Raw genomic sequence first — 70845 nt, 5'->3', positions numbered from 1 at the left:
AGCAGTTGGTTACTGCCAAGGTATGTGTGCTACTACTGTATCCTTTGGGCTTTTGTGACATGCTGGTCATTGCTGTAGTTTATAGGCAGTGTGATGGCTATTCCCAGCCATCAACTTGACTCTATCTGGAATGAACCACAATCCAGAAATGGAGGGCACACCTGTGATCCAGGCCTTGAGGCTGAAAGACAATAAAAAGGGGGAGATGTGGGAAGCCGCAAACGCCATTACAAGATGGCCCTGGTTTCAGTAAGCCAATGCCCATGAATATGGGTAAACAACCAATGTGCGCATGTGCCAGAGTTTTTTGCCGAGTCACTGCCTGGCTCGAGGCATATTAATGAGGTACTGGTAGCATAACCAATCAGTTATGGACACGTCACTCCCTAGACCTATATAAGTAGCACCATTTCTGGGGCTCGGGGTCTTTCGCCTGCGCAGTCCATGCTCTCCCAATAAACATGTTGCAGAAGGATCCTGTTGTGGCATCTTACTTGTTGGCGAGTGGGCGTCCACAATTACCTGGATTCCTATGTGGAATATCATGGCATTTCAGGACAAACACAATAAGACTGAAGTTTTTGTATGTTCGTGTGTTCCAGAGCCATAGGCTTCTTTGAGTGGGAATTTATTGATAGATAATAATACTGTTAACTGTACTAATTGTCAAATAACTAACTGTGTTAATTATACCTTAAGTAATTTTTTGATTGTTAAGCAACCTGATTATGTTTATTTACCAGTTAATTTAACTAAGGATTGGTATGATGATAAAGGCCTAGGAATTCTTGAGCATGCAACCACAGAATTGTTGTTGCGATCTAAAAGGGCCATAGGCATGATTTTAGCAGGAATGGCTGTCCTGATAGTTTTTATTATGGTTACAGCAATTGCTTCTGTGTCCTTAGTGCAAAGTATACACACTGCAGCATATGTTAATGACTTCGCTATTAGTTACAAAAGCTGTTGTTTTTCTTCAGAATGTATATTCTGAGATGTGCAAAATATTAAGATTCTGTAGGGCTTTTGATCCAGATTTTGAGGCATAGTGGCCACAAAAAGCTTAGGCCCAGGTAAGGTGGCACATGCCTTTAATCCCAGGAGAGGCAATCAGATCTCTGAGTTCAAGGCCAGCCTGGGACAGAGCAAATTCCAAGTAAGGAACAGTTTAGGTCCAGGCATGGTAGTATACATCTTTAATCTGGGTCATACCTTCTTCTGGAGGCCTACATAAGGACAATGGAAAAAGGAAGGCTTCCTTCTTGCCAGCCGTGGTGGCGCACGCCTTTAATCCCAGCACTCAGGAGGCAGAGGCGGGTGGATTTCTGAATTCGAGGCCAGCCTGGTCTACAAAGTGAGTTCCAGGACAGCCAGGGCTATACAGAGAAACCCTGTCTCGGAAAAAAAAAAAAAAAAAAAAAAGCTTCCTTCTTCTCTCTTCTCTGCCTGCTTGCACTTACTGCCAGCACATCTGTTGGAATCTTTTTCTTCAGGATTCCAGCTTATACGGAATGCCAGCTGAAACACCCAGCCTCATGGGACTGAGCAACTACTAGATTCTTGGACTTCCTGTTCATAGCTACCCATTGTTGAGTTAGCTGGACTGCAGACTGTAAGTCATCCCAATAACTTCCCTTAATCTATAGAGACATTCCATAAGTTCTGCGACTCTGGAGAACCCTGGCCAATACCATAGGTAGGTAGAACAAGTGGCTGCTTCTCTTCCACCAAAGCTTGTGTGGCACCTTCTGGTACCACGAAATGTGGTTCTCATGGAGGGAGGTGACTTCCATTTTTATGTAGGGATTTTTACTATATGTATGTCTGTATACATGTGGACCACATGTGTGCCTGCAGAGGCCAGAAGAGGATGTAGGATCCTCTGGAACTGGAATATCAGATAGTTTTGAGGCACATATGGCTACTGGGAATTAAATCTTCTCCCTTAGAAGAGCAGCCAGTGCTTTTAACCACTGAGATGTCTCTTCAGCCCTACCTTCAGCTCTTTTAAATAAGTAGACAAATAGATATGGAAGTTTTTATCTTTTTTTTTTAAAAATGTAATAAAAAGGTTATAATTTTCTCTGTATTTCCTTTGCTTGGTAAAAAATGAATTCACTTATTCTTTTGGGTAGGTGACTGTGGTTTGAATAAGAATGGCCCCCAGAGGCTCATGGATTTGAATGCTTAGTCATCAGGAAATGGCACCATCTGAGAAGAATTAGATGTGGCCTTGTTGAAGTAGGCATGGCTTTGTTGGAGGAAGTTTTATGCGGTTTCAATAGCCCATGTCAGGCCCAGTCTCTCTCAGCTACTTGTCCAACATCACAACTACCTGCCTCCCTATTCCCTGCTATGAGCCTGAAACTGTAAACAATCCCCAATTAAATGCTTTCCTTTGTAAGAGTTGCCTTGGTCATGGTGTCTCTTCACAGCAATAGAACAGCGATTAAGGTACTAATATTGTGTTGCTTAATATTCTGTTGGGTAGATGGATCTCAAATTATTGATGGACATGCAGTTTGATCCCAGGTTTAGTGTTTTGATTTTGTTCACAAAATGGCCACAATGCCTGCTATTAGTTGCCCTGACTTCAAGAAGGACTGAGATTACCGAGGCAAAGGTATACATATTTTGAACTATAAGAGGTATTGACAGACTCACAGCATTCTTCATGGTCTGTGTTGAATTCAAATGTCATAATTTTTGCTACATAGTCACCCATTACCGCCTGCTGAGGTTTGGTTAATGCTATGTATTGTAATGCTAAATTCTATACTGAAAGTCTAGGCCTATGAGTGGCTTCTCATGTTTACAAGTTTCTGTTGTGCAAACCTCAATCTTTGATTTAAAGCTATTCATTGAATAAAATTAGCTACAGCCAATTACTGGAGGGATTAGAGGTAGGTGGGTTTGGAGTAAAATGGTTGGGAGAGAGAGAATAGAAAGGAGGATGAGGAAGAAGAGGAGGAGGAAGAAGAAGAGGAGAGGGAAGAGGAGGAGGAAGAAGAGGAAGAGGAGGAGGAAGAGGAAGGAAAGGAGAGAGAGGAAGCTAGCATGAGGGGAGATGGGCAGGAGAAACAGCAAGTATCTGGGGTACACCACTAGGGAGGTAGCCAGGCCAGGAGTTAGAATTGTAGATTGGGGTTACCTCCCGTAATTGTGAAAGCCAAATAAAATAACCATAGTCTGAGTCTCATTTATTTGTAAGCTACTCAGGGATAAGCTTAAATTGATTGTACTACAACCACAGGGGTTAGTATTCCTTTAAGTATTGAATTTTGATTTAAAAAAAAAAAAGATTGCTGGGCTTTCCATCATTCTCAGTTTGTTTTTATAACCTCACCTTTAATGTGCTCACAGGAGTTACGAATAGGAAAGATTAGAAGGAACAGAATTGTGTTATATAGCCCAGGCTGGCCTGGGTGCTGGGCAGAAACAAGATTTCTTATTACATATCAGTAAATAAGTGTATTGCTCCCAAATTTGATGTGGTAGAAGGAGAAGATGGATTCCTACAAGCCTCCTCTGCTTCCACATATGCACTACTTCACACACACTTTCTCCCCACCAATAAATGTGGTGAGGGGTTTTGTTTTGTTTTGTTTTTGTTTTTTTTCCCTCTGAGTCAGGGTTTCTCTGTATAGTCTTGGCTGTCCTGGAACTTACTCAATAGACCAGGCTAGCCTTGAACAGATCTGACTACCTCTGCTTCCCAAGTGCTGAGGATAAAGGTGTGTGCTACCTCCACTGCCTGGCTTCACAAATGAACAAATGTTTTGTTTTTCTGACTTAAAAAGAATCATTTCCCAATTGAGATATTGGTCACATGTTAGGACAAAGCAAAGACCTGTGTGGGTCATAAAGATTCAGAGAATGTACACGGTGAACTCTAAGGTAACACAGACAGCAACTGCATCAGAACCGGAGTAGAAGGAATTCTCTGAAGTGGTTCTCTCTCTCCATCACTGGGTAGATTCTGGGGACTGAGCTCTGGTGGTCAGCATGGCAGCAAGGCTGACATCCTGAGCTCATTACGCAGAACCCACATGAGGGAGAGAATTCCATATGAATGTGTGCCCGGAAACAACCACCTCTGCACATATGTGTGCACACTAATAAATAAATGCAAAAGAAAAAATTTAAATTTTGCTTAGTAAGAGTTAGTATTTATGGACTATGTGCAAGATGAATAAACAAAGGAAGACAACACAGACAAGAAATGGAGAGAGACAGAAAAACGAAGGACAGAAAGACATGAGAGGCAGAGAGAACAGATGCCACACCCCACTTTCCAGTTCACAGGCCCTTTGCACCCTGTCTGCCCACATCTGCATCTCAGAGTGCATTCAAGAGGCTCTTTTCACTGTTGCACGTTTGAGTGGGTTTGGGGTTTTTGCTCCTTGAGAGACACAAGACTGAGGTGGGACAGGAAGAAGGACAGCATGATCCTTACTCCACTTCAGGTTTCCTGATCAAAGGTCAAGGGGAGGAAGGGCTGGGTTATCGAGATACGCCACCCAAATGTTTCTCACCAGTCAGTGTATTATACTGTGTGTGTGTGTTTGTATGTATGTTCAAATGTGCACACATAGGTGTCAACGTATGCACATGTAGAGGCAGGAGGACTTCCTGAAGTGACATTCCTTTGAATTGGTGCCCCCCCCCCTCCTCTGAGGCAGTGTCTCTCACTTGCCTGCATTTTGCCAAGTATTCCAAGGCTGGCATTCCACAGCAACCCTCTTGCCACCTTCCACACGAGGATCACAAGCATGCCTCTAGTTTTTTGTTTGTTTGTTTGTTTGTTTGTTTGGTTTGTTTTTTAACATGGGTTCTGGGAATTGAACTCTGATCTTCTTGCTTATAGCCCATCATGAAGAGAAGCCAAGGCAGGAACCCGGAGGCAGGAACGGAACCACAGACCACAGAGGAGTGCTGCTTACTGGCTTCTACTCCACGGCTTGACCAGCCTGCTTTCTTATACCACCCAGAACCTGCAAAGGGATGGCACTGCTCCATGGGCTGGGCCCTCCTGCATCAGCCAGTAGTCAAGGAAAGATCCCCACAGACTTGCCTGCAGGCCAATCTGATGGAAGCATTTTGTCACGTGAGGTTCCCTCTCTCTAAAGCACGCAAGTCAAACTGTTTTCAAATCTAGTGACCGTGGTTAATGTAAGATTATCTTCCTCAGATACAGAACAAGAATTCACTGTTTTCAAACCCAGTGACCATAGTTAATATAAGAGCATCTCCCTCAGATACAGAACAAGAACTCAGTCTGAGGACAGTCTACTTTCAAATTCCATTCCTCAGAACAAATTCCCCTCATTCTTAAAAATCCCAGCTTTGTGCTCTCCACAAGGGTCACAGACTAACAAAAAAACAAGAGCCATGCATGAGAAACTGCCTTTTGAGTGGTTTGTTAGGAGGATCAGAGAAACTTCTAAAACATAGACTATTCCTGTTGTCCTTGGTTGCTTCTCAGAAGCTGAAAGTAGTCCCCAGTGCAGAAAACAACCTTGCACTTTGGACATAGGACTTAGCAGAATCTTCCCTAAGGACTAGCTTTTAAATAATACCAGAAGGTGCTGAACAACCTTCCAAAGGAGGAAAGCCTTCAGTGGTCCTACCCTGCCGTGGTGCCATGAACCACAATGATCATCAGTTCTGTGTTACCGCAATAGTGGCACTTGTATCACTGGGGTTACCAACAGCTGTCTCATTGGATGGACTTAAGGCCTACTGAACAGCAGGGGTTTCATCCCAGGCACTCACTTTCCTAATCACCAGTGTAATTATCTCTAAATATTTATTCTTTTTTTTTTTTTAAAGATTTATTTATTATTATGTCTAAGTACACTGTAGCTATCTTCAGACACTCCAGAAGAGGGCGTCAGATCTCATTACAGATGGTTGTGAGCCACCATGTGGTTGCTGGGATTTGAACTCAGGACCTTCGGAAGAGCAGTCAGAGCTTTTACCCACTGAGCCATCTCACCAGCCCTAAATATTTATTCTTATACCCACAGATAAATGTAGCTTTCAACCCTAGCCAGTCATGGTGGTGAACACTTTTAATCCCAGCACTTGGGAAGCAGAGCCAGAAGGATCTCTGTGGGTTCAAGGTCACCTTGGTCTACAAAATGAGCTCCAGGACAGCATAGAGAGACACTGTCTCAAAACAAAACAAAACAAAACAAAACAAAACAAAACAAAACAAAACAAGTTTCTTTTCTCTTCTTTCCTTTTCTTTTCTTTTTTCTTTTCCTTTCTTTTTTTATATTCTTTTTAAAATTTTTTTATTACATATTTTCCTCAATTACATTTCCAATGCTATCCCAAAAGTCCCCCATACCCTCACCCCCACTTCCCTACCCACTCATTCCCATTTTTTTTGGCCCTGGCGTTCCCCTGTACTGGGGCATATACAGTTTGCAAGTCCAATGGGCCTCTCTTTCCAGTGATGGCCGACTAGGCCATCTTTTGATACATATGCAGCTAGAGTCAAGAGCTCCGGGGTACTGGTTAGTTCATAATGTTGTTCCACCTATAGGGTTGCAGATCCCTTTAGCTCCTTGGGTACTTTCTCTAGCTCCTCCATTGGGAGCCCTGTGATCCATCCAATAGCTGACTGTGAGCATCCACTTCTGTGTTTGCTAGGCCCCGGCATAGTCTCACAAGAGACAGCTACATCTGGGTCCTTTCGATAAAATCTTGCTAGTGTATGCAATGGTGTCAGCGTTTGGAAGCTGATTATGGGGTGGATCCCTGGATATGGCAGTCTCTACATGGTCCATCCTTTCGTCTCAGCTCCAAACTTTGCCTCTGTAACTCCTTCCATGGGTGTTTTGTTCCCAATTCTAAGGAGGGGCATAGTATCCACACTTCAGTCTTCATTCTTCTTGAGTTTCATGTGTTTAGCAAATTGTATCTTATATCTTGGGTATCCTAGGTTTTGGGCTAATATCCACTTATCAGTGAGTACATATTGTGTGAGTTCCTTTGTGAATGTGTTACCTCACTCAGGATGATGCCCTCTAGGTCCATCCATTTGGCTAGGAATTTCATAAATTCATTCTTTTTAATAGCTGAGTAGTACTCCATTGTGTAAATGTACCACATTTTCTGTATCCATTCCTCTGTTGAGGGGCATCTGGGTTCTTTCCAGCTTCTGGCTATTATAAATAAGGCTGCTATGAACATAGTGGAGCATGTGTCCTTCTTACCAGTTGGGGCTTCTTCTGGATATATGCCCAGGAGAGGTATTGCTGGATCCTCCGGTAGTACTATGTCCAATTTTCTGAGGAACCGCCTTTTCTTTTCCTTTCTTGAGCAAATGGAGACCATTACAGAAAGTCACAACCATTCACAATGCAGAGGACAACTGGATGTGGAGTTTCCAGCCACATCTGATATATCTACAGCACAACATATTTAAGGCTCAGGGAACATTGAGGAAGAGTAGCTGGAAAGATTGTAAGAACAAGAGGACCAGGAAGTGTGCTGTGAGATGTGGTCTTCCGAATGTGACAGGAAATCTCAACAGTATGGCTTCTTAAGCAAGCCTAGGACAATGATGTCACCAGTTGGGGGAAATCCAGCAGGGCCTACTCTTACACAAGGAGCTACAGTCAACTAAAAACTACAGAAAGAAGCTGGGCAGTGGTGGCGCACGCCTTTAATCCCAGTACTTGGGAGGCAGAGGCAGGTGGATTTCTGAGTTTGAGGCCAGCCTGGTCTACAGAGTGAGTTTCAGGACAGCCAGGGCTATACAGAGAAACCCTGTCTCCAAAAACAAACAAAACAAAACAAAACAAAAACCCAAAAGAGAGAGAGTAAGTCTTTCGCAGCCTAAGTGGTTATCTAGTCCCACCTTTTTTTAGAGTGATCAGCTCTAAATAAAATTATGCATACAAGCAACACTAAGCAACACAGCAATTTACATTTATGTGTTTACTTGTTTATATCATGTAATAATAATTAAATAATAAGAGGCTAGACATTTGAAAAGTATGGGGGTGGGATGGGAAGTGCGAGAGGGAAGAGGAAAATAATGTAATTATAATTTCATTTTAAAATGTCAATTATTTTCCAACAGATTTCTAGACAGTTAAAAAAAGATCAAATTTTATTTATTTCATGATGCTTTAACAATAGTTGTTAGATACCACTTTAATCATTAAATTCCTTTTCTAAAGTCCTATAAATATATGGCAAGTTACCATACTCTGAATTTTACTCCCTGTGGGTCTTATCTTCGGAGTTAATGTTTGTAGAGACTTTGACAACAGATGGGGTCTTTCACATACATTTTGAATGTCCTACCTTACAGAGATGACCTTCAATAAAGGCGCAAGCCGACTAACGCTCCCTAAGCCAGTCAAGCTTGACTTCTGACTTGGATGTGGTTATACATTGCTAAGTGAAGGCCAACTCAGCTAAAACTAACATGTGGCCTCCAATTGCCAGGTTTCCCAAGGGATATAGATTACTGCCTGTTGATAATGGTGCCAGTCTAGGGATGATAAGCCATTTTCTTAAACTTGGACACACTCCTTAGTAAACATGCTCCTATCCTGTAAGTATAAGTATGTTTATTAAATATGGTAGTCACTCCATAAGTACACATGTACACACACACACACACAGTATAGCTCTGCCTGGCCTGGAATTCTATGTAAACCTGGTTGGCCTCAAACTCACAGAGGTCTGCCTTCCTCTGCTGCATCTTGCCTGGCCATATTTATTTTTTGAAATGTTAGTAGCCTCTAACCGGACTTTTGACTATTTCTTTTTCCTACCACCCTTCTCCACCCAAGTTCTTTCCAAACCCCCAACACTAGGTAGGGGAGAAAGGTTAGAAGGGACAGGGGGCATTAGACTACTTCCTGCTGATTAGGGGCATTGAGTTCCTTGGGGCAAATCCAATCTTCACTGTCAGGATAGCAGCCCCCAGTCCCCAGCCACCAGCAGCATGAGGGACCAGCAGCCACCACAACCTCTTGGGGCTCTGGCATTTTTATACCCTCTCAAGAATTCCCAGAGTTCCAAACGTAAACTATCTTCAGCTGCAGAATCATGGCCCTGCCAGAGCACGAGACAAATCACAGTCAGCTGCTGTGGACAGTCTGAAGCAGCCCATATCCCACACCTGGGATTAAAACAAAACCATATGCCCATAACATTTTTGTATTTTTAACAAAACCAAATTTCTCACTACAGTAGTCTTTCTTTCTTTCTGGTCGATCAAACTATAAATGTTGTTGTATATCATTCTTATGCATTTTTTTCATATTTTTGCCACATTTGAATGTACCAATAGTTAACAAATATTACCACTTTGGTTGTTTTAAATTTTTAAATGCTATCTTTTCTCTTTATCACTTTATAATCTTTTCACAATTGATCAATAATATTTCTAAATTATTTCATTTATACTATACTCCAGAACATTTATTTTGATACCTAAAATTTAATTTTAGCAAGTTTATTTTCTAGCTGATGCAGATTGAAATAACTTAAAGGTTTTCCAAGGTTCAAAGCCGCCGCAAGGATTGTTATCTGTTATCTACTTATACACACACAGGAGCTTCTCCGTGGTGCCTATCCACAAAGACAATTTCAAATTATAACTACATTTCCAATTTGATAATATCAACTAGCTCTTCAAAATGGTTATCATAGCCAGGTGGTGGTGGCACATGCTTTAAACGCCAGCACTTGGGAGGCAGAGGCAGTTGGATCTCTGTGAGTTTGAGGCCAGCCTGGTCTACAGAGTCTGGTTTTTGGACAGCCAAGACTACAGAGAAACCCTGTCTTGAATAAAAAAACAAAAAACAAAAAACAAAACATAACCAGAAATGGCTCTCTGACCTAATGCACTGAGTTCTCTTTTCTCGAGCACCCTTGTTGGTCAATGCTAATTTGTCAGCATAGAGAGACCTAATGCACTGAGTTCTCTTTTCTCGAGCACCCTTGTTGGTCAATGCTAATTTGTCAGCATAGAGAGACTTCAGTTATCCACAGCCCGCACTGCTCAATGGATGACTCGCAGGGATCAATAGGTTGTGTTCCATAAGCTCCTCTCTGTTCATTTATAATTCAACGGTGCTCAACCTTCCTAATGCTGTGACCCTTTAATACAGTTTTGTGGTGACCCACAACCATAAAATTACTTTTGCTGCTACTTCATAACTATAATCTTGCTACTGTTATGAATAATGTAAGTATCTGTGTTTTTAGATGGTCTTAGGACATCCTGGTGAAAGGGTCCTGTAGCCTCAGAGGGGTCTCGACCCACAGGTTGAGAAACACTGGCTTATATGTGGTTTCTATTACCACCATCAAGCTCTCTAGTTTATTGGCCAGCTCATCTACTAGCTGAAGGGGATCCTCATCCCTGCTGTGTTTTGGGTTTTCACCCTGATTGTATCCTTTTTTTCCTGCAATCTTGAAACTGTATCATTACTATTGTTTTGTTTTATTGTAATACTGAAGAGTGAACACATACTCTATCGCTAAACTACCTCCCAAATACTTTGTTCTTGTGGAGACAGGATCTCCGTATGTAACTTTCACTGGCTCCAAATTAAAAACCCTCCTGCCCCAGCATCTTGACAGCTTGCAGTACAGGTGCGTGCCATGACTCCTGTCAAAACTAGGATTCAGCTGGGCTGTGATGGCACACACCTTTAATCCCAGCACTTGGGAAGCAGAGGCAGGAGGATTTCTGAGTTCGAGGCCAGTCTGATCTACAGAGTGAGTTCCAGAGAAGCCAGGGCTACACAGAGAAACCCTGTCTCTAAAAACAAAAAACAAAACAGAAAAAAACAAAAACAAAAGAAAGAAAGAAAACGATAATTCCTAATTACTATCTTTCCTAGAGATTGCTCTTTTTTATCATTGTCATTATCACTACATCCCTTGGGGGCAGCAAGATGGTTCACCAGGGAAGGGTGCTTGCTGCAGGGTCCTTATGAGTGGAGTTCAGTCTGTGGAAGTCATGTCAAAGCAGAAGAATGGAAAGAACTCTGCAGAGTTACCGTGTGACCTCCATGTGAGTGCCATGGCACATGTGAGCATGTGTACCCACATCATACACACATACGGTAATAGTAAATAAAACCTTGTTTTAAAGTTTGCTTTTATTCTAAACAATGGTTCTTATTTTATGAATGTACACCTTGTGTGTGCCTGGTATAAGAAGAGGGGATCTTGTTTTCAACTTTATGAATGGTTTTGCATGTGCCTCTTGAGCCGTTGTTTTATTGTTTGGTTATGACATGGGTACTCATGAAACAGATGGTTTTGACCTTTGGGTAAGTGAATTCTTCAGTTAGTGCATAGTGATCTAGGTCTAATGGGCTCTGGTCTTCCTATTCTTTTCTTATCACTGGTTCTTTTCTCTCTTCCTTATGACACATCAGAGTCTCCTCCAGGATCCACGACCCACCAGGTTCCCAGTACCAAGCACGTTTCCCTCTTGTTGATGTGCCTTACGTCAGTTAGAGAGCCGTTGGTTACTGCTGAGGTTTGTGTGCCATTACCACATTCTTAGGGTTGCTGTGTCTTGATGAGTACTGTCATGATTCTTAGGCATCATAGCTGGGTAGGAATATTAGTTGCCTCTCTACTTTGTAAACTTGCATGGCATCTTCTGGAACCATGAAAGCTAGTCCTCAAGATGAAGGGCCAGGCCAGCTCCAGCTCAGAGTTCTCTGATCCCCTGTCTGAAGGCCTAGGGTTTCAATGTATTCTTCCCTCCTCATTTGCTCAACATGAAGCTATACATTGTATTGCTTTCTCTTCCTTCCCTCATTGTTGTTGTTGTTGTGTATTTTGTGGATGTCAGAGAACAGTTTGTGGGAGTCAGTCCTCTCCTCCTACCACGCATGCCCTGAGGACTGCATTCAGGTTGTCTGGCTTTGGACGCAAGCACCTTTACCTGTTTTCCGCCATCTTGTTAGCTTGATGTATAATTTTTTAAAAAAGACAAATTAAGCTTCAGGGTCTAGGAATGAGTAGTAGGTGATGGAACTCTGAAGAAGCAAGTAATTGTCTACAGCAAGCGTCAAGATAGGTCACTGTTAAGGAAAAAGAATTGGAACAGGAGCATGGTTAAGCAGAGGACCCGTGACACAGTTTGAACAAGGCACCCATCTGATGTACAGCAGAGAATGAAACCAAGGTCTAATCCACAGAGGATTTACATCCTATTGAGAGATAAACCAACAAGTGACTAGTACAGCCTCAGGATCTCGCTTTTCTGTTGCCATAACTGAGTACCACAGACTGGGTCATTTACAAAGAAGAGAGGCTAGACATGGAGACACAGCCTGTAATCCCCGCATGTTAGAGATGGAACCAGGAAGATCAGTAGTTTGAGATCAGTCTCAGTTACATAACAAGTTCAGGGCCTGCTTGGGTTACCCCACAAGTGACCCCACAGTTCTAGAGAGTTACAAGTCCAAGAGCACGGTGCTGGCTTCTGGGGAGGGTCTTGTCACCGCTGTAGCAGAGCAAGGACACCAGAGCACTTACTTTTATAGCAAGGTTGGGCGCTCAGCAATCCACCAATGGATTAACTCTCCATGAGGACAGAGCCCTCATCCCAATAGTCTTCCAAAGATGTCACCTCTCAGTGCAGCTGCACGGGGGCCAGCTTTCCTGCACACAGTTCTGGGAACATGTACACACTACAGCAGTTAGTGATACATGCTATAAAGAAAAATAAAATATAGTTGATCCCCAATTAAACCGCATACAACATCCACAAAATGTAATTATTTGATAGCAATTTGTAACAATTCCCCCCCCCCCGCCCCCTGAGACAGGGTTTCTCTGTATGGCCCTGTCTGTCCTGGAACTCACTCTATAAACCAGGCTGGCCTTGAAATCCGCCTGCCTCTGCCTCCCAAATGCTGGGATTAAAGGCGTGCACCACCATGCCCAGCTACGATTTCTTTTTAATACATTATTTTTACTTTAATCTTGGTTTTTAAATATTCATTTGTTTTTATGTGATTGAGTGTTTTTCCCCCTATGCATGCATGTGCACCCCGGAGAGGTCAGAAGAAAGGGAACTGAAGTTACAGATGGTTGTGAGCTACCATGTGATTGCTGGGAATTGAACTCAGGATCCCTGGAAGAGCAGCCAGTACTCTTAACCACCCAGCCATCTCTCCAGCTCCCTTACTTCAACTTCTTTATTATACTTCCTTTTAAATGTAGTTATTTAACATGCATGGGTGCTTGTACATCACATCTGTGCCTGGTGCCCTCAGAAGCCCAGGAGATACAGTTACAGGTGATTGTGAGCTCAGAATTGGACCCATGTCCTCTGAAGAGCCACCAGCGGTTTTAATTACTGCGATATCTCTCCAACCCCTGCCCTGTCTTCAAAACCCTGTAACTCTTCCCAATACTATAACCTCTTAAGAGGAAAAGAAAAGAAAAAGAAAAAGAAAAAGAAAAAGAAAAAGAAAAAGAAAAAGAAAAAGAAAAAGAAAAAGAAAAAGAAGGCTTTTTTTTTTAAAGGGGGAGCCACAAAAGCAACGATGTGTGTAGAGGAGAGATAGGCCTACAGCAGAAAGAAAACCATTTCCACATGGCTAGAATTCAATGAATTGACACCCTTCACATAAGCTCCATTTAGATAAATGTGTATTCTTCAGACACACGTAGTCAACATCTGGAGACCGTCCCACATTGCTCCTTTCTAGCTGCTACTGTGCCTTAAGCCTTCTTCTGTATGTATGTGACAGCGGGACACTGTACTGGTGAAGACTATATTTTTCTGAAAGCAGAATTTCAATTCTATTGTGAAATATTTATTTGTGTGTATGTGTGAACGCAACAGCCCAGACACGAAGCTCAGAGAACTTTGCAGGAGTGTGTTCTTGCTTTCCACCCTGTGGGTCCTGGGGTTTGAACTCAGGTCTTTGGGCTTGGTGGCAGGTGCTTTTATCTGCTGAACCATTTTGCAAGCTGATTTACAAAGAAAATGAAGGCCAGAGTAGAAGAGTATTTACTTATTCCTGGAGAAGAAAAAAGTGGGGAGGTTCCTGGGCAAGCTCTGCCCCCTCAGTCAGGCCAGTGGCCCTGGTGTGCAGCACCTCAGAGCGACAGCAGTCACGGGAGGACATCACAAATGCTTTCTCACTCTGTTCACCTTGGAAAGTTTATTTATAGCCCCGTGCTCTGGATGTAAAAAGGAAATCAATTTAAAAATGGAAGAAAACAAGAGGTTGTGGTTTGTGCCTTCCTCCTCTGGATGCTTCCATGTCTCCTGCAACTGCTGGATTTACTAGAAATAACTAAATAAATAAACCACACCACCAGCCCCATCGAAGCTAGAAATCTTATATGTACCCATAATTGACCTTGTACATTTTTTATTTCAATTTTAAAATGTGTATAGGTCCTCATTTGCAAGCACTCGGCAAGAACGAGGTGACTATGCAACAAAGTTTGAAAGTCATGAAAAGTTTTCTTTAATTGCAGACTTAAAAAATAAAAAATGTTCCTACAGCTTGAAATGTTTTGGTCTAATTATACTAAGACAAAAAAAAAAGTAATTGGGCTGGTTTGCTAAGTCCATATATAAAAGTAAATGTTGTACTCAGGACACCAGCCCAGGCCTGGCCTTATTCTTGCTGGAGGAGGCTCAGATGTCCCCAAGGGAAGTGCCCCTCTGTAGTTCACTAGTTTCAGTGCTTTGGACCAAGGGCATCCCTTTGCTAAACTGTAAGCACTTCGGAAAGAGCGGGCAGCTGGGACTGGGAGTACAGGTGCGTGCCTTTCATACCAGTGCTTGGGAGGCAGAAGTAGGTGGATCTCTATGGGTTCAGGGTCAACCTGGTCAACAAAGCAAGTTCCAGACTGGCCAGGGCTATATAGCGAGACCCTGACCAAAATAAATAAATAAATAAATAAAAGTACAATGTTTAAGCTATACATTAATATGACTTGACCATCATTTTCTTTCCAGTTTACAGCGAGTTAAAACGTTTCTAGTAAAAGAAATCTACAGAGCAAAGGGGGGTGGGGCTGGAGAGATGGCTCAGTGGTCAAGCTGCTCACACAGAGGATGCAGGTTCAAGTCATAGCACCACAGGGTGGCGCGGAACGTAACTCCAGTTCTAGGGGATCCAACATCCTTTTTTTTGGCTTTCATGGACAATGCACGCATGCAGTGCACAGAGAGTGCCCGCAGACAAGGTGCCCATATGCATAGAATAAATATCTCAATTTTCCTTTTTAAGAGAGCAAAGGGCAAGGGCTACTAACTGGTGTACTGGCTGTGTGAGCGTGTGGGAGGTGAGAAGTCAGGAAAGAGAAGTTGAAAAATTTCAGGCAGGAGTCTGTATTCTTGGCACAACACAGCCCTCCTCAAATGTATGTCAAACAGATGAGTTCGTGGGCTTGCTCACTTTGTAGCTGTGCCGGGACCTGATCCGCCCAAGGCTGCACACTTAGAGTTACTTCAGGGTGGCCCCTGTGCCCTGCTCTGACTTCCTTTCTCCAGAGTTGCTCATGGGAGTGCGCGCTTATTGCTAACAGATGTTAGCCTGTGCTGTAACAGTTGCTAACACAGTTTGCACTGAAATAGAACAATCAGGTGTCTATTTATACAGCTCTAAGTGTTTCCCTGTAAGATAAAAGAGTTCGTTGTTGTCAGGTGCTGGGTTAGGTCCCTGACGACCTCTGTCACCTAGTGCTCAGGGGTCTGACTAATTCACAAGTGGGGCTCCCAGGGAAGTCCCGGGAGAGTGAGGAATGTGTGCCCCTCCCCCTACGGAGGATCATTTTCCAACTCTTGGTATTTATGAATTCATTAGATGTAGAAAAACAATAACTCAACCAAAGGTCTCTGCTTTCTCAACTCCTATGGGACTTGGGGAAAGAGACAAGGAAAGTCAGACAGACGGAGCTCAGAACCATGGGGAAAGATTCAAATGTTATCTGTCTGACCGTAAAAAGAGTCGGACTGGGGCCCTGGGAGATGGCTTTGTTGGTCAAGATTTTGTGAACCTGAGTTTGAGTCCCAGAACCCATGTGAAACAACTGGACATGGTTGTGTGGTCTTGTAGTCCCAGTGCCAAGGGGTGGAGACACACTGTTTCTAGGGGTTACTGGCTAGCCAGCCTCGCCACGTTGGTGAGCTCTGTCTTAATCACCATTCTGATGCTGCGAAGAGACAACATGACCGAGGCAATTCTTACAAGGGAAGCATTTAACTGAGGGCTGAGGGCTTACAGTCTTAGGGGCTTAGTCCTGACATGAACATGGCAGCACACATGGTGCTGGAGAAGTAGCTGAGAACTGCATCCTGGTCTACAGGCAGAGAGAGAGAGAGAGAGAGAGAGAGAGAGCGCTCAAAGCTCATCCGCATTGACTCGCTTTCTTCAACAAGGCCACACCCCTTAATCTTTCTAACCCTTTCAAATAATGCCACTCCCTGATAACTAAACATTCAAATATATGAGCCTATGGGGGAAGGGCACTCTTATTGAGACCACCACAAGCTCCAAACCAATGAGAGGCCTCATTCCTAAAAAGAACAAAGCAAACAAATGAATAACACTCTGAGGAATGCCACTCAAGTTTAACCTCTGGCCTCCATATGCACACATATGCACACATATGCACACATATGCACACATATACCCACATTCCCCCACTGAGGGATTTTATCGATAACAGTTTATTTTTTCTTAGAGAGGAGAAAAATTTAAATACTAAGTGACTAACGTTTCTTTGAACCTTCAACAATGGATATCAAATGCTGTGGTAGCTATTATTTATTGTGAGAACCACAGAGCTTGGGTCTTACCGCTCCTGATTCCTGTGTCTCTTCAAGGCCCGACAGGTGGTAGGTTCTTAGTAAATCACTGTTGAAAAAGTAAGTGGAAACAATCAATATTCATTGATGTCAACTGCTTCACTTCTGGGCTAAGGTCAAGTGTGACCCATTAGCTTTCTGAAAATATTGTAAAACCTTTAGCAAATATTTCTAAGTAATTGGACCCTTCAAGAGTAGAAAAGTGCTTTCTGGAATCATTTTACCGGAGATTTTCCTGACCTTCCTAGTCTTTGGTCTCACAGTAAGTTGTCCTAAAAAAAAAAAAAAAAATCCACCCATGTCCTCTACACCAAATAATTTTCGATACTTTTGAGAGACCAAATCTTTTGGGTTCAGATTCCCTCTTAGAGAACCTGACCTGAGGTTGAACTCAAGTTAACTAGCAGGCCTGTACCTAGCACCAGTTTCCAGGCTACTCTCCAACAATACCTGCATCTAACATTAATTTCCAGGTTATTCCCCAACAAATCTGCACCTCCAGGTTACAAGCCTGCCTCTGACACTTCACTTCCTATCAACCACCAAACAGGAGGAAAGCAGAAGTTAAGTTTATAACCATAAACTCCCAGCACCAGCCAACTATGTTAAAGGCTATAATGGCCCCCAATCAGATGTGTACCAGGCTAGATAACCCCTTCTTGCCTCTATAAATGCTTGCCTGAAACTGGACTTGGGGTTGCACCCTCCTGTTCTATTTTGTCAGAGACTGTAATGTGGCCCAAGCTTGAGGTTGAATAAAGAGACCCTAATCCGATTGCATCAGATCGGCTCCTTGGTGGTCTTCTTGGGGGAGGGGGGTCACGAACATTTCCATGTTGTGTCAGGGTGATAGGGAGCAGGGAGACCCAGGAGGGAGCCTTCAGAGAAATCCCCCAAACTAAGCCAAATAGCTGACTCATGTCATTTCAAGGGGGTGGTAGGGAATCCCACAATGTGTGCTGTCATCTGAGATAGCCAACTTGATGAGGAACATGGAGGAGGGAAGTTACTGTGTAGGACAAAGTATTAGAGGCTGCCACCCAGGGAGAGTGAGAAGCAAGCGGACAGAGTGGATCTGGCCCTCAGCCAGATCTCAGTCTCAAACTCACAGATCAGCAGCGGCGTGGGTTTTTTTTCTGACTGATGAATTTACACTTGAGTCTAGATGGATGAAGTCTTACTTTCGGCAGGTTTTGTTGACATGACAAACCGTCTGCATCAGCTTCCCAAGTGCTTAGAATTATAAGTTTGAACCTCCATGTCTGGCTTAGCACATTTTTTTTTTTGGTCTGTTTTGTATAGATTGACGAGTTGCTAGAAAAAAAAAAAAGTGGAGAAAGAAGTTTGTTTGAACAAAACTAATTCAAAATCTCTCCAGTTCCAGATAGCTATAAATCTGTCAGCATCAGCCTTAGAGAGGCCATCCTGCAGGACCGGGAAAGGCTGTGCGGTTTACTCATTCCTGTGGAACCGCACGGCAGATCTCCTCACAGTGCAAATGTTATTTCAGCATTCAAAAGCAGCAGCATGTCCTTGGGTCAACTGGCAAGGTCGTGTGATGATTTATGTCCAAGAGCTGCCGGACGGTGAGCCAGAACACCTCCCCAAATGGCTGAAAATCAGAGAGCAAAGAAGCAGGAAGTCTGGAGACAGCTCAGCTTGCTGTGTGCCAGCCAACAGCCCGACTTCAACAACTAAGGGTGTTAGGTTAGCTCCTCGCTCACATCTGGCAAGCCTGCATTTCCCTCTGGCACTGGTTGATCCCAGGGCTAAATGGGAGGTCAACAATTTGATTTTATTTCTTTCTAGAACATTTTGATTTTCAGAGTGTGATGGCTAATCTTGCTTGTCAACTCGAGTTCCTGCCTTGGCTTCCTTTGATGACGGACTCTCACTTGTGGGGGAAAATCAACTGCTTCCTCCTCAGGTTGCTTTTGGTCACATGGTGTTTAGTGAATTAACAGAAACCAGACTCACATGCATAGATATCAAATCCACGGATCAAAACCAAAAACCAGATTACAAGGCTAGGCATGTAGCTCTGTTGCATGTATGAAGCCCTAGATTTGGTTCCTCGCACAGTATAAGTGGAGTGCGATGTCACATACCTGTGACCCCAACATTTGGAAGGTTCAATCAGGAGGATCAGGAGTTCGAGATCATTCTTGGCTACATAGTGAGTTCAAGGCCAGCCTCGAATTCATGGAACCCTGCGCCAAAAGCGACACTGGACAAGGTGTTGGTGTTTCAGACATTAATTCTTGTGATGTCTACTGCATTTTTGTGTGAGTCTTTTGGACGTAGCTCATATGTCTTCAGAGCTTCTGAAGGCCAGGACTTCTAGAAGTGCTTTTTATATTCACTTTCCATCCCAATATGAGCCTTCCTCCCTCTTCTTTTCCCAGTCCTACCCTTACAAATCCCTCCTCCTATTGCCTCCTCCCCTTCTCCTCAGAGAAGGGGAACCCCCTCCTTGGGTACCACCCCATCCTGAGGCATCTAGTCCTAGCAGGTCTAGGCACATCCTCTCCCACATCCAACCAGGCAGTCCAAATAGGAGGCAGGGAGAGGGAATCCAATGGCAGGGAGCAGACATTCCCTGCTCCTCTTGTTAGGGGACCCAGATGAAGACCAAGCTGCATATTTGCTACAGATGTGTAGGAGGTCCAGGTCCAGCTTCTGCATGCTCCCTAGTTGGTGGCCCAGTCTCTGTGAGCCCCCATGGCCCCAGGTTAGTTGGCTCTGTGGGTCTTCTTGTGGTATCCTTGACCCCTCTGATTTGTTCACTTCTACCCCCAACTCTTCCACAAGACTCCCTGATGTTTGATGCTGCTAACATTATCCTCATTCTTATGCTAAGAAAAGCTGGGTTCTTGTAGGTCATGAACCTTCCCAAGAGCTCCCAGCTAGTAAATAATGGAGCCAGGCTGTCAGTCCCAGGATCTACAGCACAAGCTGGTGCATGCCTTGGGCTGGCTCCACTAGCAGTCAGATCTCAACATGTTCATTCTTTACAGAAAGCTGGAGGCTGCGTCTGGGGCCTCAGGTAAGGCCATCGTGTAGACAGAAGAGTAGACCTCGTCCCAAAAGATCTGTGTCCTAATAATCAGAACCCATGACTGTATTTCCTTACACATCCCGCTAGCTTTCTGTTAGTGCAACAAAGACCAGAGATAAATCACCTTCAAAAGAGGAAGGGTTGTGCTGGAGAGACGGCGCAGCAGCTGAGAACACTTGCTGTTCTTGCTGAGGTTCTAGGTTCTGTTCCCAGCATCTACATGGTGGCTCATAGCCATACATTAACTCTGGTTCCAGGGGCTCGGACCTCTTCTGGTGTCCTACAGGCACCAGGTACAGTTCACATGCGGTACACACACATACGTGCAGGTAGAACACTCATACACATAAAATGAAAATAAATCTTTTAAAAACATGTAAGTAGAAAATAGATGGGCCACAGCGCTGAGGCAGAAGAAAAGGGAAGAGAGACTTGAGTATGAGGGGAAGTCATCCCACTGCTGTTAGCCCCGAAAAGGGGGAAGGAAATGGAGACTTCAGTCTTAGAACCCCAGGAACGGAATTCTGTTAATCACTCAGAGAAGCAAAGAAATAGTATTTCCCTGAGTCTCCAAGGACTCAGCCCTGGAGTCTAAGGAACCAAACCCTGAAAACCAGAACTTAGTTTTAGCCCAGTAAGACTTGGCTCAGACTTCTGACACAAACTCCGAGATAGCATCCTTACGTTGTGTTAAGCCCCCACATTTGCGATGGTTTGGTGCAGCAGCAACAGACATTGAAATGCTGCTCAGTGTCTTTGTTCCCGTGAACTACACTTCCTTGACGCCTAGGCATGGACGGAACTGCACAAGTTAACTCCTGCTTCTCCTCTTCACTGAAAAGAGGTCTGAGTGGCAGATGGCTGAGTGGGTGAGACAACGTGTGTGAGATTATCAGTTCAAATTCTCAGTACCAACATGAGGGGGGGCATAGCCCCAAGAGTGTTCATAACCCCCTTACTATGGGAAACAGAGGACAGAGACAGGGACTAGGCTTGCTACCACCAGCCTAGTTCCAGGTTAAGCTTAAGACTCTGCCCCAAAGGACTGAGAGGCGACTGAGAGACAGTAAGACGAGGCTCTCCTTCGGCCTCAGCACAGGCACTGCACTGCAGGTACACATGAACATACACTACACGCCCTAGGGGCAGGGTGGGAGGCAGTCAAAATTGCACGCCACCTTGTTCACTATTAGGCACATCTGGACTGTTCTCTGGGGTGGGACTCATAGCCCAGGGCCAGTGAACAGTGGCAGTTAAGGATGAAATCTAAATGCAGGGTTTGTCAAGAACTAGACTGACAAGTCATGGTCACAGAGAAACAACCTTCCAGTGGCTTGTTTTTTCTGGATGTCCCTGTGCAGGTATGACTAAGAAATGAGAATGTGAAATAAAGAAGACTTTCATGCCTACTGAAAAACAAAATCTATGGGTCTGTAAGCAATGGCCATGACATATGGCAGTCCGTGTAGAGGCTACTCATGGTGGTTCCCAGTTGTGAGCATTGATTTCCTAAAATCTAATTCCCTATTTGACAAGTGGAAAACTATAACAAGAAGCTTTGCCTATATTTTCCAGTAGAAAAAATGTTTAAAATCAGATAAATGAGGAAGGCAATCTTATTCAAAGGTATTCAATGAAGCATGGACATTTTCACAAGTTTTTTTAATAGAAGTTTTACTTGTTATTAGTGGGCTGTGCGTGAAAGAGAGGGGCAAACAGGCCATGCCACTCATGTGGGGAGCGGAGGGCAGCTTTATGGACTTATTTCTCTCTTCCCACCATTATGAAGGTTCTAGGGAGTCAACTCTGGTCGTCAGGCCTGGGGGCAAGCTCTATACCACCGGAGCCATCTTCCTAGTCCTGTCTTGTCTTTTTTGAGACAGCCTCATGTAGCCCAGGCTAGCCTCGGATTCATGTAGCCAAGGAGAATGACCTCAAACTTCGGATCTCCCTGCTTCTCCCTTCTGAATGTTGGGTTTGTACGTGTGTCACCATGCTCAGTTACATTCTATTTCTCTTAATACAGCTTTAAAATTTTTATTTGGGGCTGGAGAGATGGTTCAGTGGTTAAAGAGCCCTGACTGCTTCTCCAAAGGACCTGGGTTTAAGTCTCAGCATCCACATGGCAGCTCACAACTGTCTATAACTCCAGTTCCAGGGGATCTGGCACTCTCATATACAAATACAAGCAGAATGAACACCAATATGCATTTAAAAAAATATTATTAATTTACTTTTATATTTATTCTTTTACAATGTCATATATGTCATGTATTTTATATGTATGCATATGTACATATATGTAAAATTATAAAAATGTATATATGCATGTATATATGAACATGTATGTATATATACATTCTTTACAATATATACACATATATGTTTACACATATATACACACATATACATATATGCATTAATATTCATATTTTTACCAGCATTTCCCCCATTATCTTCTCTTATCTCCTTCCCTCTCCACCAAGCTCTTTTTTTCCCAAGTCATCCTCTCACCTTTATGTCTTGTGTGTGTTTGTGACCTGCTGGATAAAAGTTTCCTACATGGCCTCTCTGCTTTCCTCCAGCCAGTCTAGCATGGAGCACCTTAAACTTACATTTCCTTCTGACCTTTAGATGTGAGCCATTGTAAGGCTCCTTCAGCAAAAGGAGGACACTTGGCAGTAGTAAGTGTCCCTGTGGCCTGAGGGTCTCTTGCTGGTGTCTCACGGATGCTGGGTGCCAAGAGAGTGGGTACTCAGTAAAGATTATTCAGCAAGTCAAGCTCTGCCTCCTCTGGTCACAGAACCAAATGACTTCTAACTCTTCCGCCCTGCAAAAGCCAACCCACAAAGAACCCTCTCCACCTCCCCAGAGGTGTACCAACAGCACTTGAGTCACCCCGTGACAAGTTGACTTCCTTCCTAGGAGCTGCCAAAGTCCACCTGCTCCTGCTGGACCAAGCCTTCTCCCTGGCTTTCTAGACAATAGTGTGGTCTGTGGTCCCAGACTAACAGTGTCTGGCCCCCAGAACATGGCATACTAGATAAAAGAAGTGGGCGGCTAGTTTAAGACCTAAAACAGGGCTCTTCTATTTTACATTGTTTCTCATCTATAAAAGGTTTGTGAGGACCATGTGAGCCAAGGGTCCCATGCTTCTCCAGTCCGATTGCAATTATCTAAAGGAAAAAAAATGGTAATATTCCTCTCAGTCAGTGTTAGCCCCAAATGGGAGCCAAGCATTAAAACACAGGAGCCCATGGGAACATTTCTCATTCTAAACAGCATGTTACTACACACGGCAGCCATGAGTGCACAGGAGTGTGTGGAGGACAGGGCTCAGGCTCTATTCTTGCTTTCCTGTGTCTCCTCAGCAGCTTTCTGTCTTATTTGGAGGGTCAGAGTCTCTCGCTGAACCTGGAGTTCACCAGTTCAGTGAGGCTGGCTGGCCATAAGATCCAGCATCTCCCTCAGAGTGGTGGAACGCTGGCACACGGGCTTTTTACCTCATGCTTGCCTGGCAAGACTTTTACTGACTGAGCCACCTGCCCAGTATGAGGCCATTCCTTAGAAAACAGAAGTCACCACCAGAGAGTGAATTCAGGACAGACACAGCACAATTCGGCTCACTTTTGGGGGTTGTTTGGTTGTGGCTGTTTTCAAATTTTTATTCTCAAAACAATGGGATTCCTTTGTTTTTAGGTATATTTTTATTTTTGTTTGTTTGTTTTGTTTTTTCGAGACAGGGTTTCTCTGTGTAGCCCTGGCTGTCCTGGAACTCACTTTGTAGACCAGGCTGGCCTCGAACTCAGAAATCCGCCTGCCTCTGCCTCCTGAGTGCTGGGATTGAAGGCGTGTGCCACCACGCCCGACATATTTTTAATTTTTAATGGTGCGTGTATGTGTGTGTGGACACACACACACATACACACAATCGAGCAAGTGCATATGAGTACAGGTGTCCAGAGAGTCCAGAAGAAGGCCTGGCTTCGCTGGAACAGGAGTTAAAAGCTGGGTACTGGGAACTGGACCTCACTCTCAGCAAGAGCAGTATGTGCTTCTGACCATTGAGACATGTCTTTAGCTCTACCTGCTTGCTTTTCAAAAGGGTCTCAGGCTGGCCTCACACTCTCTATGTAACTGAGGCTGCCTTGGAACTCCTGATCCTTCCTGCCTTCCAAGAGCTGGGATTACAAGGTATGCGGAAACCATGCCAGGCTTTGACCCACATTTGGTTCCTGTGACTGCAACATTAAAAAGTAATTGTAGGCTAATGGGCATTTGGGTGTGGATGCTTTCATAACAACACTATTAACTTTATGGTTCAATTTCTTCAGTGATTAGCTGGATACTGGGGTGGGGGTGGGGGGCAGCTGAAAGAGTTCATTTAAGACCCTCGGGGGGAAAAGGAGAGGAAACTTGCAGATAAGAAATATGGATCGAGCACGGTATCTACTCATTCCCATGGAAGACAATAGCTCAGTCTACAAGTGGACAAGGGTTTAGGACCGAGAAAGAATGTTGTGCAGGAGACCTCACATTCTCTGCTGAGAAACGGAACTACACTGCCAAGGCCTTTGAGTCTTATGTAATGAGGAAAACTTGGCAGAGTAGGAGAAAGGGCGACTTCAGAAGGAGTGTTCTGAAGAAATTCGGGTAAAAGACCATTAGAGCCTAGGTTTATGTGGAAGAACCTGGACACCATCGTTCACACTCATCTTCCCGGTAACTGTGCATTTAGGGAAGTGAAGATTGCCACTTCGCTGGTAGCTGCTAGGAAACACTTCCCTTCTCTTAGATCTCAAGGTAACAATAGCCCACCAGGAGGCTAGACTACCTTGCTTGAAAAATAGTGTGCCCTAGAGGAGGGCATGTGAGCTTTCTCCAGGGGAATTTTCAAAACTACCCTGAGTCCTGGCACAGGAGGGAAGCAGGCCTGCTCACAGACTTGCTCAGGGCCGGTCACACATTTCCATTTTTAGGTTAAATATGTCTTCGTAGGTTTAGCACAGCAGGGTGTCCATCAGACTAGTCTTACGCGGTTGTAGGCATTTAAGGTCACCCGCCCCTTTCTGTCTAGGTGCACCGATTGGATTTAAAAAGTCAGGCGGACTCCGGGCAGGTCCAGCTGCTTACAGCGGGGGGGGGGGGGGGGGGGGGGGGGGGCAGCGCAGTGAGCCGGGTATGGGCGTGGCAGCTGAGGTGAGCGCTCGGCTGGGGCAGGGCGGGGTCCGCGCCAACAGGGCGAAGGCGAGCGCGGGGCGCGCTCCCGGAAACCTCGTGCACGAGCCGCGGCACCGCCCGCCCCCGCCCCGCCCCGGTCAGCTGGGTTCCGCGTCCAGCCGGCTGCGGAGCATCCCGGGCGGCGCGAACGGCCCAGCCATGTCCGCAGCCATGAGGGAGAGGTTCGACCGGTTCCTGCACGAGAAGAACTGCATGACTGATCTCCTCGCCAAGCTCGAGGCCAAGACCGGAGTGAACCGGAGCTTCATCGCGCTCGGTGGGCGGCGGGTCCCCGGGAGCGGCGCCGGGGCAGGGACAGAGGACGGGCGGGAGGCTCCTCGCGCGTGGAGCGGGGCCTGGGAGCCGCAGACTGCGGGACGCGCGGACGCTGACGTGTCGCCTCTGCCGGCCGCGAGTGTCCCAGGACCCACAGCTTTGGGCGCAGTGTCTAGCGGGGTGAAGCTCGCCTTCACGTCCCAGACCCCACCCCCACTCCGGCAGCCGGGCCTCGCGTGCACAGTCCTCGCGTGCGCCCGCGCGCGGGAGCCAGGTCTAGCCAAGCGGGGCTTCCGAGGAGGGGGGAACCGCGGGCCAGCCAGCAGGAAGGAGAAGCAGGGGACTGCTGGGTGTGCCCAAACCAGCCGGGCCCTCCTCCATAGGGTGTTGAGGCCGGGGTTGCTCGGTATGCTCAGCTCAGACCGACCCTCTCCCAGGGAGTTGAGGCAGGGGACTGCTCAGAATACCCAGCCCAGGGTCGCTCTGCCTACGGAGGAGAGGCAGAGGACTCTCCAGTGTCCCCAACCAAAACGGCGTCCAGACGATGGGCAGGCCCGACCGACCTCCTTGTAGTTGTTTCTCTGATGTATTCGAGGCAGGAGAAAACCGCCTAGGAAAGGCCTAGCCGCGAAGTATGGGTGTGGGCGGGGACTGTCCCTTTAGAATATCTGCCCTGCCACCCAACCCACTTCTCTCCTGTCTCCAGGTGTCATCGGACTGGTGGCTTTGTATCTGGTGTTCGGTTATGGAGCCTCTCTCCTCTGCAACCTGATAGGTTTCGGATACCCAGCCTACATCTCGTAAGTGACTCACCCTGCGGCCGCACTTTCCCTTCCACAACCATATCCCCAATTCAGGGCTTGTTTTGGGCTGTTTAGTCCTGGTCCCTGACATAGAAGTCGAAGCACCTTAAAGTTAAGGAACTGACTGCCTAAGGTTACACATTTGGGAAGCCTTAACTTGTTCCCTGATCTCTATCAGCTAGCCTAATGTGTTTTATATTAGATTATACTGACGTGGAGTTGACTTTATCTTGGCTGCACAAAATGTGGGGCTTAGCAGCTATTGCGAGTGAATTGCATCCCATTGGTGACTTGGTTATTTCCACCATATGGTTTTGTTCAGTTAAACCCAATCAGTTAGAACTTAATTCATTCTGAGTTACAATGAGGGCCTGATTGGCTGGGAACTCGATTTGTATCAAAGACTGACCTCACCTTGCCTTCGCGGTTCTAGTACTGGGATGTCAGACATGAGTCACCAGCCTGGATTAATTTTTTGATTTTAAAAAGGCTAACTGTTGGGCCAGTGAGATGGCTCAGTGGTTTGATGATTGCCCCAAGTCTGACAACCTGAGTTCCATTCCCAGCCAGCCACACGGTTGAGAGCAGGCTCCAACAAGTTGTCCTCTGAGTTCCAAAGGCCTCCATGCCACCTGAGGAAAGGTAATGGCAAAAAATTAAGGCTATTCTTTTTTTAATTAAAAAAAAAAAGTGTGTGAAAAAAAAAAAGTGGTGTGTGTGTGTGTGTTATGCCATGCCAATGTCTGGGTACCATATGTGTGCCTGGTGCTGGAGGAGGCCAGAAGAGGATTGTTAGACCCCTTGGAACTGGAGTAATAGACAGTTGTGAGTCATCACAGGGTTCTGGGAATCAATTTTGGCCCCTCTGGAAGTGCAGCCAGCCCTCTTAACCGCTGAGCCATCTGTCTGAGCCCAAGGGCCAAATATCAAAAGCAAATTTGGAAACACTGTAACAAATCTTATAAAATACCTTCATAACAAAACTCCTTTGTAATATAAATTATTCATGTAATTAAATTTAAAAAATGTATCCTAAGATTAGGATCTACTGATATTTATTTTATAACTTAATTTCTGTTCAAATCAGAATTGTATATCTCCATTAATGAATTCTGTTTTATATTATAACTAAGTTGGTGGGTTTCATCCTTGTTTTCTGAATCTTCTTAACCATAGTGATAAAAATAAAGGGTTAAAAACATTTCAGTTGGAGGCTAAGACACAAGATAATATTCTTATACCACCTGACTATCATTGGCCAGATTGGAATTTAGCATATACTAGAAGGGAAAAAAGGATTTTATTTGTGTTTTGTTTCTTTTTTTCTTTTCTTTTTTTTTTTTTTTTTTTTTTTTTTTGGAGTCAGTCTCAAGTAGCCCAGGCTGGCCTTAAACTTGCTGTGTAGCCAAGGATATCCTTAAACTTCTGTCTCCACCTCGATCTCCTTCAGTGCTAAGGTTATAGGCAGTGTCACCCTGGCTAGTCTTCCAGATTTGTTTTTAGAAGTTTGTTGTTCTGGAAAAAGGCCAGCTGCTGACATGATGCGCTTGCTTGTGACATTGGAGATCCCTCAGGCTTCAAGTTGACAAGGGTTTTTACTCTCCCGGTGTTACCTGCACCATCTGGGTTTTGTAATTGTACCTAGGATCACTAAGGTAGACTGGGAACAGTTGGTTTGGCTTTCACTGCAGGTAAAGGAAGAGAGAAGCCCTTCTCGTGATCTCTAATGTTAAATGGGGATGTGCAACCTTGATTCAGAATAGCTAGTAGGTCACTGTGTGTGGTAACAAAATTACCCTATGGTATTCGCCTCTACCTGACTCTGTCTGTCTGTGTATCTTACTTGTAACTGTTTTACATGGGACTATGTGGTTTAGAGTTGTTTCTTTTCTTCCTCCCTGTGAATGCTGGGGATTGAACTGGAGCTGTCAGGTTTGACAGAAAGCCTTTTCCCCAATGAGTCCTCCCCAAGAATATGGACTTTAAAAAAGACTGCATGGCATGGTAACTTTCCTTCTTTGGGGCTACTTGATATATAATTGTATGAGAAACGAGCTCCTTTGTTGGCATTGACACATTGTATGTGAGCTGTAAAGGGTTAAGTGTTTCTTGGGTCTGGGCTCAGCAGTAAAGGGCATTGGCTGCTCCTCTTGTGCTTGTGACTGAAAGTGGGGTGGAGCCACTGTTTCTCTCTGACCAGAGGTGATCTTAGGCTGCTCCATCCTCAGTCATACTTCACAGTGGTTTTTAAGTTGCCCTATTATTTCTTCGTTCATACATTCACTGGCTACATATCAACAGTCACTGGCTCTCCTTACTCACAAGATACTAAATGTTTCTGTCTGTTGCTAGAAGTTCAAACAGCAGATCCTGTTACTTCTAAAGAGTAGAGCCGGGTGGGATTTTCCAAGTTTTGGGATTTAGTCAATAAGTGAATACGCTTTCTTCACAGTTTTGATATTCTGAGACAAAGTGACATTTGTAGTACATTTCAGTAAGAGTTAGAAAAAAAACACTAAAGACGGAATAAAGGACACTTAAATGATTTAAGCAGAAGTTCAGAAAGCAGTGTTCAGTGAGCATACAGCCTGCCGGTGTGTATGTATGATGTTGCCTTTCTGTAGGTCCAACTTTTTCACCTTTAAAGTCAGCATAGGATTGTGTGACTTGGATAGCCTCTGGAGTCATCTCAGGGACAGGCATATTGATGGCTGTCTGGGTCTTCCCCCATAGGTCCTGTTCTAATTGGTCAGGGATATGGCCTGGGCTCTCGGGGGTGGGGTGGGGTGGGTGGGTTGAAAGACTTGTCAATCTTTTATAGTTTTGAAGGGGTTCTAGTGCTCAGAAAGTGTTGGAGCCTGTGGTTCAGAGCGGCAGTAGGGAACAATACAGAAGCGCCCTGTGACTGTGAAGACAGCAGAAAATGGCCTCTGTTCCCGAGAATCGGCTAGAGACCTCTTCAGTGCTCTGCCCTGTGTTGGAGAGGAGAGAAAAAAAAATGGGTTTGTACACAATACAAGGCATACAGACCACAGTCAGTAAACAGTCAAGCAGCCAGTGTTAATTTAATCAAGTCTGTTCATTGTGTAGCCATTGAGATTGTACAGGTTTTTGTTTTTAAAGAAAGAAAATCCTTAACAATGATGGTTTTGAGTAATGCCCAGCTCATTGTTTCTAGGGGTTGGGGGATGGCTCGGTGGGTCAGAGTGCTTGCTGTGCGAAGTGAGTCCCCAGCACCCACATTAGAAAGTGGGGTCTTTGTTCATTCACCTGCCTCCCCAGCATTGTGGGGTTGAGGTAGGCCGATTCCAGGAGCTTGCTGGTTACAGTCTAGCCGACACAGCACACTTGCTGCTGCTTCACTAGGAGGCTTTGTCTCAAGGACACATAGAGGAAGACATTGGAAGTCCTCCACTGGCCTCTGCATGGCCCTCGGGCACATAAACCCACACACTCGTGTGCATACTCTCACACCCACATCCACACCCCACCGTGTTTCTGCATGTCTCAGTCTGGTTGGACTAGCCTAACAGCAGGTGATGTGTGAGTGAGGTTGGTTTTTTATTCTTACTTCTGAAGGCTGAGAATTCCAAGACTGCAAGCCACCAGCTGATTTGGTGATCTGACAGCTGTTCTGTGCTTCATAAACAGCATCAACCTGTGGTGTAGTCACGTGGCAGAAGAGGAGAGCAGACTTGCTCGAGTTGCTTACATCAGTCAGAACCCTTATAACCTAGTCACCTTCTGAAGGTCCCCATGTCTTAGGATATGGGGTATTGGATTCCATCAAACTGATTTGTGGGGTATGGAAATCCAGACGTAGTGGTCATCTTCACTCAGTCGTTCTCTGATCCCCTACTGTGCTCCTCAGTCCCCCACATATTCAATCTTCAAATCTGAGGTTCATCTGCTTAGCAAATGTCAGTCCAGCCGTACACCAGGGGCCGGTGTCACCCTTTAGCTATGGCATGGAATGAGATAGATACACTCTCCCTTCTGTGTCAGCAGTCTGCCCGTGAGCAGGTAAGAAATAGGGAAAGTAGAGAGTAACAGGAACGGCTCTTTGGATATTTATCTGCGGTGCTATTTAAGACCTGAGGAGTGAGCTGGAACCAGCCTGGCAGAAGTAGAGTGGGCCATGGCCTGAGGTGGCAGCAGCCTTAGCCAATGCCACCTGGCTCTGTGACAGGGAAGAGTGCCTGGGAATGACAGAGAAGAGGCAGGTGCCAAAGGGGTCCGGACGTGCAGAGGGCATGGCTCACCCTGAGGGAGGTGCACCTTTCACTCCAGGTGGTTGTAATTTTTTCTGATTGTGTGAGAGAGGGCTTAAATAAGAGTCACATGATAGGACTTCCCAGATGAAATGTCAATGGCCGCTGAGACCTCTGGAAGGGACTGGTGATCTTGCTAAAAAGTCAACCAGAACTTATTTCCTTCTTTCTCCACCTTTCAGCTTTGTTATTGTTATTTCTTCCCCTGTAGCATCATAGGCTGGGCATGCAGACTTCTCCTGTGCCACCATCGGAGAGGGCATAAAGATTGCATCTAAAGCATTGGGCCTACAGATTGCAGGGTGTGGAAATGAAGTTTGGGAAAGCTCAATTGGCCTCCTGCCTTTTTCCATTACTCACCCCCTTGAGAAATTCGTGGGCGCTGCTCAGGTGCCTCTGGCCCCAGGTCAGGACTCTGAATGCTGGAGCATGGAAGCAGAGGTGAGCAGGGAGCTAGTGCTTGCCCACGGGCCTCCTTCTCCGGGGTCTTGTGTTTTTCTGTGCACATAATCTCTTTGAGCCCCCTATTCTCTGTGTTTAGACATTCTGGCCGCCCTGACTAGGCTGTCTGGAAGCCAATCCCAGCCTTTTAGGTTACCAAGAGCTGTTGACAGATCTACCTTCATCTCACTGATAAGAAAAGGCCGGCCAACAATGGAACTTGTTATAGGGACAGACCCACCTCTTCTTTCCCCGTAGCAGTGTATATACTTCAGTGGCCAGCATGTGCAAACATCTCCACTGTCTAGTTCCGAACATTTTTGTCACCCCCAAAAGGAAATCATTAGTGGTCATTCCCACTTCTCCCCTGTCTACTTTTGTCTCAACTAATGTGCTCTGCACATTGGACATAGGTGGGATCGTCCACTTTGGGCTTTTGTGACTCTGTGCAGTCCTGCTTTTAATGGCAGTGCTTTATTAAGAGGCCCTGAGACCAGCAGAGAATGGGACTCTGTATCTTCATGCACAAAGCTTGTTGCCTGAGACCTACAAGGATCCCGTGGGGGTGTGACGGTGTGGTGCTGGTTCAGCCAGGGCCGTGAGTCCTGACCCTGCTTCTCTGTACAAGTGGAACCATGATGCGAAGTGTAATGGTATGGGTTTCTATGTTTGTTATTGCCCTGCAGGGAGAGGGAGGGTAGGTTCTCTGTCCTACCCAGAAAGCTTTTGGTTTACAATTCTGTACAGACACCTGCCTTTCTTTTTACTTTTTATGTGCTTAGAGAAGTCAGGCTGCTACTCTGCCCGAGTTGCCAGAATTCAGCCTTAGAGGTCAGGTACAAACCAAGGTCCTTTAGTGTTGAGTGTGGTTTAGTTTTTGTTCTCTTTCTGTAGGGGGTTGAACGCAGGACCTTGTGGGTACCACCACTGAGCTAATACACAACCCCTTTTAGTTTGAAATGATATTCTGTGGTCAGGCATGGTGAACACACAACTACAGTTCTAGCACTTAGAAAGTGGAGCCTGAAACAGCAGGAGTTCAAGGTTATGCTTAGGTTGTATGTGCGTGCATGTGCACACACACACACACACACACACACACACACACACACAGAGGAAGAAGGGAGAGGCTATAGAGGTGATAGATTTCCCAAGGTTACACAGAGGCCGGAGGGCAGTTTTGCCCTGCAGCCCTCAGTTACTCCACCTTTGCCACATTAGTGCTAATCTCATAGACTGTAAGTATGTCTAGAGTTTATCACGATGGCATCTGTATTTAGAAGTTTTGAAATCTCACATCCACCTTGGGGACATGTTATTTTTGTTTTCCTAATGCTCTCCAGCCCAGTTTAAACTCATGGCACCAGAATAAAGAATTTTATTTTCTCTGAGCATGATGACATATGCCTTTCATCCCAGCACTGTAAAGGTGGAGCCATCCTGGTCTACATAGTGGATTCTAGCCCAGCCAGGATGAGACCTGCTCTTAAAAACAAACAGGACTTTTTTTTTTCCCCTGAAAATATTTATTTTTATTATTTTAGATTGTGTGTCTGTGCGGGGCTATGTGAACATGGTGTGGGTGCTGGAAGAGGCCAGGGGTGCTGGACCACCTGAAGCTGAAGTTACAGGCGCTTGTGAGCCACCTGAGGGTGTCCCATATGGAACTCTGGTCCTCTGCAAGAGCAGTAATAGCTCATAACTGCTGAGCCATCTCTCCAGCCCCAAGAACTTGACTCTTACACAGATGCTGGGTATTTGGTTAAGGCCTTCACTGATACAGCTCATTCAATGTTCAGAATGGTCCTGCTATGTAAACGTGATGGCAGCTCCCACTCTTACAGACAGGAGGCAGAAGTAACAGCAGCCTCATCGAGGCTTTGATCAGTTTGTGGGAACTGGTTTAAAGCCCAAGGAGCCTGGTCTCTGGTCTGGATTTCAGTTAGATGCGCGTCCCACATGGCCTTTTGTGTGTCCTGTAGATTCTTGCCGTAACCTTATGTAGTGAAGAAAATCTGGTGTTAACGTTTCCTTTTATTAAATCAGCTCTGAGCCCGTTAGCTTTGTGCAGGACCTCTCAGATAAGGTCCCCCCACCCCCTTCCCGGTACACTGGAGGCATTTGCTGAGTTTTGTGAACATGAGCTGGAAGTGGTATTATTTTTTCTCTGTTTCCTATCATGTAGCTTTAACTTACCACCCCGGTCCCCACACTGTGCATGTGCCGCGCTGTTGACACACATCCCAGCCCCTGGCTCCTAGAGAGCAGTCTTAACGAGTAACTCGCTGGTCTAGAACTTATCCCCCTGCCTCGGTTCTCCTGTCCAGAGATTTTAGGCATGTCCCATCACACTTGGCTGAAGTTAAACCACACTTGTCATAGAGGTTATAGTTATAAAGCCTTTGGTTTTGTTGACAATGGTTGTCCCTGTGCTTTGAAGATAGATTCTTCACTTTAGGTGACTTGTTTCTGAGTGGCACATGAACCATGTGCCCAAGTGTATTGGGTGTGAGACTTCAGAGGCCTGCTAATGTAGAGTAAATAATTACAAGGTGTGTTACTCCTGGGCAAAGAGCCCAACTTAAAAAGAATTATATATATATTTGTATTTAGTGAGGGTGTGGAGAGAACAAATGAACATGTGTAGAGATCAGAGGGCATTTCTGTCATCTGTTTGCTCCTTAGACTTCATTGCTTTGTTTAAAGTATATTTTTGTTGTTTTAAATTGTGCACGCATGCACACATGCATGCGTGTGCATATGAGAGCGTATGTGTGTGAGGGCAAGGGCCTGAGGATTCTAGAGGTGTCACCTGATGTGCGTGCTGGGCACCAAATCCAAGTCCTCTATAAGAGCAGAAAGCTCTTAGCCACACCGTCTCTCCAGCCCACTCTCCTCAGGCCTGGTTTTGTGGCAGAGTTTCTCTTGTTTCAGACAGGGTGTTGTGTGTGAGTGTCTGGCTGATGGGACTGCAGTCTTCTGGTAGGGGTGATGGGGTTGGGATTAAAGACATGAGCACTCTGTTTCACATGTGGCCTCAGAGGATGGAACTCAAGCTGTCCGGCTTCAGTAGCTGAGCCATCTTGCTGGGCCCCAGCCTATGTTTATAAAACTCAATGGTATTGTGTGTAAAGATTCACAGAAGCAGGCCAGGCATGGTGGTGCACACCTTTAGTCCCAGTACTAGGGAGGCAGAGGCAGATGGATCTCTGTGAATTCGAGGCCAGTCTGGTCTACAAATGGAGTCCAGGACAGCCAGAGCTCTGCTACATAGAGAAACCTTATCTTGAAAAACAAAACAAAACAAGAAAAAGAAAAGAAAAGAAAAAAAAGAGTCCCAGAAGCAGGCATTAAGGATCCGTCTTTTTATGGCAACAAGGGAAAACAACCTAGTCATACTTAGGACTTCCTAACTTTTTACATCATGGAACTTTCAGGCAATTTAGGAATTATGAGTATTCCCAAAATACTGTTCTCTTTCATTAATTTTCCCCTGACTAATTTTTGTTTTTTCTTGTTATTTTTTCCCTGTGCTTAACCCACATGTTAAAGACATCATTATCCAAAGATGAAAAAAACTGTAAGGTTTTATTCTTCAGCACTGTGAGTGTGTGTGGCTTCAGCACTGTGAGTGTGTGTGGCTTCAGCACTGTGAGTGTGTGTGGCTTCAGCACTGTGAGTGTGTGTGGCTTCAGCACTGTGAGTGTGTGTGGCTTCAGCACTGTGAGTGTGTGTGGCCTGGGTTTTCGTCCTGCTTCAGTTCAGTGGAACAGGCTGTTTCCAAGAAGAGGGTACCCAACCTGGACTAGCAAGGTTTGAACTTTTAGTCCACTTTCTTTTGTTCTTTTGTGGGGAGGAGGACCCAAACTCCAATGATCTATTCGCTCCTGGTAAAACCTTAACTTTTGATGGACTCTGACTCAGGCGTGGAAGCTCTGTGAGGATGGCCCGCCGCTCCTGTCCGTCTGCTCCTGGTCTTCTTTAGCCAAAAGTTAAGCCTGTTCTGCAGCCTCCTCCTTGTTTTCCTTAGTTTCTTCAGAGCAGTATGTCCACCTTTGTGTTGGAGGACACAAGAGACAGGACCTGGCTTCTTACCCTCTTTTAAGGACTGTTTGACACCGTATTGGCAGACATGATCATCTTTACGAAAGGGTGCAGATTCTGCTAGCTCTTTGGGACCCCCAACCACTGAAGCACAAGGATACCTGTCAGTCCAGGAGTACCCTCCACCCCCTCTCTCTTAGGGCAACCAAGTTGAGAACACTCAGATTGGCACCCACAATGCAGCCTTGAGCAGGCTTGGGCTTCCTCTCTCCAGTTCTCCTTGGTCTGTTAACAAGAAGGCCCTGACTCCAGCAGGCGCACTCAGATGCCTTGGCGTTCTCATCACGCACGGATTTGGACCAGGGAGCATTTCCACTCTTCACCCCAAGCATCAGCAGCTACTCTGTTGCCATGGTTTCTCGCAGGCCGTATGGTTTGCCATCCTCATCCGCATCTGTGAGTTTCTGGCAGCCAGTAGGAAGGAGACTGGGTTTCATCTTGATGTGGCCTACCATCTAGGAGGCACAGCAAAAAAAGAACTTAAATCCACTTTTTTAAACTTGGTTTTATCTCCATTGAGGTTTGTTTTCCATAACGCTGACTTTCTGTGGTAGACCCCTCTCCCACAAGCATGCATACAGGTGAATTAGGAAGAGCTTTTGCCTTTATTTTGGGTGTCACTATGTAGTCTAGACTGGCTGTGAATTCATCCCAGCCTCCCTCCTGGGTACTGCATGCGTGAGATACCACACTAGCTCCGGGACTTCTTAAATGTTTGATTGTAGACCGCTGAGAACCACTTAAGACTGTGGCCCGGGGTCAAGTGCAAGTAGGTCACCTGTGCTGTAACGGATAATCTGTGGTGGGCTCCCAGGTCACATTATCCACACTGGTGCACATTTAATGCGGTAAAACAAACAAACTGAAGATCTTACTTACTTCATTCATTTCTCTATATTCTAAAAAAAATATATCAAAGAAAAGAGCATGAAGCCTGTTGATACTTCCAAGTGCTGCTCTATTTCTCTCTAGAGTGACCGTGTCTGGGAGAAGAGAAGGACATGGAGAAAATGAATAGGCCAACAGTTGATGTGTAAACACTGAAACTCTGTTGTGCTGGCCGAGAACAAATGCTCTGTTGAGAGCGAGTGAGCGAGTGGAGGCTGCTGCGGGCTCTCCTCCTCCGGCTTCTGTTTTGGTTTCAAGTGTGATCTGTGTGTGCGGCTCTGGGCTGGAAGAGGGAGAGGGGAGTGGTTTTAGCTGTAAGGGTCTCTCATTTTACCAGCAGGGACATTCTGTCCTTCAGTTGTCAGGCATCTTTCCCTCCCATGTCACGGGTAACTCCTGAACAAACAAGGCACGGGATTACCACAGTGGGGTGAGACTGTTTTTTTTTCTCCTGTTCAAGGCATCTCTGCCAGTTAACCTGCACAAAACCGTGCTGTGGCTGTACGAGGAAGGAATGGTTGCCAGGGAGGGAGGGAGGGAGGGGGTCATACTGGGCGATGAGAAGGGCATGGAGCTTTGCTGGAACTTCCGATGCAGTAATGTTGCTGTGAAAGTTTAATGGTGGCAGTGTCCACCATTTCACAAACTCAGCTCCCTGGTGCCAGTTAAGAGATTTTGGCTGCAGTATATATAATCTTGGATGCTATTAGCACATACGTAGTATGCAGATAGGAAAAGATATACTCTGTCTTCATCAAAACAGCTAAAATGAAACCACTTGTGATAGGGCACACCACAGTCACAATACCCAAGAGGCCAGGCTCCCCTGGAGTATCAGTCAGAGAGAGCCTTGGTTACTGTTACATTTGAGGCCAGCATGGGCTACATGAGACCCATCTTAAAAAAAAAAAGTAGCGGGACAGTGGTAGCACACACCTTTAATTCAGCAGTCGGGAGGCAGAGGCAGGCAGTTCTCTCAGTTTGAGGCCAGCCTGGTCTACAGAGAAAGTTCCAGGATAGCTAGTGCTACACAGAAAAACCCTGTCTCAAAACCAAAACTAAACAAAAAAAGAAAACAATACTCATCCGTAAAGTCCCAAACTAAACAGCATAATGTAAGATTTAAAAAATATGGTATAAAATGCCTAGTTTGTAAGCAGAGTTTTCTTTTTAAAGTAGCCTGGTTGAAGAATAATTGTAGATCCACAGTAAAATTCAACAGGAAGACCCGAAATTCCCACCTGCCCCTCCCTCTCTGCAGAGCCAGGTCTACAGTTAGCATTCCTACGAGAGAGGAGTGTGTTACAGCTAAGCGTGGGTGGACACCTCTGTCTCACCTGAATCCTGAGCGGTGCAGCTTAGTCATGTCTGGATCAGGGAATGTTTTCTGTTCTCTCTAATGGCATTTAGTTTGGAGGGGGGGGCCAGAGAGAGAAGACTGGTAGCTCATGACTATCTCCACTTTGGTTTTCTTCATGTCCTTGATGTTATCCTTTAATGTCTTTGGTTCTTGGCTTAGTTTCAAAAAACAAAAACAAAACAACAACAACAACAACAACAACAAAAACCAAGCCAACACAGATTCAGAGTTATGAACAAGTAGGTGAGCCAGCAAGGAATGGACTCAGGCAGCACCTGTGGAGCCCCGTGGGCTGTGAGAGGCTCATGGGTGCCCTGTGTGTGGGTCAGTACCAGTTCAATACTAAAGAAAACAATTTCCCCAGTATATCTCCCGGAGTTGGCCCAAAGAGTGTTTTACCAGTGTTCAAAAATTTTCTAACCTGCACACGGGCCTTTGGGGATTTCAGCTGACTCTTTCCTCTTAGGATCTGGGGTATATTTAAAATCCATAGACAATTCTCTATTCTCCTTTCAGCCTTACTGGTAATATTTCCTGTACCAGTTCTTAGCCAGGGACTATTGATTTTTTTTCTCTCTTTAATTGCTTACCTCCCAGTGAGTTCTAATAAAAATTACTATAATTACCACCTATTATGGACCTATTTATTCTGTACCATTTAGTGTTTATAAATACATTATACTATCTACTGTAATTGTCACAGCAACGCAGTAAGGTTTCTCAGTCACTTGGTAGATGAGCAAGCTAACGCCCAGAAAGAATGAATATTCCCTGCCCCAAGGTTATAATGGGTGACTGGGGAAGGTTGGTTAAGTGATTGCAAAGCCAGTTATAGTGTGCCCGGGTATCCTCACCTAGTGTAATTAGTTTTTGGTAGTTTACTTCGTGTAAGTAGAAAGTTCAAATGATTTCATTTCACCTGATGGGTTCTACCCTCTCTTCTCTGTTTCTCTATGTGTATTTATCAAAGGCCTTTTAATCCCTAAAGCACAGACTGTGTCACCGTGGAGAAGACTGTTCATAAGGAAATCTATTAGCTAGTTCCTCAAGAGAGAGGTTAAGTGAGCAGGGTCACTTGAGTGTTTGGTTATAACAAAGCCCCAGAGAGAAGGAGCCTCAGAGGAAGGAGTAGCTGTCGTCTGCAGCTCAGTGGATCCAAATGAAACCTGCCCCTGTTGTTAAAAAGCACCAGGCTAGGCCAGGCGGTGCCAGTGCATGCGCTTAGCTCCGGCACTCAGGAGGCAGAGGCAGAGGCAAGCAGATCTCTGAGTTCAAGGCCAGCCTGGTCTACCATGAGTTCCAGGGCTACATAGAAAAACCCTGTCTTGCCCCTCCCCCAAAAAGCACTATGTTCATTACAGAGACGTTTAATGAAGTAAAATCCTGCTGACCCAGTGCTCAGGGCTGATTTTATGCTCTCTGAAATCTTTCTGGATACCCATCTTCGTCTGTCTGCACACAAAGACCCAGCCTTTCTTTGTTCACTTGTGTTTTAGCATCAAATTAGAATATGTTTCCATATCTTACGTTTTGGATGTCTTTGTTTTTATCTGTTATAAAGGCTTCAGAATATTTAAAATGTGTTTAAGCCGGGCGTGGTGGCGCACGCCTTTAATCCCAGCACTCAGGAGGCAGAGGCAGGAGGATTTCTGATTTCGAGGCCAGCCTGGCCTACAAAGTGAATTCTAGAACAGCCAGGGCTATACAGAGAAACCCTGTCTCGAAAAACAAACAAACAAACAAACAAACAAACAAAGTGTTTAAATAGTCCATTCCCCCTTTTAAAATGTGTTGTGTGGAACTTCTATAATTTTATAATTTTAATGAATTAGAATCATTTTGATACCACTTTGACCTCTTTGATCTTCATTTTCAAAAACACAGACAGGCAGGCAGTCAGGCAGTCAGGCAGGTGGACATGCTCACACATGTGTGCACACACACATGCACACACACACACACACACACACACACACACACACACATTAGCATGACCAGGTATGTTAGTACGGTCCTACAACCCAGTACTTGGGAGGTAGAAGCAGGAGATGAGCAGCTGAAGGCCAGAGTCAGTTGTACAGCAAATTTGAAGCCAGCCTGAACTACATGAGACCCTGTCTAAAAATATCAACATATCATATATATATGTATGTATACATATATATACACATATACATATATATCATTTATATATATGCATATATATCATTTTTATATATATATATATCATTTATATATATATGAGAATTTTAGTCAACTCATCTTTGAGATGCCTCCAGTTCGACCTTTGTGGTTCCTGATTCCGGTCTGTGAAATTGTAGTGTTCCTGGCTCCCCAGAGCAGCAGACCATCTTTTCCTCCTTAGCTTTGCCTGTCACTCACACGGCCCAGCTTCTTTCTTGCCATCTGCTCTAGGGAGGTAAAGCTCCATTCCCACCTAGAACATGGTGTGAGGCTCGGACAGAGGACACAGAAGCCACAGTGCCAAGCAGAGGTGGTCAGGCTCCGGGTCAGAAAATGCAATGTAGGCTGCAACAGTAATGGACCTAAAGGCCACAGTGTGTCCAGAGAGGCTGTGAATATTTACCCCGGGAGTTCAGAGTTCAGGATCAGTGTCTGCCACTTACGATGAGGCCAGGCCTGTGCATAGAGCCACAGTCGTTGCCAGCCGCCACTGAGAGTGCTCCGGAATGTCTCTGGAGTTTTGCGCCTTTTCCCTTGGCCTTCTAGTCAGTGCAGGAATCAGTAGCTGCCCTTCACTTGCAGCATGTTAGAAACCACAATGGCTACTGGGGTTTTCTTTCTTAGAAGTGAGTAGGGTGGAGCTGTGAAGGCTGGAAATCTGATGATGGTTGTCAAGTTGGCTCTGTGGTGCGGTCAGCTGCACAGCTTGCTTTCTTTTTCTTCTTAAATCTTAGTGTGTTTGGTGTGTGTGTGTGTGTGTGTGTGTGTGTGTGTGTGTGTGTGTGTGTGTGTTGGGGTAGCTTACCCTGGCACCCCTGTTGGGGTCAAAGGACTGTATCAGGTGAGGCGGGGTTCGTTGTTGCCAGCGTGTCCACTGGGGTAGCTGGCCAGTGAGCTTGAGGATGGTTGTCCCCGCCTCCCATCTGCCATCGTAGGGTGGGATTAGACACACTGTACTGGGTTTAGCTTTACATGGCTATGTTCTGGGCATCTGGACCAGGTCCTGACTTCTGTGCGTTACCCACTGAGACATCTGCCCAGCCTCTCTTGTTTATTGTTATTTTTGAGACAGCAGTCCGGCTTGGAACTTGAGATTCTCTTGTTCTCACCTCCCGAGGGCAGGTGCCACCACACCTGGCTCCGGTACAGCTTTCTGAGAACATGTGGCTGGCTGGCACCTTCCACAGCCTGAGTTAGTGGGTCTCAAGAAGGAACTAGATACTGTGTTCTACCGACTCCTCTGGCTGGGTGTGAGCCAGCAGACTTTCACTTTTGGTGGTCCCTCCTCTGCCCCAGTAAGTAGGGGGGGTAGTAGAGGGCCTTCTGGGATTTACACTTTGGGACTATGGCCTCTCTCTGCTCTTTATGCTCCATGACCTGTGGACCTTGGCTTTTCCTAGCACAGGGCAAGATCTGTGGTACCTTACAGAAATAAGATTGCAAACCTCCTATTGTACTTAGCAAACATGAAATGCACATTTTATACCAGACATGTTGCTAGGTGCTGCCAAGTCTGATGGTGAGTTGCTTTTTTCTAATTAAGAAAACGACTCTCTACAGTGGAATGAGCGCAGACTCTGGAGGTGTCCTAGGTACCCAGGCTGTGCTATTGTACCAATGCTGCCTGTCTTCTCTAAGCTAAGGTTCTTCCTCTAAAAACAAAACAAAAAACCAGCAGCAACAAGAAACACCCTACAGGCTATTATGAAGGTTTTAAAAGTTGTTTTTGACAGGGTCTCGTTATGTATCCCTCGCTGGCCTGGAATTTACAGAGATCCTCCTGCCTCTGCCCCCCGAGAGCTGCAGCACACGTGTGCCACAGCTCCTACATCTGCTTGAGGTTTTTGGTGTCAGAGAACAGACTGTGAAGGAAGAGTGGCTCTCACTAATTGGTGGCATATTTTCTTTTACATTGCTTTTCAGAATGAAAGCCATCGAGAGTCCCAACAAAGATGATGACACCCAGTGGCTGACGTACTGGGTGGTATATGGTGTGTTCAGCATTGCCGAATTCTTCTCCGATCTCTTCCTGTCCTGGTTCCCCTTCTACTACATGCTGAAGGTACAGTGGCGTCTGACGGCTCCTCTCTTCCACACATATCTCTCAGACTCCATCTCAGGACCTCTGAACCAGGAGCAGTAGGAGCAAGGGCTCCAGTGTTGGATCCAGTGGTTCTTGTCTCAGATTGCAGAGGCGGAGGCAGGATTCCCCTCTCCCTTCCTCTGTTGAAGGCCTTGTGTCAGTTGCCTGTGGCGGTCCTATGATTGACCCAGGTTAATCTCCATGCAGTGATGTGTGATAGCCTTCACATGCTTTCAGCATTCACAGTGCTGAAGCGGAGTCATTATTTTTGGGAGAAAACCAAAAAATTTCCATAATAGATCTGGAGAAAGAAAAATGTCTAGTTGGTTGAGAAAGTTATCTTGGTAACTTTGGCAGTGTGGTAGTCAGAGCTCAGGCCTGCCAAACCTTGTTTTTGGCACAGGACTAGCCCAGGCTGCCAGCATTTGGGGTAAGGACAGGAATCTGAAGCTCATTTATAACTGGGTCTCTGCGGGCTTCTGGCTTCCCCAGAGGGGAGCGAGGGGGAGAGGGTTGTTCATTACGTGAACATAGTGGTCCTTTCTCAAGCTGTGCTCAGATGGCTGCCCAAGTCTTCCCCAGAAGAGTGGATGTGATGTAGGCACGGCCTCTGGTTCTCAGACTGCAGACTTTGCAAGCTAGAGAAGGTGGAGTGCCCAGCCCCTAGGGGCTCCAGGCTAGCCTCTGTCCCTTTTTATTAGTACAAAGTACATGTGACATAGCTTAAAGATTCAGGTCACTCTGAAAGGTTTTACAAAAAAACAGTCCATTCTGCACCTCCCTTAAAGCTAACCATTGCTGGGGCTGGAGAGATGGCTCAGTGGTGGAAAGTACTTGCTACCCTTGGCGAGGATCCAGGTTCGAATCCCAGCACCCACTCAGTGGTGGAAAGTACTTGCTGCCCTTGGCGAGGATCCAGGTTCGAATCCCAGCTCACAGCTGCCTGGAACTCCAGTTCCGGGGAATCTGCTTCTCTCTTTTTTTTTTTTTTAAAGATTTATTTATTGATTATATGTAAGTACACTGTAGCTGTCTTCAGACACTCCAGAAGAGGGAGTCAGATCTCATTACGGATGGTTGTGAGCCACCATGTGGTTGCTGGGATTTGAACTCTGGACCTTCGGAAGAGCAGTCCGGTGCTCTTACCCACTGAGCCATCTCACCAGCCCCGAATCTGCTTCTCTTCTGGCCTCTGGGGCACCAGGCACATGGAAGCAAAATAAGAGTAAACATTTTAAAAAACAAAAAAGCTCACTTTTTCTCACTTACGGCAACTTAGCTTTGCCATTTCTTGCTCCGTCTGTAAATAAGAGGTGGCTTCCGGGTTTGCCTCTATTCGGTGCAATATTTTGAAAGATGGTTTGGCTCTCTTTCCTCTCCACATCCACGTCCTACCAGATCCTTACAGCCTTTCCATGGCCGAGTCACTCCCATTCACAAAACTACGACTTTGAAGACAGTGTTCAGTCTGGTCTGTAGGTAGCCCACCGAATTTTGGTTTGTTTTTTTTTACACCTAGCAATTGTTGCATATATGTCATATGACCCATTTACAGTTATTTTTATTTGTATACACTTGCATACGTAAATGCTTTCTAATCTGAGGACGCTTGGGTGTGGATCAGGGGGTAGTGTGCTGTCTCGTGCTGTAGTTTTTGGATTTTTCTGGGCTGCAAGCCTGAGCAGGGCTTTGTACATGCTAGGCAAGTGCTCCACCACTGACCTACCCCACCAGCTCCTTAGGCTTAATTTCTAATTCTCAGATATAATAGATGTAGCTTCCTTTGCTGTCTGATCTTAGCCTTCATCTTAGAGAGCCTGTCCACGCGTCCCTCTCTCCCTGCCGTCTGACTGTTCTTGCACTTGCTCGCAGTTACAGCCGTCCTGCAGTGCCATGTGTTGGGACTTTTATTTCATCTATCAGAATTTCCAAACCTAGCTAGTTTTGTCCTGCACTTATCTTAATTTTATTTTACTTGTGTGTGAGAGTAGGTGAATGTGAAAGAGTGTATGTGAATGTGTGTGTGTGGGAGTGAGAGAGACTGCATGCATGTGTGCATGTGTGTGAAGCATGTGTGAAGGTCAGAGGACGCTGTCAGGAGTTGGCTCTGCGTCTCTCATGGGTTCCGGGAATCCGCAGTGGAGCTCTGGCCTTCGGGCTTGCGCAGCTGCCTCACTTCTTTGAGCGTAGAAACAATCTACTGTAAAATTCTGCATCCTTCAGTCGTGCTTCTGCTCCTGACAAGGTCTGTGGCTGATTATGTTGTTTTTCTTTAGAAACAGTGGACTCATCCAGTATCATTATTTTGGTCTGTGAACTGATTTTCCTCCAAGGGATTTATAAACTCTTTCAGGCTGTGGAATAAATGACACGCCCTTTATGTCCTACTTAGCTTTTAATTGTGGACTCGACCCAAACTAGAGAAGCGGGTCTCCTGAAGGACTCGCCGTCAGACTAGCTGAGGGCTTGTCCTTGGGAGATTATTTTGATCACTAATTGTTGTAGGAGGACACAGCCTGTTCCCTGGCAGGTGGTCCTGGGCTGTACAGAAAGCCAGTTACCCTGAGAATGAGTGAACCAGCGACCAGTGTCCCTCACCCATGGTGCCTGCTTTGTTACCGCGGAGTTCCCGCCCTGCCCACCTTCGCTGACAAAAGTTATAACAAACCCTTTCGTTCCCTAGGTTGCTTTTTGTGAGACTGTAGTGTCACTGCAACAGAACTAAAAATAGGATACTTCAATATAAAAAGGGGAACGGGCTGGAGAGATGGCTCAGCAGTTAAGAGCACTGACTGCTCTTCCAGAGATCCTGAGTTCAATTCCCAGCAACCACATGGTGGCTCACAATCATCTGTAATGAGAGCCCGATGCCCTCTTCTGGTGTGTCTGAAGACAGCTACAGTGTACCCACATACATGAAATAAATAAATAAATCTTTAAAAAAAAAAATGGGTGGTGATGGTAGGGAACTGGCTCCCTCTCCTGCTCTTTTCTTGTTTTGCTGTGGTTCAGGGCGAGCGGCTGCCTCTGTTTTCTTTTCCCTTAGCAGGGTTTATGCTCAGAAGGCCTCAGATGACTGTGCACAACTTGAATGATTGATTTTGTTTTGATTTTTCGAGACAGGGTCTCATTGTATAGCCCTGGCTGTCCTGGCACTCACTCTGTAGACCAGGCTGGCTTCGAATTCACAGAGCTTCACCTGCCTCTGCCTCCTACATGCTGCTATCAAAGGTGTGCATGCGCCACCACGGCACCACCGCCCGGTTTGAACAATTGATTTTATTTTATTATTTTTTGAACAATCTATTTTAAATTCAGCTTGTCTCCTTCTCTGGCTATATTGCAAAGGCTTTCCAAGGTCTAGATTTCCTTTTCCCCTTAATTATACAGGTTTTCATAAGGCCATTTTATACAAATACATATTGTATATTGAGGATATTTCCCTTATTTGTTTCCCTGACAGTTTTTTTTTTCTACTTACATGTCCTCAGAACATAAATGGTCTTGTGTGTCTAAGACTTAGGTTTCTGACTGATTCATTGTAGCATAGTGGGAAAAGTTGACACATAAAATCATTTTCTGCAGTGGTGGCCCATATCCTTAATCCCAGCACTTGGGAGGCAGAGGCAGAGGCAGGTAAATCTCTGAGTTCAAGACCAGCCTGGTCTACAGAGCAGGTTGCAGGACAGGCAGGGCAGTACAGAGAAACCGAGTCTCAAAAAAAAAAAAAATTCAGTCTCAGTCTCCCATGTTTCTTCTTCTTCTCCCTCCTCTCCCCACTCCCTCCCTCCCTCCCTCTCTCCCCCCACCCCCTCTCGTGTATGTGTGTGTGTGTGCCTGTGTGTGCCTGTGTGTGCGTTTGTTGCCGGGGATTGACCTCTGGGCCTGGTGCATTTTCAGGCAAGCACTGTATCACTGAGTATCTCCAGCCTTTGAAACACATTTTCTCTGGCGTTAGTTTAAACTCTGACCATGACAGTCCCCTGACTATCAGTTCTAGCTCTACTCTTGGATGGTGATAGCTCTGAGACACAGGCAGTCGCCTGGCTTGTTGTCGTGTATGGATTCATTGTGTCTGTGCTGATGCCACAGCAGCCTCGTTAGAGCGGTGTGTGCCCTTCATCTGAGCTGTCAGTTAGAGTGGGCTCCTCTGGCTGTCTCTAGAGTTATCTATCAGCTTGAAGGAGAGCTTGACAAGAAGCATGGTCACCTCTGTGTGAAAAATAGTTCGAAGATGGAGCTCTGAAAGCTGGTAGCTGGGTATTGCCATGAGAGTTAAACAGTAATTAACCTTTTTAATATGAGAACTGGCAAGTGCTGAGGATGGAGGTAGAGAGCAGTAATTATTTTACTGTCTCAAGACAGTTAGCTAGAGAGTACCAGGAAGTACCAAGTGGATAGCTGGCTGTATATTCTACAGAGTAATCACATTGACGACAGAACTAGAAATGTTTGAGCTGGTCCCATCTGTTAGTCTTGCCTTAATTCATCCATAAGAGAGAATCAGCCTGACTGGATTGCTCAAAGGTAGTGTCTCTGTCGGTGGGTGATATTTCAGAGGGTTCCAGCAATAGTGGGGACTTTAGATGATACTGTGGTCCTCCTGATAGCAGATAAAAAAAAGCCATCACGGGGCTGGAGAGATGGCTCAGTGGCTGCTCTTGCAGAACTCAGGTTCAATTCCCAGTACTGACATGGTGGCTAATAGCCATCCATAACTCCAGTTCCAGAGTAATTTAATGCCCTCTTCTGACCTCTGTGGGCACTGTATGCACATATGGTGCACATATGTACTTGTGGGCAAAGCATTTGTGCAATAAAGTAAATAAATGCAAAAAATAAAAAGAAATGATTTTCCTAAAACCCTACAGAACAGAAAAAGGACTCAGACGTGCTCGCTTGCCTGCGCTCATGAGATAGGCCCTTTTGATTGTTCATCTGGTCAGCTGTTAGCATTTCACCTTGGTGCTTTCTTTTGATGTGAATATATGTCTCTGTCAATAATTTATTCCTGAAAATGAGACATCCTATGTTTTAAAAAAAGATAGTAGCCAGAAACATATCCCTCTCCTTTCTTTGAAGTTTCAATATTCTGTGCCGGAGTCCAGCCGGCATGAAAGGGCCCTAAGGAAAGGCAGTGATGGGGGCTGGAGTCAGTGGTGAGGGCAGCATTTATTTATCCTTGGCAGTTCTTCTGTCTGTAACTGTTTGCTAATAAAGGCCAAAAGCTGTTGGCTTCTTATAATAAACTCTTTCTGTTAGCATCAGGAGATTAAAAAAAAAGAAGAAGAAGAAGGCTTAATTGTTAGGTTCCCTTCTCTCTGGCTCACGGACCAGACAAGAGGTTTGGGCTCATTAATTCTTTGTGAACCAGGAAGAAAAGAGAAGGAAAGAAAGAAAATAGTTTACATAGGCAGTATGCACAGATACATACACACACACACACACATGCACACACACACACACACACACATTCTGGTCAGGCCTGACCACCTATCTCATCAGCTCCACAAGTGTTCTTGCATACTTACACACATACACACATATCTACCCATGTATGTATATACAACAGACATATACATATATACATTTGGTGGGTGGATGGGGCAGAGCCCCAGATGCCACACTTTGTTCTTTCTTCTGGCCTGCTTATACCCTCTTAGACAAAAGTTTTTTAGAAAATTAGCTTATAAATAAAATGTCACATAAAAGGGGAGTCACAGAAGGATGTTGATATTAAATTCAAAGCAGTATTTCATTTGATAAGCTCACTATATGTTCAGGGCAACAGTTACATGTGACCTCATTTTATCATAGTGCACATCTGTGCCTCATCTGACCTAGAATGTTTTCCCTTGATCACAGATTTGTCCCAAGCCTATTTCTCTTCCTGGCGTAATTGTGAAGCTCATTTTATGCCTTATTATGCAGCCTTTACTTACTATTTAATGAGGAATGAGCACATTTTATTCTTGATTCTAACTTTATTATATATTTCTGGCAAAATAACTAAAACCATCTCTTAAAACTTTGTTCCTAAAATTATTTGAATCAAATGAGGAATTCAATAAAATCATTAGCTCATCTAAACAGTATTAACTCATGAAAGTTCATTTTTATGTTGATCTGAGGGAAGAGGCATGTCAGCTGCAAGAAGCAATCCTGAGTTGAAGTCTCTTGGGACCTTGCCTCTCAGAGCTCAGCCATCATAAGCCATGGTAGGCCACCTCCAGGAAAGTCACCTGCTAGCCTTAGCCTCTCCTAGATGGCTCCTGACAATTTTGCCCATGCTGGCCTTGAACTTGTATGTTAAAGTGCAGTGGCTGGGGCTACAAGCACTGTTGTACACTCAGCTCTCCCTTACTTTAATTACGTGTGTGCAGGGTATGTGCGCTCACCTGCGTGTGCCCCACCCCCACACCAGCCCCACACACGGGGCCGGCGATCTAAACTCAGACCCTCATCTCCCGAGCCCCTTCTGCATTATTTGTTATTACTAGGCTCTTAAGAAGAAGGAGTTCAGTCAGACAAGATGGTGCAGAACAGTGAGTGATTGCTGTGCAAGCCTCTCACCCTGAACTTGATCTCCAGAACCTATAGTGAGGGAGAGAAGTGATTCCTGAAAGCTAGCCTTTGACCTTCAAGTGTGTACCTGCACTCACACACATGCCCCATATCTCAAATCATATCACACACACACACACACACACACACACACACACACACATGGTGTAAAACATAATGGGTTTTACTAGACATATTTGTGTTCCTTTATTTTCCTCTCTCTGTCTCCCATTATTATTTGTTTATTTACCTATTTATTTTAGACATGGTCTCACATATCCCAGGTTGGCTTCACTTCCTGTATAGCTGTGGATGACCTTGAATGTCTTGCTTCACCTCCACACAGTGATGGAATTGTGGGCTGGTACCACCGTGCCCAGCTTCTGTGGTGCTGGGGGGTTAGCCCAGGAGGTTGACTGAGCTAGGCCAGCAGTGTAACGACTGAGCTGTGGTCCTAACCTCTCTCTGTCTCTTCCTTCTCTTTCTTGTGAAATGCAGCCTCACTGTGTCGCTCAGGCCACCTCGTTACTGGTTGTGCTTTTTCCATCTGAAAGAAAGTGCCTCCTATCAGCCATTAGACAACACTGGGGCACCAGTGGGGATGTCAGAAACAACGCTGTCTGCTGTCCCTGGTGTGGGGGAGGGGGTGTGTGGAGTCCCAGCGTGTCCGGGTTCGTTCTCACCAGCTTTCTGTCCCCTGCAGTGTGGCTTCCTGCTGTGGTGCATGGCCCCCAGCCCGGCTAATGGGGCTGAGATGCTCTACAGGCGAATCATCCGTCCTATCTTCCTCAAGCACGAGTCCCAGGTAGACAGTGTGGTGAAGGACGTGAAGGACAAAGCCAAAGAGACTGCAGATGCCATCAGCAAAGAAGGTAAGCCTTGGGGACAGCTTGTGCACTGTGTGGAGAAGATGCCATGCCCTAGGCTCAGATGACAGGTGCACTGGACACCTGTCCTCCCCCACATCCTCAGCTTCTTCCTCAGTCATCAGGTTAGAAAAGTGACTTTTCCACCGCAGGCAGAGTTGAGCACCAGCTAGATGGATGTCTGTATATCCAGTTCAGGCAGGCCTGCAATTAGCAATCAAGAAAATGCCCCAAGACATGCCCAAGGCCAGTCTGATGGAGGCAGCTTTGCAACAGAGGCTTCTCCTCCTCAGGTGAGCCAGGTTGAAATCAAGATCAGCTGTCATGAGGGCTTCCTGAGTCTGACCTGAAAAATCAACAGAGGAGACCTCAGGGTAGACTATTCAGGAACTGCTTGTGGAAAAAAGCTTGGAGGCAGAAGACATAAAGGAAACACAGAAGGATGGCAGGAGCAGGGTCAGCCAGTGGGCGGGGCTGGGCAGCCAATAGGCGGAGCAGGGACAGTCAGTGGGCGGGGCGGGGCGGGGTCGGCAGGGGCTCCCCCCAGTCAGTGGGAAGGCCATTGGCTTAGACTGCTGCTGGAGAAGTTTGAGCAGAACAGTGTGTGGGCCACTGTATGAAGAGTGGACTAAGGGGCTTTAGCTCAGCCGGTAGAGCATTTGCCTAGCAAGAGCAAGGCCCTGGGTGGGTTCCGTCCTCAGCTCAGGGTTTGGGGGGATGTGGGCCGAAGAAGGAAGGAAATATTAGTCTAGTTAGGATGTTGTGATCTGGCAAGAGGTGGTGGCCTCATGATTTGTAGCAGCGACAATAAAGTAGCAACAGTAAGCATGGAAATCTTGCTTGCTTTTTAAGGTGGGGCAGCAGGATTTGCTTTTTAAGGTGGGGCAGCAGGATTTGCTTAGGAGTTTGAGAGAGAAAGAAGCCGAGACCAGGACTTAAAGCTGGAGCAGTTCAAAGACAGACTTGCCATTGAGGTGGGAAGACTGGGTAGCAGAAAATACAACATCCTGTCCTGGGCAGATGTCTGAAGTGTCTATTAGATAGAGACCTGTGTGGAGCAGTCAGATAGCCACTGGGTACAGATGTTGAGAACCTCAGGAAGTGGGCTTACACTGAGGGTAAGAAATGAAAGTGCACTGCCAGTTGGCTGCACCAGCCTGGAGAGGCTGATCAGGATAGCAAGACAGCCAGAGAGTATTGTACAATGAGGTGTCCATCACGCCACGTGCCCTAAGGGTTAGGTGAGAGGAGACCAAGAGACGACCGTCAGTCTCAGCAGTGAGAAAGGACTAGTGACCCAAAGAAAGTGGCTTTTTGGGCACTGGGAACAAACACCTGATTGGAGAGATTTAAGAGACCAGGAGCTGTGTCCTGAGAGAACAGGAAGATATCTGGGGAGGACACAGGGTCATGAGACTCCAAAGACCCTTCTTACAGTAGGAGAAACATCATGTTTGAAAGTGATTAGGAATGGCCAGTAGAGCTCACAGGGTAGGGGCAGGGAGCTGCTGCCCACACCATGCCCTCAAGCAGACTAGAGATGGATGGCATCTAGTGTACCACAGGGTGGGTAGCCAGGGCTGGGACGTTTTGGACAGGAGGGGTCGGTGTTAGAGAAGCTGGTTTTGAGTGTGCAGCTGGGAGCTTCAGTTTGCTCAATAAGAAGAAAAGAGAAGTGAAGGAGCGGGGAGGATGGAGGAACAGGAGGAGGCATGGATGCTGTCTAGGAAGAGGCTGGCATAGCGGGGTCTCAGTGAACATTTCAGGTATCACAGGCCGTCAGGCTGCGCAGTTCTAGCTTTGGGTCATGAAAGGAGACCCCGAGTAGGATTTAGAAATTGGAAGAAAGTTGGTGGGAGAGACGGCCCACTGGTTCTCTGATGGCTCAGCATCACTGGGGATCTCTCACACAGCTAGCTGAGAAAGACGCGTTTCCCCCTTGATGTCAACTTTGCCTGGCGATTTGAAGGGAGTGAGGGGAGAGCGGTTGCCAGAAAGCTTGTGGACAAAGGGATTCCTTGGCTCTCACTGGGAGCCTCTGGGCCCCATCAAACCCAGCTGCTGTCCGTGCCATCTCACTGTGCACCCCACTCTTCGGTCTCCCGACACTTCCTGCCTTGGGGGGAATAGTAGCTCAGTGAGCAAGTCTAGGCGGGTATAGTGTGGTGTGGGTTCTGTCCTAACTCTGGTCACCATGACCATCTCTGCTGCTTTGATGATTGAAGGACACAGGACAGATTGTCCAGGTGAGGATGTCATACAAGCCTCAAGGCTAGATGACCTTCGAGAGTTCTGCCGACATTTTAGGATTTGTGTCTATTTCCTGGAAGCCTTCTTAGCCTTGACCACAAGCCTCCGTGTGTGCTCATCAGCACACAAGTCACCCGCCTTAGTCACCACCTTATCTAGTAGCCAGGGAGGATGGAGCTTACAGTACAAAAGTCCTTCATACATTTTCTTTTCCCTCAACAGTCAAGAAAGCTACAGTGAACTTGCTGGGCGATGAGAAGAAGAGCACCTGAGGCCTGGCCGGGCGCCCCTCCCCCCCCACCCCCTGGAGCTCTGTGTCATGCTAGGGACAGTGGCACAGTCGTTGGATAATGTTGCCTTGGAAACTTCCCGCTGTATTAAAAATGGAATGTGTTGTAAGCTGCTTTGCCTTTGTTGTCGTATATGTAGAAAGCATTTTCATTTAAACCTAACAGAGTGGGCAGTACCTCAAGTGTTTAAAATATTTTGCTGTGTAGGAAGACATGTCACTATACTCCAGGAAATACAAAAGAGGGTTGGGAATCTCTGTCTGTAGGCCCCGTGCTCTGCGGGGCTCACTCTGCATGCGTCTCCTTGTGCTTACAGTTAGGAAACCTTTGTGGTTGTGCTTCACGCAGTGTATGATTATATATATATATAGTTCTGTGTTTTAATGTATCTGGGCATATACATATATATGGAAAATGTTATTGTTTGGCTAGAACATGCACAGTGCTTGTGAGGAAGAGGCCAGGAGAGGCTTGTAGACGCCACCTGTGACCTGAGAAGGGAGACCACCTGCCGAGGCTGGAGGTCTGAGCTTCCAATAACGTTTCAGAAATCAATGCAAGCGAGTAAGACTCGAACCCGTGATCAGCTCCAGTTTCCCAGGAAACAGTGGCACCATCTCCCCTGCTCCTCCTCTGAGATGCTGAAATGCCAGCCATTTATGGTTTACCTGAAAGCTGGCTAACAAGGTCCTTAGTCTCTCCTCCCAAACTCTTTAAAAACTAGTTCATGGCACCTCCCAAGACAGACATCCCACCTCCCATTTTTTAAAAACACGATCCCACGTAGCCCAGGATAACCTCCAAATCCCAGCTGCTGCTCATTGTAGCTTGTGCCCCACGGCTGGCATACGTGTGTGTTCTTGTTCCTGTCAGCAGCACATTGCGCTGATGACGTCCAGCTCTAAGAGCCATTCTGGGCAAGTGAAGGGCAGTGGCTAACAGCTGTTGTCGGTCCAGCAGTGGCTGGGTTAAACTTTCTACTCTTTTTTGGTTTTATGGCCAACCTCAAGAGGTCTCCTTACTTTACAATTCATAATTATTAGCATTCCCTTAAAAATCTCGTTCAGTTTTAGGTTTTGTTTTGACAGATAGAATAAAGTTTAAGTGACTGCCCATGGCCTGATTGGTCAGAGGTTTGGGTCTAAAAATCTGCAGTTTGCACCATATGCCAGCGTCCCAGCCTTTGAGTTAGTCTGAAGTGGACTAAAGGAGTTGTCTACCAAAGTTAACAACAGGAGTTACTTTCAAGACAAATAGATAGTAATTCTCCTCCAGATGACTAAGATCATAATAATATGATATTAAATATTAACAATACAAAATAAGAGGCACTGTGGCCCTAGCGTAATATGGGTCACTGTGTCAGTTTTCCTGGGGATAGCAGTCATTAGGCTTCATATGACTTAGGGGAGATCTTTTTAGAAAATAAGAACTATTGTTTGGATAAAGTCAATTGTTAGGCTTTAAACATCAAAAATATTTAGGTCCTTATAAGTAAAAGCACGTTTTTCTTGTTGGCAGAATGAAAATTACAGTGTAGCATATAGGAGCAGAGTGTTAATATACAAAATACTTTCTGTGGGGAATGGGCAGGCAGGGAATGATGCTTACGGTTAGAGATTGTATTGGTGGAAACGCTGCAGTGAAATAAACTCCAAAAGTAATTTTGCTGCATCAACCCCACAACTTTGCGGGAGACTCCCTGCTACTTTCTGCAGCTGTCAATGGGAGAAATCATGAATCGACTTCTGCCTACTGGTCCTTCCCAAATAAAGTGTCATGGCTTAAGTGTTGAAAATGAGCTGAGTTTGTGTCTGGCTGGAAACAAAGCATTTATTTGTATCTGAGTGGTATTTCCTAGGCATATAAAGTTCTAGAATTCTTGCTAAACATTAAATGTCCCAAAGAGTTCGTGCAGCAATTATTTCCTGACATTGTGGGAAGGTCCTCCATCCACACCTGCAGAAAACAGCCAAGGCCTGTAAGGAAGTTCTTGCCTGTCCTCAGGTGTGAGTAGAAATGATGTGCCCAGTGCCTCCTTACACGTTCCCAGACTCCCCTGGCTGCCTGAACCTGGAAGAGTACTGAACTCTATGTGGACTGTTCTTTCCTGTGTGTGTACATATGTGACAAAGGTTACTGGCTGAACAAAGTGACAATTAGAAGAATTACAACATATACTCAAATAAAGATTATGTTTATGTGGTCTCTCAAAATACCTTTAAAATGTTGTTTTATTACATTGTGTGTGTGTGTGTGTGTGTGTGTGTGTGTGTGTGTGATATGTGGGCATACACATCATAGTGGAGGTCAGAGGACGATTTGGTTGTTTCCTTCAACCATATGTTGGGACCAAACTCGGGTTGTCAGACTTGATGGCCAGTGCCTTTACCCACAAACCTTCTCTGACCTCAGGATGTCTTGCTGTGCTGTGTTTCAGAGTGGCTGACCTCTCAAAACTGAAACCCCAGATAGGCATGACTATAAGTAACTAGCCATCTTCAGTGTTTGCTTATTGTATTTACTTTAAATTTTGCTAAGATCTGGGTTAGGAAGAGAAAATTCCCACAAAATAAGATGAAATCTGGTAGTTTAGTGAGAATTGGATTTTATTAACCCCATCCCGCCCTGGGGTTGTACTTTCCCCACTAGCGATTGGTTTGTTAAAGGAAGGCTCCCTCCAGAAAGCAAATCCATCGATCCCATCTACCAATGATTAGCCTGGATTGGGAGGAAACACAACTCAGTGCTTTCCGCCTGCACAGAGCATTCCTGCAAAGAACTCTCACAGACGGGCAGTGCAAATACACAGCACAGTAACCACCGTTAGGGTCTACTGTGCAGTCCATGCTGGCCTTAAAATCACCCTCCTCCTCACCCTCCTCCCCAGCCTTCCCAGGGCTAGGATCACAGGCATGTGACACCCTCAACACCTCCTCCGTGGGCCTCTAAATAATTCTGTACCTTCTGTCCTAAGACCAAGACTGAAAAGAAGAAGGGAGAAAACACACCAACACCCTCCCCCAGCTTGAGAATGTTCTTTGAAACAGCACTTCTGTGGTGCAGTAGAAGCTTAGCATTGTGTGTGAATCCACATTTTGTTACCAGCACTAAAGCCAAACAGGAGCATGCTCTCTGGTCTCTCTCTCTCTCTCTCTCTCTCTCTCTCTCTCTCTCTCTCTCTCTCTCTCTCATTTATTTTATGTATATGAGTGCCCCGTCCCTCGGGACAGTGGAACAGGGTCTGAAGATTACCTGTGGAGAGAATAGGGGACAAGAAACACGAAGAACAGACAGCAAGTCAGGAGGTCTGGTCAAGCTGACAAATTTTTATTGTTCCCACACAGGTTATATACTCACTGAAGCAGGATATGGGATAAGGGAGGTGGAGGGGAGTCGCTTTGTTTCTGGAGGAATGCACCTGTTCCCGAAAGCAGGCTATTGGCTAGGTAAAAAGTTTAGCAGGAAAAACAGAACAGAATGGGTTGCTAGGTACCTGTCCACAAGATCTATAACTATTTGTTCTCAACTGGGGGTAGTACTTTCCTACAGAGGCCAAGACTTTGTGCCAGTAAGCACTTATGGCTGACAAGGCAGTTAACGTTCAAGCAAGGTCGCTCCCAACATATGAGTACACTGTCACTGTCTTCAGACACACCAGAAGAGGGCATCAGATCCCATTACAGATGGTTGTGAGCCACCATGTGGTTGCTGGGATTTGAACTCAGGACCTCTGGAAGAGCAGTCAGTGCTCTTAACCACTGAGCCATCTCTGCAGCCCGGGTCAGTGTTTCCTTTCCCCGTTTTTCTTGTGTGTTTGTAAACATGCTGTAATATTAACTCTTAATCTCCCATGAGACAAAAGACCAGAAAACAAAATGGTTGACAGAGGCATGCAGCCCTCACCTCCGGCAAGTCAGAAGTGTTGGCTGTGTTGCTGCATTGTGAGGTGGTTGGATCATTGGAGAACACTGGACTCCAGAGGACACGGAAACCCTGTTAGATTTAGTGATCTGGAGCCACATAGGAAATGCTCCAACACCCACTGCCTAGCTCTGGAGACAGGACCTACCCAGCACGTGTGCTGCCCTTGGGGTTGCAGGACACTTGGGTACAAACTGCCCAGTAGCCTGACTTTGGAGAAGGATTTACTGTCATCTTCCAGTAGGTGAGCCACCATGTGGTTGCTGGGAAATGCAGGGTGCCAGGACCAGGAGCCATCTTGAAGAAGGCAGGGGTACTGTTTAAATTTAGACCGCTGTAGGAGTCAGAATCCCTGGCAGGCCCCATCCCCGGGGCCCCACAGGCATTACACTGCAATGTTATGGGGTGTATCTATTTGCTTTTTGAGTCTAACTTGGTCATCGGAGTAGCCAACCCGAGCCCACTAGATGTCCTGCAGTACAGGGACCTGGTATTGGCAAGGGTGGAAGGTGGTGCCTGCAAGAACCACATCAGGGAATTTGCTCTGAAACCTCAGTCTAGCTGGGGCAGGAGTGGTCCTGCTGCCCCTCCGATTGCACTGAGCTTGGGCCCTGTTAATGCAAGAGTGGGAGCAAACACCAAGCTTCCCACTGGTGTCTTACTACAGGAGCACACTGGGGGCCCTTGAGGAATTCCTCGACTTGGGGAGTGTTCTGGCCTCTGAATGCACAAGTCTAGGGGCTTTGGGGAGGAAGTTCGCCCAGTGAAGCCCAACTCCCGGGTTATAAACTACTACTAAAGCAGAGGAGAAGCATGGCTCCTGCTGCTCACCTACATGGCCCCCACTTCAGCCCCGCCTCTGCACCTTGTGCAGTGTTAGATGTGAGAGCGTAGGGTGTTCCTGTGCCACCTCCCCCTCTGTACCATTCTGGTCCACACTACTGACTCCCTGGAAGCCAGTGCTTGTCTGCTAGGGCCAAGGGCATTTGCTAGTTGCCCAGATGGCTTTGAACTTGTGGTGATCCACCTGCCTCAGCCTCCCTAGTGCTGGAATTACAGATTCCGAGAGATGCTACTCTTGGCTGTGAAGTAGGCTTTTAAAATTACATTATTTATGTGTTTGTCTGTATGCACACGTGGCCTGAATATGTAAAGGTTCACGTGTGGAGGTCTGGGGATACTGAAAGGAGTCGATTTTCTCCTTCCAACTGGTGGGTTCCAGGAACCAAACTCAAGTTGCCAGGTCTACGCAACAAGCACTTTGCCCGTTGAGTCCTCTCTTTGACCTTGAAAGAACATTTCTACAACTGGTAATTTGTAGTTGAACCTGTGACGTATTTTTAAAATTAAGTAAATAAAAGTACAAAATATTCAATTTCAAAGAAAACAGCAGGTTTCCATGTAATAAAATATATAATTATAAGAAACCAAAAAATCAGAACAACATCATCATTAACAACAACAACAACACACTTCCTAGTGTCTCCAACTTTAACACATGCAAGAACCGCCTAGGGAGTCTCTTAAATGTATTTGAATTCTAGGCTGGGCCAGCACTATTGAATTTTTTCACAAGTTCCCAAGGGAGGCACTAATGGATCTTAGATATCTCTGTCTCTCTCTCCCTCCTCTTTTCCTCCCTCTCTCCTCCTCCTGTCTCTCCCTTCTCCTTCCTCCCTGCCTCCCCTCCCCCTCACCCACCTTTTTTTTGCCTGCCTTTCCCTCCCTCCTTTTATTTGGCTATCCCTGGTATCCTACCATGAGCCTTGCACAAGTTAACTGAGTGTAGCACTGAGCCGCGTTCCCAATCCTACTCTACACTTATTTGTAGATTTCCAGACTCAGCTAGGGCTGGACTGGATGATAATACCAACTGTAAGTAGTGATTCAATTAGAGAATGTATTGGTAGGAAAGGAAGATGGCAGGCATACAAGTGTATGACAGGGGAAAGAAAGAGAGGAAGCAATAAGGAACCCTCCTTTTCTGCAGATGAAAGTCAATGCCAAGCTTGGAGAGGATGCTGGGCAGGGCCACTGAAGGCCCACCACCCACCATTCCAAGCAAGTGCCAGCTGATCTCAGGTCAGAGCAGCTAAGAGGGAAAATGTTAGCAAGGTTCCACGGAGCATAACAAGATTCCGTGGCTGTGTTCTGTGTTTTCTCAGGGACCGTGCTGGGCACAGCCATGAGGGGGCAGGCTCTTCCTTAACCTCCATTTGCTGTCATTTTCCATGAGCCGACCCGCCTCTTCATCCTGGAATGCGGCCACAGGGCTGCCAGGTATCTCCCCACCAACACCAAGGGCCAGGGCTGGCTCTCATTGTTCCCGCTAAGGCCCAGGGCTGTGCCTTCACGTGACTTTGCTTCTGCTCACAGCACTGCACGTGGTATCTGTCCAGTTCTCCTGAGCACTTTCTCACACATCTTTCGTAAGAGTCACCAAGCCTTTCATCCGCTCCTGGTTGTTTCTGTGCTTTCTGAATCCAGTTTGCATGCCCGTCTAAACCCTTCAGATCTGCAAGAATGTCTCCTACGTCATAAAGGTCATGTTATACTGTGGGTTCAGCAAAGCCATCAACGCCCTGCACGAGTCCCTAGGTCCCTAATCAATCAAGCTTTTTAAAATTTTATTTTTAATTGATGTTTTATGAGTATGGGTGTTTTGCTTGCATGTATGCCTGTGCATCATATATTCGCCTGGTGCCCAAGAAAGCCATAGGACAATGGATCCCTAGAAACCAGAGTTAAGATGGTTGATGGTTGTGAGCTGCCATGTGGGTGCTGGGAGGAGCAGCCAGTGCTCTTAGCCGCTGAGCCATTTACTCTCCTGTAAATGGCCCTGTCCAGCCTGTGAACTGGGCATCAAACACTACATCTCTATGCCTATCTTTCTGCAGTGTTGGGTGTTTCTCTGCTGTCCTCCAGTCACTGATGTTGATGGGGACCTCAGCTGGTGATACCCAACTGTCTCTAACGGCTCATATGGGCCAATCCATAAGGGTCTGATTTTCCTCATATTACCTCAGATTATGCACTTTGTCTTAACAATCTTGAAAGGATGTAGACTCTCCAAGGAGACAAGCCTTTGGGCATGTCTGTATCTAGATTAGGTTAATTGAAGTGGGAAGATCCACCCTAACTTAGGGTAGCTCCATCACATGGGGTTTGGGACTGAATAAATGGAAGAACACACAGGCACACAAGCAGTCATGCCTTCCTGACTGGGTCGGATGTGACAAATGCCTCCAGCTTCTGCTAGCAGGCTTCCTACCAGGATGGACTGTATCCTCCAACTGTGGGCCAAAATAAACCCTCCCCTCCTTCCCTCCCTCCCTCCCTCCCTCCCTCCCTCCCTCCCTCCCTCCCTCCCTCCCTCCCTCCCTCCCTCCTCTTTTCCCTCTCCAACTCCCTCCCCTCCTCTCCTCTGCTCCCTCCCTTCTGCTCCCTCTCCCTCCTCCTCCTCTTCCTCTCTTCTCCCTCCCTCTTTCCTCCTGCTCCCCCCTCTCCTCTGCCTTCCTCCTCCCTCTTCCTCCCTCCCTCCCTCCCTAACCCTCCCCCTCCCGCTGTTCCTTCCTTAAGTTGCTTTGCCAGGTACCCTGTTGCAAGACCTCATAGCTGGATAGTTATGCACGCAGGGTCTCCACTCCCATAGCACTCACTGACTGTTCTCATCTGCACCCTTGTCCTACCGTCTTGAGAGCCATGCTGCGACAGGTTTTCTCTTTTCTCTTTATAACTTAGGCTACTGAGGTGGCTAAAGGCACTTGCCGTCAAGCCTGGTCCCTAGGGACACACAGAGTAGAAGCAGACACCCAACTCCTTCAAGTTATCCTCTGATTTCTGTGGCACATGTGTACACACACACACACACACACACACACACACACACACGCGTAGTAATTAAAAACATTCTTTCTAGTCTTTCTGCTGGGGCTGTAACTCTGTTGGCAGAATGCTGGGCTCAGTCCCCAGTACCAAATCCACCAGACTGGGTGCACTCAGGCCTGCAACCCCAGCCTTCCAGTAGTGAAAGAAGGTGGGGGGGGCGTGGGTTCAGCTCAAGGGTATTCCTGGCTATAGCCTGTTTCTGGCTGGTGTGGGCTATAAGAGACCTTGTTCTCAAACAGCAAGTCTTTTCCAAACCAACAGTTCAAAGGAAAACTATTTCTGGTTATCATAATGTCCTTCATACGTCATGGGTTGTCCCTTCCTCTGTGCGTAAGGTCAGACCCAGGGCTATCTTCTGTCCCTTTGCTCCCTCTTCACTGCCTGGGTCTGAGTTTGGGGCTCCCGGGAAGTGATACAGCGCAGGTCTAATTTCACTTCCCCTTGAGAATCCCAGCAGGAAGGGACAAGCCAGTGCCTCCATCTCTTGTTTTCCCTTTCCCTTTCCTGGCCAAGTCAGCAGCTGGTGTGGACAGTGACATCTGCATGTCTGTTTCATACAATAGAGCAAATACCTCTACCTCATACAGTACCTCCTAGACACAGGCCATTTTTTTTTTCTAGGAATACCTCAGCAGCATGTCTTATTGCCCAGAGCAAAGGTCGCACCACTGACAGACACCATAAACGGCTTAAGATCCTATCCCATATACACTACTTTCAAGGATTGTAATTATATACTTTTTTCCTTTAGAAATTCGTGTGAATGCCTGCATGTATGTCTTTGCACCACATGTGTATTTGATGTTCACAGAGGCCAGCAGAAGGTGTTGGGTTACCATGGTACCATGGAGTTAAGATGGTTATGGGCTGCCATGTGGTTGCTGAGATTGGAACCTGCAAGGATAGCAAGTGCTTTGAACTGTTGAGCCATCTCTCAGGCCCCTGTGACACATTCACTAGCTGATCAGCCATTTGGAGACATCTCTATGCTCATCGGTGGAGCCCATGCATCAGGGTAGTGTTCTGCTTTATACAACAAAGAGGAAGGTGACCGCCCTGGGAATCTTCCTGGGGACACATCACCTTCAGGAGGATTGCTTAGGTGCACATCTTCCACCCGTGGTAGGGGCAATGCCACTGCTAATGTTGAAAGGATGATGATATTGGGATAACCTTGTGAGTACTCCACCTTCAGTTGCATGACTTTTTATAAACGGTAGAGACAATCTAACATCCAAACTCATCCTTAGTTCTGGAGTCCTCCACATTCAGGCAGCAAGTGTTTTGTGATCTTTTCTTGTGGAGATGGGCAGACATCTATTCACCCCAGACAGAACTCTACAGTCCAAAGAAATGATTCCACTAAACTAACCAGTTTAGTCTTCTAGTCAGTGTTCTATTGTTATGAGGAGATATCATGACCACAGCAACTCTTATAAGAGAGCGCATTTAATTAGGGCTGGTTTACAGTTTCAGAAGTTTATTTCAGGGTCAATTATCATCATGGGTGGGAAGCCTGGTGTCACACAGGCAAATATAGTGCTGGAGAAGTAGCTGAGAGTTTGGTATCTGGATCCACAGGCATCAGGAAGAGACAGACATTTAAAAACCCACCTGCAGGGACACTCCTTCTAACCAGGCCACACCTCCTAATCCTTATCAAGTAGTGCCACTTCCTGATGACTAAACATTCAAATGTATAAGGAGCCACTCCTATTCAAACCACAATTAGGGCTATTGGCAACTTATGATTATTATAACACTGAAGAAAACCTTGCCTGCCTCCCTCCATCCCATCATCCTGCCTAGCAACCACCAACAGATCCTCAGGAGGTATGGGGTCTCATGTACTCTACCCCTTTGGCTCCCTGTATGTCTTCAGGAAGGCTGGGGCCCCATGACTAAGTTAATGGGCTTTAGTATTGGCCTCCTGTTGCTCATGTTGCAAATTCTAGAAGGCTCACAGTCCTGCTGTGCCCCTGCAGCCACCACTCAAAGCCACCACTCCAGGAAGTGCTGTGGAATGAATTCACAAGAACATTTCCAAGGTAGTTTCTTCAGAGAAAGTTGACTTCCCGATGCTAAAGCACTGGTTATTTTTAGAACTTTGGTAGAAACAATGTCAGTTTTGTTTGAAGACAGCTTTTCATGTAGTCCAGGCAAAACTGGATTTGTAGCTGAGGCCAGCTTTGAATCTCTGATCCTCCTGCCTCCATCTCCAGGATGCTAGACTGTAGGTGTGTGACACCACACTGGCTTAGAATGTTTGGTGTGACATTCACGTGTGTGTGTCTCTGTTGGCCAGAGGTTGACATTAAGTCTCCTATCATTCTTCACTTTATCTTATGAGGCAAGGTCTCTCACTGCTCCTGCAGTTCACTGAGTTACTGACTGGCCAGCAAACCCTGGGATCTCTCTGTCTCCCACACCAGTGCAACGGGCTTGTGTGTGGGTACTGGAATCTAAACTCAGGCCTTCCTGCTTGTGAAGCAAGCACTTTGATAAGACTAACACATAAGCAAGTCTAAAGCTTAAGCCTGAGCTGCCTCTTGTCCCAGCAGATTAAGAGACAGTTTCCATTGCCTCTCCCGCTTCTCTGCTTTCCCCAACCTGTCCATCTTCAGCTAGCTGTATTCTCACTAGCCTCTTCTACTGCTATTTATTGATTCCTAAGTGAAAGCTACTAAAGTCAGTTTCAATCTTTTATTTCATTAACTTAAAGATGAACAAAATGTGTATTTCAAATTTTATTAAACTTATAAACCTGAAATATATGTTTACATAGAGGACAAACAGATATAGTATTTCAAGTAACTCATGGGACAGTCATTATCTGTTAAAATATTCTTCTTTCTTCCACACACACATTTTTTCCTTCTTACAGTTATAAAAGCTGGATGCAAACTTCTGATGTAAACTTATTTCATTGTTAACTGTTGATGAAGATGGAGACAACTTGTTCACAGCTCAGTTAAATGACAAACAAAAAGCTGTTCTCTCAGACACAAGGATGCCATGTCTCTCCCAGCAGGACTGTGCTCCACGTTCACACCACGTCATTTCTTCTTCTTTCCTTTCCCTTTTTTACTCCCCTCTCCTTGCTGAAGACTTGGGTCGGCACCTCCTGATTTCTGTGTCCGTGTTTTTAGCTTGGGTATCATTTCTGCTACATATAGCATCACTGACTTACCTAGAAATCGGAAGCTAGGTTTAGTGTAACAATCTTAGAAATAATACACGTTACTGACTTGAAACCTCAGTCCTAGGCCCAGGCCTCCACCCCTTACCCTTTGAGAGAGGGGGAAGGGACATATTAAAAAACAGGGACCTGCTGGGCAGTGGTGGTGCACGCCTTTAATCCCAGCACTTGGGAGGCAGAGGCCGGTGGATTTCTGAGTTTGAGGCCAGCCTGGTCTACAGAGTGAGCTTTAGGACAGCCAGAACTATACAGAGAAACCCTGTCTCAAAAAACCAACCAGCCAACCAACCAACCAACCAACAGCAGGGACCTCACCCTAAGCCCAGATGACACTGACACACACCCACATCCTGCTCCATCTAACTATAAAAAGTCACTTTTTTTTTTTGCTTCAACCTATCAACCTTCACATCCTTGATATCTGTTTACTGACTTACTAGAAACAGGAGTATTCTTTTCACCAATACATTTTAGCTACTTTTCAAATCATAAGCTTTTTCGTGTATCTATTTTGGGTCCTTTAAGGCAGTAAGGAAAATGTTAAGAGAAAACAAACTAGAAAACTTCATGTGTGCTGCCTGGCAGGTGTCTGGCACCTGGCCACTTTCCAGCCCTATCTATTATTCTTGAGTCAGACTCTTAAGCTTCTGGCAATAACCGATGTATAAAAACCAATTCATCTGTATTTGACTAAAAACAAACAACTTCATATCAATTAGACTGACAGTGCAATTGTTTTATTTTAATAAAATTGAAGACGTTGGGGGGGGGGAGGGAAGAGAGTGAACAGCTTTAAATTAAAATATATGCATTAAAAGGTTAAAAATAAATAAAAAAGTAAAGATTTGACACTGTTTTTGAACTAAAACCATGTGTTCATGCACATAATGTGTGTGTATATATATGTGACATGTACACACATGTCAGAAAATAACTGTGGAGTCTGTTCTTTCTTTCCCCTGAACAAAGGCCATCAAGTACCCTTGTCCCCTGAGCTGACATCCACCCCGAGCAGATATCCACCCCTCCAGTGTTCTCTATTAGTCTCCGATCCCCACTCCCTAACTACTTTACCACTCGCCATTAGGCAAGTACTGTCTGAAAAGTGGGTATGTTAGCTTCTAGTCCATTTAAAAATCCATTTCTATCAGTAATAAATATATTTACCAATATATAGTATTAGTATTTAAGTTTACACTCGTGGAACCACAGCATGAATATTTCTGCTTTTGTCATTCAATATTGCTCCTTAGATTTATTTTTGCTGTATTGGGGCTTGAACCTAGGAACCTGTGCATGGTAGGTAGAGTCTAGCATTGAGCCACATCTCTAGACTTCTTAAGTTTTCTATTTTGAGACAAGGACTTACAAAGTTGCTCATGTTATTCTTGAACTCATTCTACAGCCCACACAGGTATTGAACTAATAATCCTTCTGCTTCAACATTCTGTGTGGTATTTATTCCTTTTGTACAAGATAACCTTACCCAAGAACCCTGTGAATTCATTTTAAAAAGCTTACGTGACGGGAACTGTACAAGACAGAGGCTGCCATCTTCCTGTTTGAGCTGTACCCGGACTCTGCCTCGAAACTGAACATCACGGTTCCATTCTCTGGAGTACATTTTGTTTTTCTAACACAAATAAAACAAAACAAAAATAGGTCTTTAGAGTTATGACATCAGTGAAGTGAGTGTAAGACACAGTGATGAGGTCCCCATCATACCTCCAGAAAGGCATTCAGTCCAACTGCTGAGCATACATCTTGAATCTCAGTAGCTGTAGGGTTTTCTACAGCCTGAACAATTAAAAACAAAAACATTCAACAGCTAAGTTTTAAGTAGTTATTACTACACTGTATGTAAATCACTTCTTTTTTTTTTAAAGATTTATTTATTATTATATGTAAGTACACTGTAGCTGTCTTCAGACGCACCAAAAGAGGGCGTCAGCTCTCGTTACGGTGGTTGTGAGACACCATATGGTTACTGGGATTTGAACTCAGGACCTTCAGAAGAGCAGTCAGTGCTCTTCACCGCTGAGCCATCTCACCAGCCCTGTAAATCATTTCTAGTATTATGGCTAAAACAGACTAAGCCCTAGTGTTATTTTTTATTATCTAATTATTTTTACTATAAAATTTAAAAATCCTTAAGAATAAGACAGCTGTGTGTTTCTCTTTCCTCCAACACAGAGGAAGGACTTCATCAGTACCCTCCCCAGTAAAGCCCGATGACCTCAACACAGCAGTGCTCAGTGCATCTGACTGCTTAACCGATTATACATACAGCATTCCAGAATACTGACTGTTACCTACTAACGCTGGACATGACTGCCTCTGGCCCTGCAATTCAAGTATATAGTCAAAAGCTGAATATATATACACTTAAGCATGTTCATAGTAGCACTATATCTTATTTTTAGTATTTATTTTATGTGTCTGTGTACCACATTTGTGCAGTGCACACAGAGGTCAGAAGCAGCATTGGATCCCCTGGAACTGCAGCTATAGATGATTGTGAGTCACCATGTGGGTGCTGGGAACCGGTATTCTGCAGAAGCAGTAAGGGTTCGTACCTGCTGAGCCACCACTGTAGCCCCACAGCACTACTTACAAGAGCCTAAACTAGGAGTGTGAGGTTCACATAATGCAGCTCTGCACAACAGTACTTTAAGGCAGGGCACGTTCACACACCCTCTATCCCAGGAACATCTGGTCATGCTGGGTGACAGATTTGCTCCAAAAGAACTAGAGAAGAGGGAACGTTATCTAGCAGGTAGAGGCCAGAGATGTTAGCATGCACCTTAAAACGACAGAACTGTCACAACAAACAGTTATCTGACTCAGAACTGTTGATGAGGGCTGGAGAGATGGCTCAGCAGCTGAGAGCTTACACTGCTCTTATAGAGGATCCAAGTTTCAGTCCCAACACCCAAACAGGCAGGCAAGCTCCAAGGGATCTGACACCCTCTTCTGGTCTCCAGTGCCTGCATTCCCACCTGCACATCCCCACACACAGACACTTACATATACACAAGAGTAAAACAAACACTGTCGCCGGTGCTTGTGCTAAGAAAGCTTGCGTGGAGCACCTAAACTACTCTCCAAGGGCGGGGCGGAGGGCGGGGAGTGTTGCTTAGTGACAGAGAACTTGCTCAGCCTATTGGAGGCTTCGAATTCATTCCTGGGCATCAAAATATGCAAAAAAAATTATACTAAGAATATCATAAGTCTCATAGTTTAAAGATCTGTGAAAAAGTCAGAAAAGTACACAATGAATAACCCCATACATATAAAAAGGTAACCTAAAGTGTTGGAAGTCAGAACAATGTTCCTTTGTATGAGTGAGCGCAGGGAAGACACACACACACACACACACACGAGACAGAGGAATCTTCCTGCATGCCAATTGGTAATGTCTAAGTTAGGGTGTTATATCCAGCTCTATTCCCAGTATGAAATTTTATTCAATTTACACACTTTTCTAAGTTTGTTAGCTATACATCAGTGGATTTTTGAAACAATACACATTCCAGAGAGCACCCAGGAGCTGTTATCAAAAGCCTTATGTTGGGCATTATTCTCAACAGTGCTCTGGAGCCTGCAAGGTGAACTTTACTCTTCAAAGTAATAGCCAAATGAAAAGACATTAGTATACAAATAATTATTTGCTTGAGATCTCATTATAAAATCAAATGCCTCTTTAAAAAGTAGAATCAAACATAAAAATTCTGTGAGCTCTCTCATTTAGCACTGGGCATTTTCTAAGCTTAAGTCCCCAGACCAGCCCCTAACTAGGGTTTTCCTATCTACAGATCACATCATTCAGAAGTGTAAATCTCTCAGGGTCTTCCACATGTTGGGTTAAGAGCTCTTTCTACCCTGGAGCTACCCCCAACCCACTCCCTACACCTACTTTCCACAAGTACTAACTTTATAGTGAGTTTACACTCCTTTAAAAAGCAGTAAAGACAACAAACCCGCACTTTGCACAAACCTTTATTCCTACACTTTAAAGAAAGTGAGTTTGCATCCTGCGTGTTGTGCTACCGATGCTAAACTTTGCTTTCACTGAGAAGACTGTCATAATCATGGTGTTAAGACATGAAAATTCGACCCAGACCTCTTCTTTACAAATAGGCCATTAAGAAGTTTCTTTCGTTTTGCAAGCATTCTCTTCAATCTCATTAAAAAAGAAAGCAGTTGTGGCAATAACAAGTCAACCTTCCCTAAGCTGTCAACCGCCTAGGTATCAGCTACTCACCTTACTTATAGGGATCCGTCTCCCCTCAGCTATGGTCTTCTTATTATTTAAATAAGCGGGGTAGATACAAATAAACCTGCCACAAATACACACGAAAAGAAAAGCACAACTAAGTAACTTAAATGGGATAATCTCATCGGCATAGCAGAGACAGCTTATACCATTAGTTATTAAACATATATATTTTTAATGACTGAAGCACATCTTATACCATCTATATCTATATATATAAATGACTGAAGTAAAACAATGATGCAACTGTTATTTTGACACAACAGCTTGTCCAGCGTCCCCGAGCCTGGAGCGCGCTCTTACACGGAAAGGAGAAACTCAGAGGACACCGGGCGAGCCTCTCTGATCGCAACACGAATGTAGAACGCGCTTCTCGCGGCGTGACTGTTCGCTAAGGTCCGGTCGGGTCGGGTCCGGTTCTCACCGCACCAACCCGCGCCGCGCCGCCCCGCGACCGGGGTGCGATCGGGGCTCGGAAGCTGCGGAATGCCGGGGTTCCGGTGGGAAGAGCCCCGAGCCCAATGATGCCACGGCCAGCCTTCCCGAGGACCCACCTGTCCTGGTCGGCCGGGGACCGCGCGGCCGCGCAAGCCATCTCCACGGAGTCCCGTCAGCCGCGCCAGCCTAGCAGGCCGGACACCGCACCAGCCGGAAGTTGACTCGGACTACAGAGAGCGCCCGCCCTTCCGGCGGAAGTCCTACCTCCAAAGCGTCCGGTAGCCGGCTTTCCCTCGCAGGTTGGTTCCGGCACGGAGTGACGTGGCATGTAGACGGTCTTCCCGCGAGAAGAGTTCCGTGGCCGGCCGTGCGGGGCCGGTACCTTTCCCCCTGTCTTAGTCACCTCAGCCCGCTCCACACCCGGCAGTGCGCGCTCTCCCGGTGTAGCCGGGGCTCTTCACCCAGGGGACGGAGTCTCTGTACTCTGGAACGAGAAGCCGGTTAGATCTGGCAGGAAACTGCCCTTCTGTGCTCATCCGTATCTTCCTGCTTCCCTTAGCTTGCTTTCGACTTAGGAAGGTAAATTTCCAGAGCGGTGCACTTAGTATTGTTTTTTTAAAAAGATTTATTTATTTATTATATGTAAGCACTCTGTAGCTGTCTTCAGACACTCCGGAAGAGGGCATCAGATCTCATTACGGATGATTGTGCGCCACCATGTGGTTGCTGGGATTTGAACTCAGGACCTCTGGAAGAGCAGTCAGTGCTCTTAACCGCTGAGCCATCTCTCCAGCCCCATTTAGTATTTTTGGCACTGTGCTGCATACATATTAATGTTCGACACTTAACTGTACACATCGTTAAACATCTAAAGCGCATACCCTAAACTTACATATTTTTGCATACGTTGTTCAGTTGGCGTGCGTGCAGGTGAAGGGGAAACGCCACTTTTGTTTTTTTTTGTTTTTGTTTTTTGTCACAGTTAAAGTGACATAAAGCAGAGAAACAGAAGAAATGGGCAATAAAGCTTTTACGCACTTCCGGAGCCTTTGGTTTTAAAAAAGCTGGAGGGGAAAAAAAAAGAGATAACTTTATTGGATTACATAAATAATAGTGATTCGAGAGATTATTTGAGTAGGCTTAAAAGACGAGTTATACTAACATTTGTAAGACATTTTCTTCGTTTCAGTCTTTTTCTTTTTTGGGGGTGGGGGGCGCGGGTTTCCAGACAGGGTTTCTTTGTGTAGCCTTGGCTGTCCTGGAACTCATTCTGTAGACCAGGCTGGCCTCAAACTCAGAAATCCGCCTGCCTCTGCCTCCCAAGTGCTGGGATTAAAGGCGTGCGCCATCACACCTGGCTCAGTTTAGGTCTTAAAGAACACTGATACCTCCTTTCTAGTAAGTTGCCTTCTACATGAAAAATCTCTCTCCCTCCTTCCCCCTCTCCCCTGTAAGGATCAGTATGGGATCAGGATCCCCAGACACCCACAAGACCAAGTTCTCAGTACAAAGGAGATTTGTCCCAGAGTGATTGAGGGTAAGGGATAAGAGACAGTGACTGGGGATAGAGGATGAGGGAAAAGGAGAAGGAAATGAGGGAGAGGGAGGAGGGATGTTTGTCTCTGGGGGACAAAGGACTGCCTCTGGATAGAGAGGAGACAGACTTGGCACATAGGAAACGACCAATGAACGATTTATGTAGGTACAAGAGGAAACACCCTGCTGGGATGAGGTGTTTAATTGTAATTGGGCGTGTTAATTAGATGAGCCAAAGGGGGCTTTGGATTGCTGGGCTTCAATACTTTGATAGCGGGGACCTTGGTAGTTAGCCTCAGGAAGTGGTCACTTAAGGGAATAGCCCTTGGGGGCCAGTTTTAGGAATGTAGCCTAACCACTTTTCCTGAGGCAGAGGGAAATGTCATAGCCATGCTCACCATGCTTCAGCTGGCAGAGCCTCTCCAGTCCCCAGAATTCAAGAGCAGTTGCTGTTTTCTAGAGGATCACCTTTAACTCAAGTTTTAGGGAGCTCTGTCACCACCCGGCCACACTTATTTTGCACATGCAAATGAAATACTCATAACAGTAACAAAACGGTGCAAAGTAGATTCCTTCTGGATCTGGTTTTTCAAGAATGTTAGCTTAAATGTGTCACGTAGCAGAATAGGTTTTGTTGTTGTTGCTTTTGTGTTTTGAGATGAACTGTTACTATGTTGCTCACTGTTTTAGGCTGGTCTTGGAGTTTTTCCTTTGAGTCTTCTAGGTCAGTGTCCCAAGTAGCCTGGATTACATGGTGTAACAGGAAATTAAATTTAGAAACTGGTTTTGCTGAAGGGTGTTGATTCACTCAGTAGACTTATGAGGGAGCTAAAAGCAAGATAAAAGCCTTAGATTGTGAGATGGTTCTGCGGTAAAGGCAGAAGGGAGGACGGGAGTAACTGGGGCATCGTAGCTATCAGATCTATAATATTGTTCCTCCACCACTGTACAGGAAAGCCTCTAGCCAGTGTCCTAAATTTCCAGTCACCGTGGATTTCAAGAATAGCATAGTCAAATTAATTACCTAATCGTGAGGTGGCACAGAGTCATTTTATGGGAACTGGCTTGTCCCCTCAAGCAATGAGTACTTCTTTGAAGAACCTTGCTAATGGTTACGCTTCATTAATTAAACCTTTACCACTAATCTATTTAATTGACATGTTGCAACCCATAGCCTAGCCCGATCTTTCATACTCCCAGAGCTGGACTTTGTCAAAGAACTGAGAGCACAGGCTTGGGTACAAGGTTCCTGTACTGGCTAGTTGTGTGTCAACTTGACACAGCTGGAGTTATCACAGAGAAAGGAGCTTCAGTTGAGGAAATGCCTCCATGAGATCCAGCTGTAAGGCATTTTCTCAATTAGTGATCAAGGGGGGAAGTCTCCTTGTGGGTGGTGCCATCTCTGGGCTGGTAGTCTTTGATTCTATAAGAGAGCAGGCTGAGCAAGCCAGGGGAAGCAAGCCAGTAAAGAACATCCCTCCATGGCCTCTGCATCAGCTCCTGCTCCCTGACCTGCTTGAGTTCCAGTCCTGACTTCCTTTGGTGATGAACAGCAGTATGGAAGTGTAAGCCGAATAAACCCTTTCCTCCCCAACTTGCTTCTTGGTTATGATGTTTGTGCAGGAATAGAAACCGTGACTAAGACAGTTGCTTTAGAATAGTATATCTTCACCTCTTCAATTGCAGAGCACTTTTTAGCATTTAAATCTCTTCTCTCTCTCTCTCTCTCTGTGTGTGTGTGTGTGTGTGTGTGTGTGTGTGTGTGTTTTAAATGTACACCCCTGTCAACTGAAGGACAGAGAAGAACAGTTGGGAGTTGGGTCTGTCTTGCCACATTGTGAGATCAGGGAATGTAGCTCGGGTCCTTAGGCTCTTGCATCAGCCCTTTTACCCACTGAACCACCTGGCTGGTTCTCGATCTGCATTTTGCGAACTAAACACACCACACCTACATTAGTAGTGGCTGTTTGTCTTAGGGTTTCTATTCCTGCACAGACATCCATGACCAAGAAGCAAGTTGGGGAGGAAAGGGTTTATTCAGCTTACACTTTCCACATTGCTGTTGATCACCAAAGGATGTCAG

The 70845-nt window shown here is 45.7% G+C and overlaps 2 protein-coding genes across 4 annotated transcripts; one reads left to right on the top strand and one right to left on the bottom strand.

Annotated features, from left to right (window-relative positions):
* The first annotated feature begins 23610 nt into the window (after positions 1-23610).
* Positions 23611-53717, top strand: Reep5 (receptor accessory protein 5). Of its 2 annotated transcripts, NM_007874.3 has the most exons (5): positions 25187-25398; positions 26104-26197; positions 41372-41510; positions 48799-48967; positions 51434-53717. In NM_007874.3, the coding sequence occupies exons 1-5, from the start codon at positions 25281-25283 to the stop codon at positions 51481-51483; spliced, it is 570 nt and encodes a 189-aa protein (NP_031900.3). In that variant the 5' UTR covers positions 25187-25280; the 3' UTR covers positions 51484-53717. The 2 variants fall into 2 exon arrangements, 1 of the variants encoding a protein (NP_031900.3); XR_003952491.1 differs by lacking the exon at positions 41372-41510 and having other exon boundaries at positions 23611-25398; positions 51434-53289.
* An 8285-nt stretch (positions 53718-62002) lies between these two features.
* Positions 62003-67481, bottom strand: Srp19 (signal recognition particle 19). Of its 2 annotated transcripts, NM_025527.3 has the most exons (5): positions 67343-67457; positions 66777-66852; positions 64238-64309; positions 64034-64145; positions 62003-62503 (listed from the first exon to the last, which is right to left on the bottom strand). In NM_025527.3, the coding sequence occupies exons 1-5, from the start codon at positions 67381-67383 to the stop codon at positions 62370-62372; spliced, it is 435 nt and encodes a 144-aa protein (NP_079803.2). In that variant the 5' UTR covers positions 67384-67457; the 3' UTR covers positions 62003-62369. The 2 variants fall into 2 exon arrangements, with proteins under 2 accessions (NP_079803.2, XP_006526218.1); XM_006526155.1 differs by lacking the exon at positions 64238-64309 and having other exon boundaries at positions 67343-67481.
* Positions 67482-70845: the final 3364 nt, after the last annotated feature.

The sequence above is a fragment of the Mus musculus genome, chromosome 18, assembly GCF_000001635.26.
Source record: "Mus musculus strain C57BL/6J chromosome 18, GRCm38.p6 C57BL/6J".
NCBI lineage: Eukaryota > Metazoa > Chordata > Mammalia > Rodentia > Muridae > Mus > Mus musculus.
This window is presented reverse-complemented; position numbering and strand designations above follow the sequence as displayed.

What these genes read in the sequence shown, in the direction of transcription:
- Reep5 (NM_007874.3), top strand. Translation starts at nt 25,281, where the DNA reads ATGTCCGCAGCCATGAGGGAGAGGTTCGACCGGTTCCTGCACGAGAAG. An exon ending in CCGGAGCTTCATCGCGCTCG is followed by an intron (nt 25,399 to 26,103) that starts GTGGGCGGCGGG and finishes TCCTGTCTCCAG; the next exon opens with GTGTCATCGGACTGGTGGCT. An exon ending in GGATACCCAGCCTACATCTC is followed by an intron (nt 26,198 to 41,371) that starts GTAAGTGACTCA and finishes ATTGCTTTTCAG; the next exon opens with AATGAAAGCCATCGAGAGTC.
- Srp19 (NM_025527.3), bottom strand. Translation starts at nt 67,383, where the DNA reads ATGGCTTGCGCGGCCGCGCGGTCCCCGGCCGACCAGGACAG. An exon ending in GACGGATCCCTATAAGTAAG is followed by an intron (nt 64,310 to 66,776) that starts GTGAGTAGCTGA and finishes TTAATTGTTCAG; the next exon opens with GCTGTAGAAAACCCTACAGC. An exon ending in TCTTGTACAGTTCCCGTCAC is followed by an intron (nt 62,504 to 64,033) that starts GTAAGCTTTTTA and finishes TCCGATTTCTAG; the next exon opens with GTAAGTCAGTGATGCTATAT.